This window comes from Cololabis saira, chromosome 2, assembly GCF_033807715.1.
Source record: "Cololabis saira isolate AMF1-May2022 chromosome 2, fColSai1.1, whole genome shotgun sequence".
Taxonomy (NCBI): domain Eukaryota; kingdom Metazoa; phylum Chordata; class Actinopteri; order Beloniformes; family Belonidae; genus Cololabis; species Cololabis saira.
In genome coordinates, this window is record NC_084588.1 from 53603075 (window position 1) to 53675163 (window position 72089).

The following is a 72089-nucleotide window of genomic DNA, read 5'->3' on the forward strand; positions in this document are numbered from 1 at the left end:
TTATCACAAAACAGTATACAAGAACAGTATACAAATAAAATACAGAACATGTGCCAGGGGTGATGTTTGTTATTTAAGAAGATTAAACATATAACACAAGTCTACGGTTTTAATAGCCTTTTCATTTGTTGATTTTAGGATTAATTTCAAGTAAAGTTCAATTTCTTTATATCTGGGAGGGAATCTGTCAAAAATCATAAAGATTGTGCACTTGGTGACAAGTTTTTTATATTTGTCATGGTGTTAGTTATGGACATAAGGTTTTCAAAAACCACTGCAAACAAATGGTGACGCCTCCTAGTGGCCGGTTTGCAGAAAATTCAAAATGTCTCCCACTGAAAAGACCAAAGGTCAAATCTCAGCTTCTCTTAGTCCTAGATTGTTGAATATTGTCACTTTCTCTACTTTTTTGGTGCTAGGAATTCAATTCTGAGATAAATGTCCTATTTCAAGGTCATGTTGAAGGTAAAATTTAATTTTAAGGGTCATTTATTGCCCAAAAAACTCCATATCTCTGGGATTAAATCACAGAGAAAGATTATTTAGGGCTGTAGACCCATGTTTTCTCCCCACGAGGAATGCAATTTTCTGTTTATTGGACAGGTCACTATCGCTGTAGTATCAATATTCTGATTGGGTGAGAACAGTGGCTTCATTCATTCATTCATTCATTCATTCATTCATTCATTCATTCATTCATTCATTCATTCATTCATTCATGGCTTAAGATGAACAGAACCTCAGAACTAAGTCACAGTGAAAGAATAGGATTTTATTAAAATAACACAAAAAACATCAGCTGTGCGTATTTAAACTCACTTAACACCAACAATATCGCCTCGCTTATTGATTCATTTGATTCAATTTGTTTGCGATGGTTTTTGAAACCTTATGTCCATAACTAACACCATGCCAAATATCAAAAACTTTTCACCAAGTGCACGATTTTCATGAATTCCCTCCCAGCTATTTCTGGAAAACAAAAAAACAACATAACCAAACTCTTATGAGTATGAAATTTGGCAAGAAATAAAAACAGATTTATCAAAAAGTAACATTTTCCTTCTTTCTTAGGGAAACAATGGAAACCAAAAACAACATTTTCCCAATGTAAATTAAAATGTATAGCAAAAGAGTCAATAATAAATTTGCTAATATCTGCCCATAGTTTTTTCGAATGAGAGCAAAGCCAGAATAAATTAACTGTTTCTGGATGTAAATTACAGAAGGAACAGTTCGTATTAATGTCCTTTTTAAATTTCTGCATGTAATGGCTAGCAGGATAATATTTATGTATGATTTTGTAGAGACCTCCTTAACCTTATTTGTGATACATGAGCTGAAAATCTGCTCAGTCCTAAAACAGAAGCACGGAAAGTGAGTTCTGTGATGTGTTTACAGGAATGGGACAAATTAAAAGGGTGATATTGTCAAAAAACAACAAACAAAAAATGGGTTTTTGAAATCATTACTAACCCAGAAACTACGATTTAACCCAAACCTGTTTCCTTGTTTGGTGCAGTGTAAGCTTGAAGCTTTTCTCTTTCAACCAACACCTCAGACTGATCCAGATCCAGGTCCAGATCAGTCTGGATTTACCCAGACTACTCCTCCTCTTTATCTTCATCCAGCCTCCCATTATGCTGCATTTACTGCACAAAAGCTTCAGCATCCTCCCATGGCGGGGGCGGTCCGGAGCCTGAACCGCCCAGAGGCTTCTGTTAAACACAGATCTTCAGACTAGGTAGAAAGGAGAACTTTTGTATTTTATTCCTGCAGGGGCGTCAGTTGGGTTTGAAGGTCCGGCAGCCGTCACACCTCGGCTTCAGGGGAAAATGTAAATGTTTGTTTTTTTAAATACATTTATGGAATTACTCTGTGTCTATTTCTATTGATTATTCTATAACTTAATACATATAGAATAACTACAAATGCAAATCAGAACAACATGATCGATTTCACTAGTTATTACACTGCAAAAACTCAAAATCTCAAGAATATTTGTCTTATTTCTAGTTAAAATGTCTCATTTTTAGTCAAAAAAAATCTCATTACATTTAAGACAAGACTCAAAAACAACAATTTTCACCTGTTTCAAGTAGATTTTCACTTGAAATAAGTAGAAAAATCTGCCAGTGGAACAAGATTTGGTAACACTTTACAATAAGGGTCCCTTAATTAACGTTAGTTAATGCATTATTAAGCATTAATTAACAGTTTAATAACAGTTAAATAACCATTATTATGTGTTACTTAACATTAATTAGCATATTAGTTAATGCATTAATAAACAGTTAGTTAATGCATTATTAAGCATTAATTAACAGTTTAATAATAGTTAAATAACCATTATTATGTATTACTTAACATTAATTAGCATATTAGTTAATGCATTAATAAACAGTTAATTAATGCCTACTGCTCAGAGTTAATGAATACATTAGTAAGCATTAATAAACGTTACATGATGTAATTATTTATCCTTATGTATGCATTACTTAGTATAAAGTAATACATTAGTTAATACATAAGTACAACGTTAATAATGTCCCTAGTAATCATTTACTAATGGTGTTTATTTGGAGTGAATATGCATTAAGTAACAGCTACCTAATACATCTACTAATCATTCACTAATGGTGTACATGTTTACTGGATGGGCATTATTAAGCAACTATTTAGAATCTTAAGTAATCATTTCCTAATGGTGCTGTGTGTGTTATCAGGTAGCTTACTTGACCTTATGAACAGTAACCTGACATAAACCTTAATAAATGTATAGGAGTGGCTCATAACCATTACTTAACCATTAGTAAAGGCTTGCTGGACCCTTATTGTAAAGTGTAACACATTTATCCCTTAGGTAACACATGATTAATGCTTAACTGCCTCATAAGCATTACTTACCCATAGTTAACCATTAGTAAATGCTTTTTGGACCCTTATTGTAAAGTGTAACACATTTATCCCAATGCTTAACTGCCTCATAAGCATTACTTAACCATAGTTAACCATTAGTAAATGAAGCAATCACACATGTTAATTAATGTTAAGTAACACATAATAATGGTTATTTAACTGTTATTAAACTGTTAATTAATGCTTAATAATGCATTAACTAACGTTAATTAAGGGACCCTTATTGTAAAGTGTTACCCAAGATTTTTTTGCTTGTAATGAGAAGATAAATCTTGTTCCACTGGCAGATTTTTCTACTTATTTCAAGTGAAAATTTACTTGAAACAGGTGAAAATGGTCAAATAACAAGTTATGTTTTCTGGTAATGACTCTTGTTTTAAGTGTAATGAGATTTTTTGACTAAAAATGAGACATTTTAACTAGAAATAAGACAAATATTCCTGGTAAGATGTAGAGTTTTTGCAGTGAGCGAGACTGCATTTGAAAAAGTTCCAGTTTTCTTGACCACACAGATCAGCTACATAAACTTCTGTGATGAGTATTTGCTGGACGTGTTGATTGATACTCTAGTTAATTTCTGTGACTCGTAACCTTGCCGTACCTTAGTAAGACTGAATTGATGCCACTGTATTCCTGCAGATTTTGACCAAAGGCATGTCCCAGATGTTATATTATGACTTTTTTTTTTGTTGACACAATTCCCTGACTTTTTCTTCTTTTTTTTAAATGTTTGTTACAAGCTGTGGCCGAGATTAAAAAGGGGCAGTTTAGTTGAGCAACAGTCCTCAAACCAGGCGAAGGGAATTGGTTTACTGACCAAAGACTCTTTGGTTTCACTACGACGATCCTCGTTAAACTCTATCTGTACTGGAGACACTTTATGCCATTTGTTTGCTCTTCCAAGTCAATATGCACTGAATATTTGCACTAGTTTAGCAATCTCAGATAGGTAGTTTATATCTCTGCATTATTTAATATTATTTAATGTACATTTTATCCGTCTACCTTTTTTTTGTCTAACTTATTACCAATAGTACCCACTTGTATGGCACTTTATCATTTATAGTCTTTATACAGGACCCGTCTAAAAAAATTTGAATATTGTGATTTTCTGTAATGTAATTACAAAATCAAAAATGTCAAACATTCTGGATTCATTACAAATCAACTGAAATATTGCAAGCCTTTTATTATTTTAATATTGCTGATCATGGCTTACATCTTAAGAAAACTCAAATATCCTATCTCAAAAAATTAGAATATTCTGGGAATCTTAATCTTAAACTGTAAGCCATAATCAGCAATATTAAAATAATAAAAGGCTTGCAATATTTCAGTTGATTTGTAATGAATCCAGAATGTATGACATTTTTGTTTTTTTTATTGCAGAAAATAAAGAACTTTATCACAATATTCTAATTTTCTGAGACAGTCCTGTATCTGTATTTACTAAAATACTCTCTTTTGCACTTCTGGTTGGATGCCAAAGTGCCTTTTCGTTGCTCTGTACTTGTACATGTGTAATGATAATACATATGAATAAGGTTAAGTTTATTTTGAATACTAACACACTAATAACTCTGTATTGTACATTTATCTTGCCATATGTAAATGATTGTGTCGAAGTGTGGGGTAATACCTATGAAAGTAACATCTCTCTGTTTGTGCTACAGAAAAGAGCAGTGAGAGTCATTCATTCATTCATTCACAGGGTCGGCTTCACAGAACCAGCAAACACATTATTTATTTCGCCAGGTTTGTTATATATAGTTGAACTTCAAACTTTAAAAATAATGTTTAAAGCAAAAAATAGATCGTTACCAGAACAGTTACAAAATGTGTTCAGATTGGAGGATAACAGACTTAAACTTGATTCAAACATACTTTTGCCAGGCTAAACATAAAACAAAGGTGTATTTCTGTTACAGGTGTAAAATTATGGCATGGACAAAGCAAGGAACTGAAAAGTTGCACAAGTTTGTATCAGCTTAAGAAAATGTTTAAAAAAGAAAAGAAGGAGAAGGAGAAAGAAATAGATAGAAGAGTGGTATTTGTGTTTGTTTTCTTGTTATAAATATGTGTATAGATAGATTGGTGTTCAGTAAGTCAACGTAACTGTATTAACAGAGAGTTTTCTTCTTCCTGCTCCTTTTCTTTCATGGTGATAATGTGTACTTCATGGAATTTTGTACAACATTATTAAGATTATATACCATGAATGGAATAAATGAAATGAAATAATAAAGTTGAATCAGAATCAGAATCAGAATCGTTGAAACTTCTGCTCTCACATTGTTAGTCCTGGACTTTTCCAGTGGATTTATTCCACGATTATCCTGGTGTTGATCCAACAATGAGGAATTTGGTTCAACTTCAGTTGGGCAAATATGTTTACATGCATTTTAAAACTACTATTTCAGTTGGATTCATCTCACAATTAATTTATTCTCACGTCATATTTAACACACTGACACAAGTTCAGTGCAGATTCCATCACTCCATCGCTCTGTTCCAGCTGCTGTTAAAGCTTTGGGCTGAAAACTCTCAGGTATTTCTCAGTTATTTCTCAGGTACTTCTCAGGTATTTCTCAGGTATTTCTCAGGTACTTCTCATGTACTTCTACTTCTCAGGTATTTCTCAGGTATTTCTCAGGTACTTCTCAGGTACTTCTCAGGTATTTCTCAGGTACTTCTCATGTACTTCTACTTCTCAGGTATTTCTCAGGTATTTCTCAGGTACTTCTCACTTACTTCTCAGGTATTTCTCATGTATTTCTCAGGTATTTCTCATGTATTTCTCAGGTACTTCTCAGGTACTTCTCAGGTATTTCTCAGGTATTTCTCAGGTACTTCTCAGGTACTTCTCAGGTATTTCTCAGGTATTTCTCAGGTACTTCTCAGGTACTTCTCAGGTATTTCTCAGGTATTTCTCAGGTACTTCTCATGTATTTCTCAGGTATTTCTCAGGTACTTCTCAGGTACTTCTCAGGTACTTCTCATGTATTTCTCAGGTACTTCTCAGGTATTTCTCAGGTATTTCTCAGGTACTTCTCATGTATTTCTCATGTATTTCTCAGGTATTTCTCAGGTACTTCTCAGGTACTTCTCATGTATTTCTCAGGTACTTCTCATGTATTTCTCAGGTATTTCTCATGTATTTCTCAGGTATTTCTCAGGTATTTCTCAGGTATTTCTCAGGTACTTCTCAGGTATTTCTCAGGTATTTCTCAGGTATTTCTCAGGTATTTCTCAGGTATTTCTCAGGTATTTCTCATGTATTTCTCAGGTATTTCTCATGTATTTCTCAGGTACTTCTCAGGTACTTCTCAGGTATTTCTCAGGTATTTCTCAGGTACTTCTCAGGTACTTCTCAGGTATTTCTCAGGTATTTCTCAGGTACTTCTCAGGTATTTCTCAGGTATTTCTCAGGTACTTCTCAGGTACTTCTCAGGTATTTCTCAGGTATTTCTCATGTACTTCTCAGGTATTTCTCAGGTACTTCTCACTTACTTCTCAGGTATTTCTCAGGTACTTCTCAGGTATTTCTCATGTATTTCTCATGTATTTCTCATGTATTTCTCAGGTATTTCTCAGGTATTTCTCAGGTATTTCTCACTTACTTCTCAGGTATTTCTCAGGTATTTCTCAGGTATTTCTCAGGTATTTCTCAGGTACTTCTCAGGTATTTCTCAGGTATTTCTCAGGTATTTCTCAGGTATTTCTCAGGTATTTCTCAGGTACTTCTCAGGTATTTCTCAGGTATTTCTCAGGTATTTCTCAGGTATTTCTCAGGTATTTCTCAGGTATTTCTCATGTATTTCTCAGGTATTTCTCATGTATTTCTCAGGTACTTCTCAGGTACTTCTCAGGTATTTCTCAGGTATTTCTCAGGTACTTCTCAGGTACTTCTCAGGTATTTCTCAGGTATTTCTCAGGTACTTCTCAGGTATTTCTCAGGTATTTCTCAGGTACTTCTCAGGTATTTCTCAGGTATTTCTCAGGTACTTCTCAGGTATTTCTCAGGTACTTCTCAGGTACTTCTCAGGTATTTCTCAGGTATTTCTCAGGTATTTCTCAGGTACTTCTCAGGTACTTCTCAGGTACTTCTCAGGTACTTCTCATGTATTTCTCAGGTATTTCTCAGGTACTTCTCAGGTATTTCTCATGTATTTCTCAGGTACTTCTCATGTATTTCTCAGGTATTTCTCATGTATTTCTCAGGTATTTCTCATGTACTTCTCAGGTATTTCTCAGGTACTTCTCATGTATTTCTCAGGTATTTCTCATGTATTTCTCAGGTACTTCTCAGGTACTTCTCAGGTATTTCTCAGGTACAGCAAATACCACCTGATTGGAACCCGGGTGAGAATAAAGATGAAAAGGAAGGATAAGGATAAGGATCCCCTGATCTGTGATGTCACTGTTCCCTGAACGAGGCGTTTTCTGCATCAGATTGTCAAAACAAAGTGACACAAACATTGATTGTTTTTTTTTTGTAAATTATCATTTCAGTATTCTATGGTTTATGCAGAGGTGGTAGTAATGAGTTACATTTACTCCGCTACATTTACTTGAGTAAGTTTTGGGAAATGTTGTACTTTTAGGAGTAGTTTTGAATCACTATACTTTTTACTTTTACTTGAGTAGATTTGTGAAGGAGAAACTGTTCCTCTTACTCCGCTACATTAGGCTACGTTGAGCTGTTACTTTTCTTTTATCCCTTTTATCCACGTACGCGTCAATCTCATGACATCACTGGGTGATTCTTTGGGAAAAATGTTAGTTTTTGCATGTTTTGTCACATTTACACAGACTCAAACACACACAGAGTTTCTATGAGTTCATGTTTGTTCTAGTTCTGCTGGTTAAAAAAGAAAAGTACAAAGGCTGGAAATTTGGTGCTACTTGTGCTTAATTTATTTTTTTATTCTGTTATTATTTTATTTATTTTATTATTTATTAAAGTATTTGAATTTACTTACTAATTTTAATTTTACGCTTTTTTATTTTTTATTCATTTTAATTTATTTTATTATTTTATTGCTTTAATTTGCCTGAACATGATTATTTTGTACTTTTGTCTGTTTGAATGGTTGTGTTAAAAAAATAAATCAGACGTTACTCAACAGTTACTCAGTACTTGAGTAGTTTTTTCACCAAGTACTTTTTTACTTTTACTCAAGTAATTATTTGGATGATACTTTTTACTTCTACTAGAGTCATATTATTCTGAAGTAACAGTACTTTTACTTGAGTACAATTTTTGGCTACTCTACCAGCTCTGGGTATATGTGGTTTATTTGGTCTATGTAGGCATGTTGTCTTCCCCTCCTGTTCCTCAATTAAACAATAATCTGTTAACAACAGCAGCAGTGACGTCAGCCCATGTTTAAGCCTCCGCTTCAGTCCATAGTTGGGTATTTTGTCTCCACCTGGTGTTCAAGCTGCAGGAGGTTAAAAAATGTAAAATAAAATAAAAAACAACCCAAAAAAGAGAAAGGAGCTGCATTATCATAAAAATCACTTTTATTGCAGTTGGAACTTGTAATTCACTGAAACAGATACAGCGAAAACAAAGAAACAGCCACAGAACGAGAGGAGACTGCGTGTCATCTCACCCGTTTCCATAGAAACCAGATCCACAGGAAAACAGCACAAAAGTCACTATCATCACTGAGTTATTACTTGCAGTCACATAGTTTAGATTTATGGCTTCTTTTCCACCCACATATCACCTCGTGATGATACTCGACAGAAAAAAACAATAAAACATCTCATCATTTTTTTCTCGGCCTTATGTTATTGATATATTATGAATAAAGTCACTCGACAAAAACCACTGCAGCGGAAACGCGGTGCCTCGGTTTGCACCCGCTAACGGCAAATAAAATTCCTTTTAATCTGGATTTAGGTCGGAAACGTCAGTTTCTTTTGATTATGACTTCATAATTCACTGAGAAGGACTGAGAAGGAGGATAAGAATAAGAAAAATAACAGATTTTGGCTGTCGAATCATGCCAGGCCTCAAAATTAGGACGGATGTGATGGAACTGTGACGACCGTGGGGATTCCCTCTGGTGTTGGTTTGTTTTCTGACTGTTTTCTGGGGATTCCCTCTGGTGTTGGTTTGTTTTCTGACTGTTTTCTGGAGTTCCTGTAGGTGAAGGGTCGGTGTTTGTCAAGTTATGCGTTTTTTCTGCCCAAACTTGAAAAACTGCTTGATCGATTGTAGAACTGGGAGGAAAGAACCAGTTTTGAATGTGGATGTGATTGGGTTTTCTAGTTTAGTAAGTCCAATGCAATTTAAGTTGACTTAATTTGTTTATGCTAATTTAAGCATATATGAATTATTGAAAGTAGTTAAACATGATGTTACTTTATGTTTTAGTTCATTTTGATCATTTGAGAAATGATTAAGTTAAGAAATTAACTTTGAGAAGTTAATTTATATGTTTGAGTAACAGTTCCTGCAGCCGGGTAAGTGTGTGAAGGGGAATACTCAAAAGATAAAGTAACTGGGAGCTGGAGTGTCCCCAGCCCGGGCTAGCGGCCGGCGTAAATACAGGTGAGCCACATAAACCACCGACCCTTCACCTGCAGACGCTCCAGGAAACAGTCAGTACACAAACCAACACCAGAGGGAATCCCCAGGGTCGCCACAAAACGCTCACATCCTCCTCAGCACACACTCACGACAAAGACGGACTGTTTATAAATGCAGCACGACATCAACAGCGTTTTTACTGCCGTCCCTGGTGCTCGGTCAGAAAACACCGCGCTGGGAACCGCGACGGCCCACACCGACTGTGTTGCTCTGGAACACTACGGCTTTTTTATGTTATTATTATCAGTTTAACAAAGACACCATTTGACAAATCACACTGGCTGAACAACACGATATCCACGATATCCACCAGCACGAAGCAACGACTGAGACGTCGGGGTTGACGAGGACGGGGTCGGGGGGTCAGGGGGACGGGGCGGGGGGGTCGTGATGGTTGACCACACTAGCGACCCAGAGAGCCTTAGCGACCGGCTGCAGGGCCGCGCAGACGGACGGGAGACGCCCGGGCCGTCTGCGCGGCCATCCGTTTTTTGTTTTGAAATGACAAAAATTATCCAGATCCAGGTCCAGGTTTCTTCCTCCTAAAGGGGAGTTTTTCTTGCCACTGTTTGGCTTAAGGTTTTTCTCCCACTAGGGGAGTTTTTACCTGCCATTGTTTATGTAATAATTGCTCTGGGATCATGTTCTGGGTCTTTGGAAAGCGTCTAGAGACATAAAATTGAATTGAATTGAATTTAAAAATGGAAATAGAGAAATAATCCCAAATAATCCGTTCCCCATCGTTTGTTTTGATAATAAAAAACGGAAAACAGAAAACGGATCGTTATCCGTTATCCGATTTCATGTTTGAAAATCGAAATTGGGAATTAAAACAGCGAGTGGAAAACTCTTTTCTCTATTTCCTATTGGTTTCCAACGGGGGGGGCAGTATGTTAGAGTTCAGTACATGTTATTGATTATTGATCTGCAGTGTTGGGACTAACGCGCCACAGTTACGCCGTTAGTTTTGCGGTAACTAATACTCATATACTCTAATACTCTAATAACGCATTACTTTTTAAATTCAGTAACTCAATTACCGCTACCAAACGGTGCGTTACTCCGTTATTTCTGGCTACAGTGAAGCTTTTTTCCCCGCACGCGGAGACCAGAGGAAACGTAGTGTGGATGTGTGTGTGTGTGTGTGTGTATGTGTGTGTGTGTGTGTGTGTGTGTGTGTGTGTGTGTGTGCTTTCAAAAACATGACGGTCATGGCCAGACCGCGGTGAAGTTAGTTTTACGTTGGATATTCGTTGGATATTTGACAGAAATGCTGCCCCCTAACTGAGTTACTTTTTTAATGAAGTAACTTGTAACGGTAACTAGTTACTATTTTTCAGTAACTAACACAACACTGTTGATTGGACGCTGCAGCTGAACGGACTGTCACAACATCACTGCAGTTTCATGACGGAGTGAAGACAGATTACAGATTAAACTCATGTTTCACTCCCAGGTTTCAGATTTGATTTATTTTCTGTTTCAACATTAAAAAAATCTAAAACTGTTCATTTTCAATCTGATCAACAAAAGAACCAGAAACAACTTTCTTAATTTATTACTGCGCATGTGCAATCCCCCCATTGGTCCAATCCTTGTTTTCAGTTTCCTTGGAAACCAATAGGAAATAGAGAAAAGAGTTTTCCACTCGCTGTTTTAATTCCCAATTTCTATTTTCAAACACATCAATGAAATCGGATAATGGATAACGATCTGTTTTCCGTTTTTTATTATCAAAACAAAAGATGGGAAACTGATTATTTTGGATTATTTCTCTATTTTTATTTTGTCATTTGAAAACAAAACACGGATGTACAGAAGCCCGCTACATGTCTCTGACCACTGTGTCATCTCTTCTGCGTTGGTGACGAAGGCTTTGGCGTACGACTCCTACGGCATTCCCTCTCCTCATCCAAGCAGCTTCTTTTAAATAATCTTACTCTCCAAATGCAGCATATTTACAGACGCACTCACGATATAAATGCTATGTTAAATCTGGGAGCACAATCACTACACACACGTACACGTACGCACTTGTAACCTACGTATTGCTGCGAGTCATTTGTGGCTTTTTGATTGAACCAAAACTGAGGAATCTCCTGCAGAAACACGAACGAGGAGACTCATCCCCCGGAAAAGAGTCTTGGAGCTCAAAAGAAGACAACTTTGACATCCAAGGCACACTTAAGTACAGAAAAAAGGCTATAAAACCAAAATGTCTCAATAATGATATGTCTAGGAAAAGATTAAGACGACAGCAGCAACGTTTATACGATATTTCAAAGATCAGCAATATTGTTGCTCTAACACAAAACTGCTTTTGCCATCACGTTTTTCACGGGAGGATGAGATGAGCTATTTTACTTTATTTTAGGAACCTAAATTAGGCATAAAACACTCGTACATGCTGATCTCAGCCATTCCCCTGGGTGGAATCAGGATCTGCAAGTTTACAGAGAAAAGACGAAGTAGCACACGCGACTGTGATCTCTGTGGCAGAATCGTTTTGCGTCATCGCCGGTCACGTCGGTTAGAGCGAACGAGGGAGACATGGGAAAATCAGGGAGTAAAGGATTTCACACACTAGACAAACTTTACTCAGAGGACGAGTTGCTCAAAAGGCAGAAATAATCTCATGTTTCCACATCTCAGTGGGAGGAATGGCAATTTTTTAAGAGTGCATTTGTTTAAATTTTGTGAAAAATGTGTCTGACATTCAGGACTTGTATGATTTAGAAGGACTGCGTCCAGTGGAAGCTATAGGAAATCATAGGCATCGGTGTAACATCGCACCACTAGAAAAACCGTAGTTCTGCATCTGACATCCCAGTAAAGCGTTGAGAAAATGTCTACACCCCGAGCAGCTCTGCCTCTGGCAAATATTTGCACAAGTAAAACTCTGATCCCCCCGGGACTCGGCGCCGGCCGCATCACATGAGGCTGCAGTTTTCCGTCTGCTTCTTCAGGTCCTCCAGCGTGGCCTGGGCCTTGTCCTTCAGCTGGTCCATGTCCACGTTCTGGATGTTGGACAGCTGGCCCAGCACCGACTGCTTGTGCGACTCCTCCTGGTTGTCCTCGGCGATCATCTTGGCCAGCTCCGTGGGCAGGACCACGTCGTCCCCCGCCTGCTGGATCTGGGTCTCGTCTAGTTCGTTCTGGGTGGAGACACGTTTGAACAAGCAGACACACGAAGACACACGAAAGATCAGCGTTTCCAGATAGAAAATAGAGAAATTGCACTGCAAAAACTCAACATCTTAACAAGAATATTTGTCTTATTTCAACCTGATCTCACAAAAATCCGTGAAATGCCCACGACCTCTCATCACTATTTTCTGTGGTATATACACGGAAAATGGTATAATTCCGTGTGAGCACCACGGATATTGTACCATGCAAAGTCGATGGGATCCGTGGTCGTGATATATACACGGATTATGACATTATTATTATTTATATATTATTCTTTGTTATAGTGGCTAAATTATGAGTTTTTGTCGCGCAAGGTGGTTTGTTACTGTCAGTTTGTAAAAGCATGTTTTTAACGCTGTTTTAGCAGTGTTTTATTGAGGTTTTAATGGGAGCACCACGGATATTGTACTATGCAAAGTCAATGGGATCCGTCACCCGATTTGACTGCTGTCATACCATTGAATGAAGGACAAAACGATAACAATCATCCCATAGATATGGGCCAGTAGGGCCCTACTCTACCTACTAGTAGGCGCAGGAGGCTGTTATCGCCCCTTTCTATGGCTAACCCCATGTTATTAATGCTCAGTAGGCACAGAAGTTTTGTTATGAAGCTCATACCTCACCTCCTTTTTTTAAGTATTTAGCTAGAATTTTAAAACCTGAACAATAGAATTCAACGTAAAATGCCGGATCTTATCCATTATAAACAATACTTTTTGGAACATAGTGTAACGACCACAGATAAGATAAGGCCTTGCCCGCCTGGGCAACACATCAGCATTTGGCCGACTGGTTAGTGCAGTTGACTGTGGTCTGGGAGACTGGTTAGTGCAGTTGACTGTGGTCTTGGAGACTGGTTAGTGCAGTTGACTGTGGTCTGGGAGACTGTGGTTCGAGACACGCTCTGGGCATGACTTGTTCGCCACAGTATTTTCCTCATTGTGTTATGGTTTTCTTTTAATATCTTTAACATTTCTAAACACAAAAACACGAAAGTGTCCTCGATAATTCAATAATACAATAGGTTCATGTTAAGGACATCCATTTTAATTAGTTCTCCTTCGATTATGACATGTTATTAATGCTCAGTAGGCACAGGAGGTTTGTTATGTATTGTTATAGGTTTGCCTATGAGGCCTATTTCGTGTCTTTTTTTGCACAGTTCACTAACACTTTGAGCTAGGAGGCTGTAATTCTAGACTCTGTATCAGGAGGGGACTCTCATCCACTGTGCCAAGTTTGACCTTCGGAAGTGCCAAAGGTCACCGTGTGTGGTGCCTTTTTCGGGCCTTTTTTGTGTGTTTTTTGAATAATTCACTAACGCTTTGAGCTGGGAGGCTGATTTTTGACTATGTTGCAATGCAGAAGGCCCTTTGCTAGGATCTTTTGGTCCCGTGGCTGTACGACTTCCACAAAGCTAGTTGGCGTTGCAGAGGGTTCACAGAGTTGAAACTTGGCAAGCCCAATAGAAAGCCCATCACTGGTTTCTGCTCATCTACAAATCTATCCTCGGCATTACTCCTCCCTACCTCTCCTCTCTTCTGCACCTCTCACAACCTGCCCGCACTCTAAGGTCCAGCGCCTTCATCAATCTCTCCATCCCCAAAGTCCGCACCACCTTTGGGCGCAATACCTTCCGGTTCGCTGCAGCCTCTGATTGGAACACCTTACAAAAAACCCTTAAACTTTCTGTTCTCACTTCCATCTCCACCTTCAAAACTACATCTTTTATTAAGTACAACCGACTCCTGCACTTGCCTTTAGTCCTCCTTCATGCATACTGACTGTTTTACTTGATTCATTGTTTTATCTTTTGTATTGTGTTTTAATGTATTTTTGTGTATTTATATAACTTTGTTTTTGTTCATCTTAGCTCCCTCCCCTTACCCCCCTAGGCTGCACTTGTAAATAAGAAATTTGTTCTTAAATTGCTTGCCTGGTTAAATAAAGGTTAAATAAAAAAAAAATAGAGGCCCCATATGGAGGCCACAGGTCAAGTTTTACTTGGTTTGGTCAAATGTTGTGGCAACGGCTCCCGTTCGAATGTTGGAAAAGGTGAAGTTTCAAAGCCCCGCCCATCGAAAAGTACAGGTCCGATCTGCACCAAACTAACGTCTGTCTGTTCAGGGGATGCCCCCAAACAACATATAAATTCTGACTTCTATGACTTCTGCAACAGTGTTTCCTCCAAAACGTCCTGGCTGGTTAGGAGGGTGTAGAAACGTATCGGTCTCAGAGCCTCCTGACTAATGGAATGGGCCTATTTTGTGTCTTTTTTTGCATAGTTAACTAACGCTTTTAGCTAGGAGTCTGAATTTTATATGTTGTTTGGGGGCATCCCCTGAACAGACAGACGGTAGTTTGGTGCAGATCGGACCTGTACTTTTCGATGGGCGGGGCTTTGAAACTTCACCTTTTCCAACATTCTAACGTACGCCACAACATTTGACCAAACCAAGTAAAACTCGACCTGTGGCCTCCATATGGGGCCTAGATTGGGCTTGCCAAGTCTCAACTCTGTGAACCCTCTGCAACGCCAACTAGCTCTGTGGAAGTCATACAGCCACGGGATCAAAAGATCCTAGCAAAGGGCCTTCTGCATTGCAACATAGTCAAAAACCAGCTCAAAGCGTTAGTGAATTATTCAAAAAACACAGAAAAAAGGCCCGAAAAAGGCACCACACACGGTGACCTTTGGCACTTCCGAAGGTCGCACGGGTCTGGACCTCGGCACAGTGGATGAGAGTCACCTCCTGATACAGAGTCTAGAATTTCAGCCTCTTAGCTCAAAGCGTTAGTGAACTATGCAAAAAAAGACACTAAATAGGCTTTGCAGGCCCGAAAAGCAACACACGCGGTGACCTATGACATTTCCGAAGGTCACACAGATCTGAAACTCGGCACAGTGGATGAGAGTCACCTCCTGATACAGAGTCTAGAATTGCAGCCTCCTAGCTCAAAGCGTTAGTGAACTGTTCAAAAATAGACACGAAATAGGCCTCATAACAATACATAACAAACCTCCTGTGCCTACTGAGCATTAATAACATGTCATAATCGAAGGAGAACTAATTAAAACGGATGTCCTTAACATGAACCTATTGTATTATTGAATTATCAAGGACACTTTTGTGTTTTTGTGTTTAAAAATGTTAAAGATATTAAAAGAAAACCATAACACAATGAGGAAAATACTGTGGAGAACAAGTCGTGCCCAGAGCGTGTCTCGAACCACAGTCTCCCAAACCACAGTCAACTGCACTAACCAGTCGGCCAAATGCTGATGTGTTGCCCAGGTGGGCAAGGCCTTATCTTATCTGTGGTCGTTACACTATGTTCCAAAAAGTATTGTTTTTAATGGACAAGATCCGGCATTTTACGTTGAATTCTATTGTTCAGGTTTTAAAATTCTAGCTAAATACATAAAAAAGGGAGGTGAGGTGTGAGCTTCATAACAAAACTTCTGTGCCTACTGAGCATTAATAACATGGGGTTGTAGGGTAGGGCCCTACTGGCCCATATGTATGGGATGATTGTTATCATTTTGTCCTTCATTCAATGGTTTGACAGCAGTCAAATCGGGTGACGGATCCCATTGACTTCGCATAGTACTAATATCCGAGGTGCTCTCATTAAAACCTCAATAAAACACTGCTAAAACGTTAAAAACATGCTTTTACAAACTGACAGTAACAAACAGTACCTTGCGCGACAAAAACTCATAATTTAGCCACTATAATAAAGAATAATATATAAATAATAATAATGTCATAATCCGTGTATATATCACGACAACGGATCCCATTGACTTTGCATGGTACAATATCCGTGGGGCTCACACGGAATTATACCATTTTCCGTGTATATACCACGGAAAATAGTGGTGAGAGGTCTTTTGTGAGATCAGGTTGTCTTATTTCTAGTTAAAATGTCTAATTTTTAGCCAAAAAATCTCATTACACTTAAAACAAGACTCATCACTATAAAAAAACAAACAATTTTCACCTGTTTCAAGTAGATTTTCACTTAAAATAAGTAGAAAAATCTGCCAGTGGAACAAGATTTTTTTGCTTGAAATGAGAAGATAAATCTTGTCCCACTGGCAGATTTTTCTACTTATTTCAAGTGAAAATTTACTTGAAAAAGGTGAAAATTGTCAAATAACAAGTTATTTTTCTGGTGATGACTCTTGTTTTAAGTGTAATGAGATTTTTTGACTAAAAATTCGACATTTTAACAAAAATAAGACAAATATTCCTGGTAAGATTTTGTGTTTTTGCAGTGTGTTTGATTTTTGGAGGCCAGTTTTGAGCCAAAAAGGACTTGGTTTATTACTGATATTATTTTACCTTCGGCAGTCTATACTTATCCCGGAAATGGCTTCTAACTGTGGCCCTTTCAGCTTTCTTCTGGGCAACGTCAGCTTCTCGTTCTTGTCTGCAAGAAAAAGGACAAAACATGGTTTTATAGAAAGAATATTTACAAAGCGGTACTTGGTATTTTGGTCATTTGCTAATCAAAACACATCCAAATGTGAGGGAAACCCATGTCCCAGGAGGACCGACTAAGGCCAAGCAGAGGCAGCGATGCTGAGATGTTTGGAGCTCCAAAAATACAGCTACGTGTCTGTCCAGCAGTCTGAGGGTTTCACTGCCATGTGCATTATTGGGGGAAGCTACTAAACCCTGAGCCCCTACCGCACCTTCAGAGCTGCCGAGCAAACCTGCATTTATAATCCAGCACTGTGGTCGGTGTGAGAAGATGAAAAGAGCAGAAAAACCGTCTCTGCAGATGCAAAAGCAAAAGAAAAAAAAAATGCATTTGTCTTGAAACAAATTTAAAAAAAAGTTTTTGCACCCCAGTTCAAATTGATTTTAACATTAAATGAAATTAATTTGTTGATTCTGACTTCCATCAGGCAGAAAGTTAAAAATTACACATTTTTGTAAGGAGGCTGTCACTACTATATGTTTACTTTAACAAAGAGTTAACAAACAGAAGGCATTTCTCTTCTCTTTCAGGAGATTTTTATATTCTCTTTCCAAACAACATTTGATAATGTGAGATTCATAGACTTTCACCGCTTTTCTGAGGTCTAACTACCAACCTTTAGTGATCTTTGGGGTGGTGGACTGTGAAGGCCATGGCAAAGCCTCCTTTTTGAGTGACTACATGGTTCCATATTTGTAAGAACTGATGTCATTAAAGCCTCGTTAATCCAAAAATGGGCAAAAGGGTGGAGACCTGGAAGATGTTTGGAACAAGCCCACCTGAATTCAGTTACTGCAAGATGGCTGTTTCACCTTGGCTGTTAAAGGGGACTGTAGCACGGCGAGTGCTACGGGGCCCGACCGACAGGACAGAGAGGACACGGGGTTTCACTGCAGAACTCCTTTATTTGATCCTTCACCCACAACACACGTGCTTTCGGCTTCACTCAGCAGAACAGGGAGACCTCTTGCTGCTGTGCAGCCACGCCTTATGAAGGCAGGCAGGGTGGAGAGGTTGATTGGGAACACCTGTGCCCTAATCAACCTGAGTGGCTTCTCCTCCACCCTGCCACAGGGACCTATTCTGAAAAACAGGTTTTCTCTTGCTTTAACATATATAAAGTGGTCTCCCCTCAGCCTGCCAACTCAGAGAAGGAGGAAACAACCAGATTCTGCAGTGTCTGTACAGCCGCCCGGATGATCGTCCAGTGTGATGTGGATCTACGAGACAATAAGATTCTGCTCCCCAAAGTTACGGAATGACAGGAGTGATTTACATTGCTCGTCCTCCGATGCGTGAAACCACTAACAACTAACTCCACCGGCCGGAGCTTCCGCCATTTTTCCGTAGCGGTGTATCGCGTCATTCAGGCAGCCAATCAGCACAGAGCCTCATTATCATAGCCCCGCCCACTCAGAATCCTGCATAGATAATGAGGTTAGAGAATGGGAAGATAAAGACATGGATCAGAGGCTGAATTTCTAATTTATTTAGCAAAAACAATCAATTTTAAGACATTCAAGGCCTGTTTAAAATAGGTATTAGATGCCATAATAGGTCTCCTTTAAGCTCATGCTAACCTATGACACTCTGATCAAATCTGTCCAAACAGCCTCATTTCAAATGTCGGTGCTGAAACACCATCTGAAGGAAGAGCTGCCTGAACCGGAGTAACTCAGTCTGCGGCATGCCGGCCTGAGATGGTCGCAGTCGCACCCCGAGGTCCAACAGGCCTGCCAGCGGATGGACCTGAGCACCAGAGGTCCTAACTGACCTCTGCTGCCTCTCTTTTAATAATGGCTTGGTTTTATATAGCGCCCTTCAAGGCACCCAGAGCGCTTTACAGAGACCATTGACAGAAGCCCCTCCGACCACCACCTACATTCATACACATTCACACGGGGCAAGCTGGGTAAGGTGTCTTGCCCAAGGACACTACGACAGCAACTGGGATGGAGCGGGGTTCGAACCGCCAACCTTCCAATCATTGGATGACCCACTCTACCACCTGAGCTACTGCCGCCCCTTTTCAAAGATTGTTGGCCAGTGGTCCAGCAATGGCCACTTGGTCCAAGGACCATTGAGCTTGGGGGAGACGGTCCAGCCGGCGTCCTCTGGTTAGTCCTGGTTAGTCCTGGTTAGCAGCCCCTCGGCCCGGAGAAACAAGCTGCTTCACCAAGTTTTGTCCCTCGTTGGCCAATCCCAAACTGGTTTTCTTAGTGTATCTAACAGGAAAACGAGACATTTCTGCTGCAAAGTTGGATTTCTAACGCGGGGATCAGTGGAGACAGAATCCCGGCCATGGAACTGCAGTTTTCCTCACCACCAGGTTCAGACGAGCGAGCTGGATGGAGCTACTCACATCCTTCATAAACCTATAATTCACAAACTTACGAGCAGGATGCAAGAGACCAGATTAGAGGGTTTCGTTTTCCTCTCTCGCTAAAAGTAGGTTTCCCTGGTTCACCAGAATCACATCAGTCACAAAATATATGAGTTTATTAATCAGAGGCAGCTACTTAAATGAGTCTATGTCCACTGGTTGTGGTGATAAGGTTCTTGGGGTCAGACGTTTCACAAGTCATACCTATAACCTTTTTTATTTTTTATTTAACCTTTATTTAACCAGGTAGTAGCCCATTGAGATCAAGGATCTTTCACAAGGGTGACCTGGCCAGGAAGGAGCAGCACGTCAAAACAAATAAAATCACAAGGTTAAAAGACTGAATACAAATAACAGAGGAACAAAGTAGCAATAAAATGATAAAACCACATCATATAAAGTGCAGATATTGAGGAGACAGAACTACCATCAGGTACAGAGACACTGAAGCTTTCACGCTCTCGGTCCTTCAAGATCCAACCAAAGTCATCAAAGATATCAGGTCTGTCAGTTTAAAGTCTTTCTGAAAGGAGTTCCAAGCAAAAGGGGCAGCGAATTTAAAAGCTCTTTTTCCAGCTCAGTGCAAACACGCGGAACAATGAAGTGCAAAGCATCATGGGAGCGCAGGCCGTGGTGGCTTTGGCTTCTACTGAGATATGAACATAGGTGAGCAGGAACCAATTCCAGAAGGGTTTTATAAATAATGCTCAAACAATGCAACCAATGCAAACGCCTGCGTACGTATAAAGATGGACAAGTGGATTTGGCCTACAAGGTACAGTGGTGTAAGATGCAGAGGTGTCAAGTAACGAAGTACAAATACTTCGTTACCTTACTTAAGTAGACATTTTGGTTATCTATACTTCACTGGAGTAATTATTTTTCAGACGACTTTTTACTTTTACTCCTTACATTTTCACGCAATTATCTGTACTTTTTACTCCTTACATTTTAAAAACAGCCTCGTTACTCTATTTCATTTGGGCCTTTAATAAAAACTATCCAGTTAAATTGCTCCATCCGGATAGAGTGAATTTGGTTGTGGTTGTTTCAGATGTTCTTGTCCAGTTTTGTTCTTACATCCGTTCCCTCAGATTCCTGCAACTAAACTTGGATGTACATTCCAATAAAGGTTAGGATAAATGATAACATGAACATGAAGTTTGACTTTTTGCACCATTACAATACTTATAGGCAACTAGTCATCATATCTGCTGCTCTCTGAAACACATGTTAATGCTCAATAGTACACATATATGCTTCTTTAATATATTTATATTAACACATGTTAATGCTCAATAGTACACATTTATGCTTCTTTAATATATTTATATTAACACATGTTAATGCTCAATAGTACACATATATGCTTCTTTAATATATTTATATTAACACATGTTAATGCTCAATAGTACACATATATGCTTCTTTAATATATTTATATTAACATGTTAATGCTCAATAGTACACATATATGCTTCTTTAATATATTTATATTAACACATGTTAATGCTCAATAGTACACATATATGCTTCTTTCATATATTTATATTAACACATGTTAATGCTCAATAGTACACATATATGCTTCTTTAATATATTTACATTATACTAAGATACATTCATTTTCAATGGCTTTTGTCCTTAATAGCTTTTTTCCCCCTTACATTACTTTTACTTTTATACTTTAAGTAGTTTTGAAACCAGTACTTTTATACTTTTACTTGAGTAAAAAACTTGAGTTGATACTTCAACTTCTACAGGAGTATTTTTAAACTCTAGTATCTATACTTCTACCTGAGTAATGAATGTTAATACTGAAGACACCTCTGGTAAGATGTTTACAGCCAGGGACAAATCTCAAGGCACAATGATACACAGCGTCAAGTGACCGCAGACACTGGGCAGATCATTCATGTACAACACATCACCATAATCCATCAGATCATTCATGTACAACACATCACCATAATCCAGCAGATCATTCATGTACAACACATCACCATAATCCAGCAGATCATTCATAAACACATCACCATAATCCAGCAGATCATTCATGTACAACACATCACCATAATCCAGCAGATCATTCATGTACAACACATCACCATAATCCAGCAGATCATTCATATACAACACATCACCATAATCCAGCAGATCATTCATGTACAACACATCACCATAATCCAGCAGATCATTCATAAACACATCACCATAATCCAGCAGATCATTCATGTACAACACATCACCATAATCCAGCAGATCATTCATGTACAACACATCACCATAATCCAGCAGATCATTCATATACAACACATCACCATAATCCAGCAGATCATTCATGTACAATACATCACCATAATCCAGCAGATCATTCATAAACACATCACCATAATCCAGCAGATCATTCATGTACAACACATCACCATAATCCAGCAGATCATTCATGTACAACACATCACCATAATCCAGCAGATCATTCATGTATAACACATCACCATAATCCAGCAGATCATTCATGTACAACACATCACCATAATCCAGCAGATCATTCATAAACACATCACCATAATCCAGCAGATCATTCATGTACATCACATCACCATAATCCAGCAAATCATTCATAAACACATCACCATAATCCAGATCATTCATGTACAACACATCACCATAATCCAGCAGATCATTAACACATCACCATAATCCAGCAGATCATTCATAAACACATCACCATAATCCAGCAGATCATTCATGTACACATCACCATAATCCAGCAGATCATTCATCAACACATCACCATAATCCAGCAGATCATTCATCAACACATCACCATAATCCAGATCATTCATGTACAACACATCACCATAATCCAGCAGATCATTCATGTACAACACATCACCATAATCCAGCAGATCATTCATGTACACATCACCATAATCCAGCAGATCATTCATGTACAACACATCACCATAATCCAGCAGATCATTCATCAACACATCACCATAATCCAGCAGATCATTCATCAACACATCACCATAATCCAGCAGATCATTCATCAACACATCACCATAATCCAGCAGATCATTCATCAACACATCACCATAATCCAGATCATTCATGTACAACACATCACCATAATCCAGCAGATCATTCATAAACACATCACCATAATCCAGCAGATCATTCATATACAACACATCACCATAATCCAGCAGATCATTCATGTACAACACATCACCATAATCCAGCAGATCATTCATCAACACATCACCGTAATCCAGCAGATCATTCATGTACAACACATCACCATAATCCAGCAGATCATTCATGTACAACACATCACCATAATCCAGCAGATCATTCATATACAACACATCACCATAATCCAGCAGATCATTCATGTATAACACATCACCATAATCCAGATCATTCATGTACAATACATCACCATAATCCAGATCATTCATGTACAACACATCACCATAATCCAGCAAATCATTCATCAACACATCACCATAATCCAGCAGATCATTCATGTACAACAAATCACCATAATCCAGCAAATCATTCATAAACACATCACCATAATCCAGTAGATCATTCATGTACAATACATCACCATAATCCAGATCATTCATCAACACATCACCATAATCCAGCGGATCATTCATCAACACATCACCATAATCCAGCAACACATCACCATAATCCAGCAGATCATTCATATACACATCACCATAATCCAGCAGATCATTCATACACAACACATCACCATAATCCAGCAGATCATTCATGTACAACACATCACCATAATCCAGCAGATCATTCATGTACAACACATCACCATAATCCAGCAGATCATTCATGTATAACACATCACCATAATCCAGCAGATCATTCATACACAACACATCACCATAATCCAGCAGATCATTCATGTACAACACATCACCATAATCCAGCAGATCATTCATGTACATCACATCACCATAATCCAGCAGATCATTCATGTACAACACATCACCATAATCCAGCAGATCATTCATGTACAACACATCACCATAATCCAGCAGATCATTCATGTACATCACATCACCATAATCCAGCAAATCATTCATCAACACATCACCATAATCCAGATCATTCATGTACAACACATCACCATAATCCAGATCATTCATGTACAACACATCACCATAATCCAGCAGATCATTCATGTATAACACATCACCATAATCCAGATCATTCATGTACAACACATCACCATAATCCAGCAGATCATTCATGTATAACACATCACCATAATCCAGATCATTCATGTACAATACATCACCATAATCCAGCAGATCATTCATGTACATCACATCACCATAATCCAGCAAATCATTCATCAACACATCACCATAATCCAGCAGATCATTCATGTACACATCACCATAATCCAGCAGATCATTCATGTACACATCACCATAATCCAGCAGATCATTCATGTACAACACATCACCATAATCCAGCAGATCATTCATAAACACATCACCATAATCCAGCAGATCATTCATATACAACACATCACCATAATCCATCAGATCATTCATGTACAACACATCACCATAATCCAGCAGATCATTCATCAACACATCACCATAATCCAGCAGATCATTCATGTACAACACATCACCATAATCCAGCAGATCATTCATATACAACACATCACCATAATCCAGCAGATCATTCATGTACAACACATCACCGTAATCCAGCAGATCATTCATATACAACACATCACCATAATCCAGCAGATCATTCATCAACACATCACCATAATCCAGCAGATCATTCATCAACACATCACCGTAATCCATCAGATCATTCATGTACAACACATCACCATAATCCAGCAGATCATTCATATACAACACATCACCATAATCCAGCAGATCATTCATGTACAACACATCACCATAATCCATCAGATCATTCATGTATAACACATCACCATAATCCAGATCATTCATGTACAATACATCACCATAATCCAGATCATTCATGTACAACACATCACCATAATCCAGCAAATCATTCATCAACACATCACCATAATCCAGCAGATCATTCATGTACAACACATCACCATAATCCAGCAAATCATTCATAAACACATCACCATAATCCAGTAGATCATTCATGTACAATACATCACCATAATCCAGATCATTCATCAACACATCACCATAATCCAGCAGATCATTCATCAACACATCACCATAATCCAGCAACACATCACCATAATCCATCAGATCATTCATATACACATCACCATAATCCAGCAGATCATTCATACACAACACATCACCATAATCCAGCAGATCATTCATGTACAACACATCACCATAATCCAGCAGATCATTCATGTACAACACATCACCATAATCCAGCAGATCATTCATGTACATCACATCACCATAATCCAGCAGATCATTCATGTACATCACATCACCATAATCCAGCAGATCATTCATGTACAACACATCACCATAATCCAGCAGATCATTCATGTACAACACATCACCATAATCCAGATCATTCATGTACAACACATCACCATAATCCAGCAAATCATTCATCAACACATCACCATAATCCAGCAGATCATTCATGTACAACACATCACCATAATCCAGCAAATCATTCATAAACACATCACCATAATCCAGTAGATCATTCATGTACAATACATCACCATAATCCAGATCATTCATGTACAACACATCACCATTATCCAGCAAATCATTCATCAACACATCACCATAATCCAGATCATTCATGTACAACACATCACCATAATCCATCAGATCATTCATATACACATCACCATAATCCAGCAGATCATTCATGTACAACACATCACCATAATCCATCAGATCATTCATCAACACATCACCATAATCCAGCAGATCATTCATGTACATCACATCACCATAATCCAGCAAATCATTCATCAACACATCACCATAATCCAGATCATTCATGTACAACACATCACCATAATCCAGATCATTCATGTACAACACATCACCATAATCCAGATCATTCATGTACAATACATCACCATAATCCAGATCATTCATGTACAACACATCACCATAATCCAGCAAATCATTCATCAACACATCACCATAATCCAGCAGATCATTCATGTACAACACATCACCATAATCCAGCAAATCATTCATAAACACATCACCATAATCCAGCAGATCATTCATGTACAATACATCACCATAATCCAGATCATTCATGTACAACACATCACCATTATCCAGCAAATCATTCATCAACACATCACCATAATCCAGATCATTCATGTACAACACATCACCATAATCCATCAGATCATTCATATACACATCACCATAATCCAGCAGATCATTCATGTACAACACATCACCATAATCCATCAGATCATTCATCAACACATCACCATAATCCAGCAGATCATTCATATACACATCACCATAATCCAGCAGATCATTCATACACAACACATCACCATAATCCAGCAGATCATTCATGTACAACACATCACCATAATCCAGCAGATCATTCATGTATAACACATCACCATAATCCAGATCATTCATGTACAACACATCACCATAATCCAGATCATTCATGTAAAACACATCACCATAATCCAGCAGATCATTCATCAACACATCACCATAATCCAGCAGATTATTCATCAACACATCACCATAATCCAGCAGATCATTCATGTATAACACATCACCATAATCCAGCAGATCATTCATATACAACACATCACCGTAATCCAGATCATTCATGTACAACACATCACCGTAATCCAGCAGATCATTCATCAACACATCACCATAATCCAGCAGATCATTCATCAACACATCACCATAATCCAGCAGATCATTCATGTACAACACATCCCCATAATCCAGCAGATCATTCATGTACAACACATCACCATAATCCAGTAGATCATTCATGTACACATCACCATAATCCATCAGATCATTCATGTTCAACACATCACCATAATCCAGCAGATCATTCATGTACACATCACCATGATCCAGCAGATAATTCATGTACAACACATCACCATAATCCAGATCATTCATGTACAACACATCACTATAATCCAGATCATTCATGTACAACACATCACCATAATCCAGCAGATCATTCATACACATCACCGTAATCCAGATCATTCATGTACAACACATCACCATAATCCAGCAGATCATTCATACACATCACCGTAATCCAGCAGATCATTCATCAACACATCACCATAATCCAGCAGATCATTCATGTACAACACATCACCATAATCCAGCAGATCATTCATAAACACATCACCATAATCCAGATCATTCATGTACAACACATCACCATAATCCAGATCATTCATGTACAACACATCCCCATAATCCAGCAGATCATTCATGTACAACACATCACCATAATCCAGTAGATCATTCATGTACACATCACCATAATCCATCAGATCATTCATGTTCAACACATCACCATAATCCAGCAGATCATTCATGTACACATCACCATAATCCATTAGATCATTCATGTACACATCACCATAATCCAGCAGATCATTCATCAACACATCACCATAATCCAGATCATTCATGTACAACACATGACCATAATCCAGATCATTCATGTACAACACATCACCATAATCCAGCAGATCATTAATACACATCACCGTAATCCAGCAGATCATTCATCAACACATCACCATAATCCAGCAGATCATTCATATACAACACATCACCATAATCCAGATCATTCATGTACACATCACCATGATCCAGCAGATAATTCATCAACACATCACTAGGGCTGCAACTAACGACTATTTTAATAGTCGACTAGTCACCGACTATTGAAACGATTAGTCGACTAATCGGATAATTAGTAATTTTTTCTTAAATTTAGTATGTCGCTTTAATTATGTGGCAAATGATAATAAACACGAGAAAGATGGGTACTTCAATGAAAAATACAGGACTGTCTCAGAAAATTAGAATATTGTGATAAAGTCCTTTATTTTCTGTAATGCAAAAATGTCATACATTCTGGATTCATTACAAATCAACTGAAATATTGCAAGCCTTTTATTATTTTAATATTGCTGATCATGGCTTACACCTTAAGAAAACTCAAATATCCTATCTGAAAAAAATTGAATATTCTGGGAATCTTAAGCTGTAAGCCATAATCAGCAATATTAAAATAATAAAAGGCTTGCAATATTTCAGTTGATTTGTAATGAATCCAGAATGTATGACATTTTTGTTGTTTTAATTGCATTACAGAAAATAAAGAACTTTGTCACAATATTCTAATTTTCTGAGACAGTCCTGTAGATATTTTATTCAACTTTGCCCCTGTTCATACCAAAAATTAATAAAATGTCCTATTTAAAACCAAGGACAGGCAGTGATCAGTCAGACATAAATCCATGAATAAATAAACCTCTGTCCATTATTTTTCATTTTTTAAGAACAGGCAAATGTGTTATATAAAAAATAAAATAAAACGTCTCATATTTTTTCTCTATCAAGTGGGTGAAATCGGTTCTGGATGGCAGGACCTGCTCTGGGTTGAACTGGTGTATCATTTGTTGAATCCCGTCACCCAGACCCGACGTGCTTCTCTTCAAACGCTTGTGCATTACCAACGTGCTTTCTCTTCAAATGCTTGTGCATTACCAACGTGCTTTCTCTTCAAACGCTTGTGCATTACCAACGTGCTCCCGTGATAAGCAAGGTCGGCTTTGCAAACCTTGCAAGTCTTCTTTTTATTTACCGTATCGAGGCTAAAAGGCTCCAAAACTTTAGAAGTTTTGTTACATGCAGCTGCTACAGGACGGGACGCCGTCATTTCTGTTTACCCGCTACCGCTCGGCAGAGACGCTATCGTGCATGCGCGACTCTCGGCAGAGATTGTATTGAAGTGAGACGCCTCACTCCGTTGGAAAAACACATCTGGCGACAATTGTCGACAATGGAATTCATTGTCGACAATTTTGATTATCGATTTTTGTCGACAACGTCGACGAATCATTGCAGCTCTAATCACCATAATCCATCAGATCATTCATGTACAACACATCACCATAATCCATCAGATCATTCATGTACAACACATCACCATAATCCAGCAGATCATTCATAAACACATCACCATAATCCAGCAGATCATTCATGTACAACACATCACCATAATCCAGCAGATCATTCATCAACACATCACCATAATCCAGCAGATCATTCATAAACACATCACCATAATCCAGCAGATCATTCATGTACAACACATCACCACAATCCAGCAGATCATGCATGTACAATGACTATACCATTGTTACCCGTAAAATTCAGAATCCAATTTAAAATTGTATTACTTGCGTATAAACCCCAAAACGGCTTAGCTCCGCATTATTTACAAGACCTGATAGGGCCTTATGTTCCTGGCAGAGCTCTCCGTTCTCAGAGTGCCGGTTTACTCGTAGTTCCTAGAGTATCTAAATGTAGATTTGGAGGGCGGGCGTTCTGCTATCAGGCACCATTACTATGGAACCAACTTCCAATCTGGGTTAAGGAGGTTGACACCACCTCCACCTTTAAAACTAAACTTAAAACCTTTCTGTTTAGTAAAGCCTATAGTTAGTGTTTAGTAAACCTCTAGCTGGTGTTGGTAAATCTCTAGGTAGTGTAAACTCTAGTGTGTTAGAGTCGCTCCTGTAGTTTCTTGTGCTGGCCTCCCTTTTCTTATCTTTTTTCTCTTTTGTACATGGTGCAGCATCCTCTGCCGGTGGCGAAGAGCATCTCTGAATGCACAACACCGGATCCTGCAGCGTGGGAGTGAGAGGGGCAGGGTAACGGCCCGGTCAGGCGGGGGAGTGAGAGGGGCAGGGTAACGGCCCGGTCTGGCGGGGGAGAAGGTTTGTCCCTCAAGACTCCTCTCCCTGGCCCTGCCCCTTCTCAACCTTTCCCCGACCCTGCACCCCAAACTGGGACTTGCTGATTGGGCCGGAGCTTCGGGAGCTGCGTGCTGGCCTGCGGTCCCCACCCCTGGTCATCCCGTTGCTGCTTCCACCTGCCTGCTGTGCTGTTGCCGTCCCTGACCCCCAGTCTGGCCCTCGGCAGGAGGGTCCCCCCTTATGATCCTGGTCCTGGTCCAGGTTTCTTCCTCCTAAAGGGGAGTTTTTCTTGCCACTGTTTGGCTTAAGGTTTTTCTCCCACTAGGGGAGTTTTTACCTGCCATTGTTTATGTAATAATTGCTCGGGGGTTTATGTTCATGTTCTGGATCTCTGGAAAGCGTCTAGAATTCTGAATTGAATTGAATGTACAACACATCACCATAATCCAGCAGAGGCAGGAATGTTGATGTTACCAGAAACTTCCTAGCCCTGAGGGAAAAGCAGCTTTGTTTCCAAAGAAGAATCCTAACTTCACCCTGAGCTTGGAGACCAGTTTTGCAATGTGGGAGTTGAAGGATAATTGGCGATGGAGAAGAAAGCCCAAGTACTTATAATTTATAATCTGGTCTCTTGCATCCTGCTCGTAAGTTTGTGAATTATAGGTTTATGAAGGATGTGAGGAGCTCCGTCCAGCTCGCTCGTCTGAGTCAAACCTGGTGGTGAGGAAAACTGCAGTTCCTTTTTTAATTTATGTATTTTTTTTTTTCATCATTACATTACAACTTTTGGCTATTTTTTTGTTTATGCCCAAAAAAGGAATATTTCTTTGGACAGGAGAATAACTGGTGCATGTTTTTGCCTTTAAATATGTTTAAAAGTATGAAAACATTAAAGTGTTAGGTTATAATTGCATAAATTGTCTATATTTCATTACTTTATATACTGTCTTGGGGTTACATTTGCAAAAAATGCTAAAAACCAAATGCTCAAAAATTAAAAACCAAAATAGACCGAAAATGGAACAAATAAAAACAGAATGTGGGAAAAAATAAAACCGATTTCATCGTCTCTGTTTCCTCCCTGGATCTGTTTGGTAATTCTGACCCACGATGTTTCTGTTTCAGTTCTATCAGCATTCTGGGAGCTGATTGGTCCTTACAGCATCATTAGCTGCAATACTTGCTGTTGAATCTCAATATAAAACTAGTATTAATATGTTGCAGAACTACAGTCATATCATTCATGCAACAGCTGAAAAAACAGTTTTAATAACACTAACCCAAATCAATATCGGAATCAAATCGAATCAAATCTTGATAATCGATTCTGAATCTTAAGAATCGGAATCAAATCGATTCTTGACATTTGAATGGATCCCCAGCCCTACATGTGATCCACCATAGGTATAGATGTATTTCTGCTTTACTCAGTGCCTTGGAGGAAGCGCGTGGTGGGAGATGCAGTCTATGATTCAAAGTCACTTTCATAAACACTATGTGGGGCCTCCAGCAGAGGGCAGGCAGTCGGTATCTGTCAGTGTCGCCACTTCAGTCCTGCAAACAACGTCAACAGCATCAACACAAATGACCCGAAAATAGCTGCAGTCGGTGACAGTCTCATACAAACAGCAGAATGACACGGTTATTAGCAAAAGATGTCAGGGACGGCAGTGTATGCCATTAATACGATGATGGAAAAGGTTCTGTTTGCAACATGATTTTAACTGAATTAAATCTGCAAAGAAAGGAAGTTAAGATTTTACTCTTTGGATCAAATCAGCAGAATCGTATACAGGACTGTCTCAGAAAATTAGAATATTGTGATAAAGTCCTTTATTTTCTGTAATGCAAAAATGTCATACATGCTGGATTCATTACAAATCAACTGAAATATTGCAAGCCTTTTATTATTTAAGAAATGTATTATTAAATATATTATTATTATTTAAGAAAACTCAAAAATCTCAAAAAAATAGAATATTCTGGGAATCTTAATCTTAAACTGTAAGCCATGATCAGCAATATTAAAATAATAAAAGGCTTGCAATATTTCAGTTGATTTGTAATGAATCCAGAATGTATGACATTTTTGTTTTTCTAATTGCATTACAGAAAATAAAGAACTTTAACACAATATTCTAGTTTTCTGAGACAGTCCTGTAAATGCAGAGTGACTGTTTAGAACCAGCTCTGTCCAAAAAGAAGTGGTTGCATCTACTGTGTCAGAGGAAGGTCGTGTAAGGGGGAGATGCAGCTTTCATGACCTGGAGTTCAGTTTGGATTAACATGAGCGAGCCAAACACCAAAGGGCCGTGCAGCCCTCACTCGCAGCCAATCAGCAGCTTTCTGTTTCCCCTTGTGAAGGGCATCAGATGACCAGGGTTGTCATTGTGGCCCCAGTGCTGAGGGGGATGAAATGCTTCCATGTAACGTGACAGCGTGAGCACCAACCCCCCTCCCCTCCAGCCTTGTCCTGGTGTAATCCCAGCAGAGCGGACTCCGGTTATCCAGCACCTTCTGACCAGTAACTGCTTCACGCTGAAGCTCAGTATGACGGAGGAGTGTGGAGCATCTTTACCAAGGCCCCTGCAGAGCTCCCTGGATGAGCCGAGTCCAGAATCAGGACACGATACCGCCCACTAGGGATGGGCGATACTTTACCGTTCATGATAAACCGTCAAAAAAATTCCCCACGGTAAGAATTTTTGTGTGTAGGTTTTTGTGTAAAACTGATTTATGGATGGATGGATGGATGGATGGAAGGAAGGAAGGAAGGAAGGAAGGAAGGAAGGAAGGAAGGAAGGAAGGAAGGAAGGAAGGAAGGAAGGAAGGAAGGAAGGAAATGAGCCTGAAAGAAAGAAAGAAAGAAAGAAATGAGCAAGAAAGAAAGAAAGAAAGAAAGAAAGAAAGAAAGAAATGAGCAAGAAAGAAAGAAAGAAAGAAAGAAAGAAAGAAATGAGCCAGAAAGAAAGAAAGAAATTAGCCAGAAAGAAAGAAAGAAAGAAAGAAAGAAAGAAAGAAAGAAAGAAAAAGAAAGAAAGAAATGAGCAAGAAAGAAAGAAAGAAAGAAAGAAAGAAAGAAAGAAAAAAAGAAAGAAAGAAATGAGCAAGAAAGAAAGAAAGAAAGAAAGAAAGAAAGAAAGAAAGAAAGAAAGAAAGAAAGAAAGAAAGAAAGAAAGAAAGAAAGAAATGAGCCTGAAAGAAAGAAAGAAAGAAAGAAAGAAAGAAAGAAAGAAAGAAAGAAAGAAAGAAAGAAAGAAAGAAAGAAAGAAATGAGCAAGAAAGAAAGAAAGAAAGAAAGAAAGAAAGAAAGAAATGAGCAAGAAAGAAAGAAAGAAAGAAAGAAAGAAAGAAATGAGCCAGAAAGAAAGAAAGAAATTAGCCAGAAAGAAAGAAAGAAAGAAAGAAAGAAAGAAAGAAAGAAAGAAAAAGAAAGAAAGAAAGAAATGAGCAAGAAAGAAAGAAAGAAAGAAAGAAAGAAAGAAAGAAAAAAAGAAAGAAAGAAATGAGCAAGAAAGAAAGAAAGAAAGAAAGAAAGAAAGAAAGAAAGAAAGAAAGAAAGAAAGAAAGAAAGAAAGAAATGAGCAAGAAAGAAAGAAAGAAAGAAAGAAAGAAAGAAAGAAAGAAAGAAATGAGCCTGAAAGAAAGAAAGAAAGAAAGAAAGAAAGAAAGAAAGAAAGAAAGAAAGAAAGAAAGAAAGAAAGAAGAATAAATTCCCGTTGATGAGGTTTTTGTGTAACAAACATGGCGGATCTGAGAGTGAGATAGATTTATAGTTACAAAGGTGGAGTTGAATTGGTATTTTTTTATCGCCATTTTTATCGTTATCGGGATAAATGCCAGAAATTATCGTGATACATTTTTTAGTCCTTACCGCCCATCCCTAACGCCCACTCATCCTTAAAATGTCTGCAGAAGCTACTAGACCATTTGGATACTTGTTCATCAGAGGTGTCATGATGACGGGAGAGAGCCGGCCTCACAAAAACTGGACCTCCCCACAAGTGCAGACCTCACAAAGTAGCTACTGGTTTCTCTTCTTTTTTTTTAAATCTCATATTATGCATCTATGGTAAGCAATTCTTTAGCCAGGAGTGACTGTCTGATCCAGGGATGTGCAGTCCTGCTCTGAGGGAAGGATCACACTAATCACTAGTGAGATACTGACCGTTGGGGGGGACAATGTAAGTCAGAACGACCTTGTTGTGCACACGAGAATAAAAAGACTCCATGAATGTACAAACTCTGGAAATAAATATTCAAATAATGTGCTTTTATGTGGGATACAGATGAAACATTATGATTCAAAACAATAAGATATAATTCAGGGCAATTACATCTATGAGTAACAAATTGGATATTTGATGAAAATTGCATCTAAATCAGCATCAGATGTGGATGTTTGCTCACAGATATCCATCCATCCGTTACCTAAACCCCCTTTACTCCTATTCAGGGTCACGGGGATCTGTTGGAGTCTCTCCCAGCGCCCCTGGGGTTAAAGGCAGTGGCGCACTGGACAGGTCGCTCACTTATTATACTGTCATAAGCAAAGCAGCAGGAACACGAATCGTCATTTTAAAAAGAATTAATGAAACAATGCGCTCAGGAAGCCAGAATGTAAAATGGCTTCAGATATTGGGCTGTCAGAGAGCAGAGCTCCCTGGGCGAGAGGAGCAGATGTGTGGCTCCTATTATTGCAATGGTGCGTAAAAAAGCGCACGGCGCACTGGGAGCGCTCCGCCGGTCACACACAACACCGCGCCGCTAAAGCATGCCGGGGCTCAGCCGCTTTTCATCACACACACCCTCGCCTTTTCAATTCGATGTAGCACGGTAACAAACTTTAATCATCGTCTTACTTTTCCTCCTCTAACTGTTGCTGATATTGTTCAAATTCCTCTTGGGTCATGCCTTGCGCGGCGGCTTCTGATTTCTCCCCCTCGGGTTTCTCCTCCGACAGTCCACCTGTGATGTTCTTCAGCTGTCCTCCCACCATGTGTTTGATCATGAAAGCCATGCTGGAGATCCGGAGGAGTCCTGGGTCAGGTCCTTGGTCTGGTCTGGTCCGGTCTGGTCCGGTCTGGTCTGGAGATGGATGATGCGCTCGGCGCGCTCTTGGACGCAGCAGTGATGGAGATGGCAGAAAAGCGCAGCGTTCAAACCAGACCTGTCGGGATTTCACGCGTAGAGGGAGTTCCTCTCCAAGGCTGGGACCCTGGTGGTCGGAGATGGTTCCGGGGGTGTGTCGGGACCTGGTGGATCAGCAGCTCCGGCCCTGGACAGCTCCGCGCGGGGAAGGACTGAGCCGCCGCTGAACTCTACCAATCCCGTCCCTGCGTCCGCAGCCTCCACTCCTCCCTCCGCCCAATCCCAGCAGCTCCGCCGGGCTGGGAGTCGCTCCCCCGGGGCTGGAGACCCCGTGATTCGCCGGTGATGATGATGAGTCTCCTGGAACCAGCAGGACTAACGCACACGTGACGCGCCGCGGTTTCTGTCCCGGAGGGTTTTATTTGCTGCTTCTGTCTTTCTCAGGGGAGTAAGGAAGAGTATTAGTAAGGAAGAGTATTAGGGCCAGGCAGGATAACAATAAAAATAATATTTTAGAGGAGGAAGATTTTTCTTTTCATTATGCACTTCGAGAAAAAAGTCGAAATATAGAGAAAAAAGTTGAAATGTCGAGAATAATGGTGAAGTACTATTTCGACTTTATCCACGAAATTTCGACTTTATTCACGACATTTCAACTTTATTCTTGAAATTGTATTTCAACATTAATCTCGAAATTTCGACTTTATTCTCGAAATTTCGACTTTATTCACGAAATTTCGACTTTATTCGTGAAATTGTATTTCAATATTAATCTCGAAATTTCGAATTTATTCACGAAATTTCGACTTTATTCTCGAAATTTCGACTCTATTCTTGAAATTGTATTTCAACATTAATCTCGAAATTTCGACTTTATTCACGAAATTTCGACTTTTTTCTCAACATTTCGACTTTTTTCTCGACATTTCGACTTTTTTCTTGAAATTGTACTTCAACATTAATCTCGACATTTCGACTTTTTTCTCCTGCCTGACCCTAATACTCTTCCGTAGTATTAGGGCCAGGCAGGAGAAAAATAAAAATATTTTAGAAGAGGAAGATTTTTTTTTTCATCATGCACTTCGAGAAAAAAGTCGAAATGTCGAGAAAAAAGTCGAAATGTCGAGAATAAAGTTGAAATGTCGAGAAAAACGTCAAAATTCGACTGAAAACATGACAGGAAAGTGTGCAGTGTCAGTGTGTGACATTTCCCCCAGTTTGTGTTTCTGTTCTGCCCCGCCTGTCTTCCATCTGCCCTGATTGTTCACACCTGTGTCTCGTTACCCCCTTGTGTATATCTGGTCTGGTCTATCCCTGCTCCTTGTGGTTCCGTCCTGTTTCTCTCCTCCATGTGTCCTGCCAAGTTTTTGCTCAAGTTCTTGGATCCCTGTTTTGTGTGACTTTTGATCCTGCCAAGCAGCGCTTTTGGTTTCTGTTTTTTGTTAAATAAACCCTTTTTTGTTGAACTCCTGCCTCTCGCTCTCCTGCGTCTGGGTCCTCACCACACCAGCAGATATTCCACCCCCTGCTCTTACAGACAATCACATCACACTCTTGATTTGATTTATTTTGTACATAAAAGACAACAATTAAAAGAGAAGATAAGAAAACAAAAACAAGAACAAAGAATTTCATACTTTAACACTTAATATCTTAATTTACTTGTGCAAAAAGGAGTAGGAAGAAGTGTAAACTTATTTAATTCTACCCCCATTCACTAATCATTTATAAGTATTTATAATAACTAACTATACTATAATTATACTCACACACTTACAGATACATACACATAGTTGAGTATTTTATATATATTTGTACACACATGCCCATATAAATATTTATATAAATATACTTATTTACACCATACTATCTCTATATTAACTCCATCTGCGCTCTCTCTCTCTCTCTCTCTCTCTCTCTCTCTCTCTCTCTCTCTCTCTCTCTCTCTCTCTCTCTCTATATATATATATATATATACATACACACATATACATATTCACACACATACACCCATACCTACATACATTTACATATACATACATATACACATGCATACATACACATACAGGACTGTCTCAGAAAATTAGAATATTGTGATAAAGTCCTTTATTTTCTGTAATGCAATTAAAAAACAAAAAAATGTCATACATTCTGGATTCATTACAAATCAACTGAAATATTGCAAGCCTTTTATTATTTTAATATTGCTGATTATGGTTTACAGTTTAAGATTAAGATTCCCAGAATATTCCAATTTTTTGAGATAGGATATTTGAGTTTTCTTAAACTGTAAACCATGATCAGCAATATTAAAATAATAAAAGGCTTGCAATATTTCAGTTGATTTGTAATGAATCCAGAATGTATGACATTTTTGCATTTCAGAAAATAAAGAACTTTATCATAATATTCTAATTTTCTGAGACAGTCCTGTACATAGCTGCTCATTTCTGTACATAAATATAAACAGATCACTAAGACACTATCAGTGTCTTATTAGGCCCTTGACAAGATTTCCTCTGCTCCTTCTCGTGTCTTGGTCGGGTGAGTAGTTCAACACAGATTACAAGAAATCGTGATTTGCTTCTGCCGACACCATCCAGTGGGAAACATCACTCCTAAAAACATGACCTACATTTGTGTGTTTGTGTGAGAGAGAGCTGTATTTCTAAACAAGCATCTCTGCAAGACTCAAGACAACCGGTGTGCAAAAAACAACTTTGATCCCAAACCAACAACTTGAGCGTCGTGATCCTCGGAGCCGCCTGACACGAGCCTGGCCCACTTTCCCCCCCCCGTGGATCCGGGGTGACAGAGCGCGTCTCCCCGGCTGTTTCTGTCGCAGCTTACAGAGACCCCGCTACCTGCTCACTTTAAAACCGCTCCAACTTCAAAGCGGCCACCGGTGAATACATTGAAACAAAACACGGCGAATAAGATCAAAAACGTAATCTCTGTGAAATTGAATAAAAGGAATAATTTGCCTAACTTTATCTTCTCTGCTTTTGATATTCACGACCATGAGATCTGTTCAAAGCCCAGTGTCCGATCACGTTTGGATGGATTATCTGTAAACCCTGACTACAGGTGTTTTAGCAGGTACACGGCAGGAGGACTCGGGTTTAATCATTCAGACGTTTCACTGAAGCGAACTAAAGACGGTGACGTGTTGTGGTGTCTGAGCTTCAAAAACACATCCTGATGTTTCTATTGCCAGATTTAAGGCAGATATGAGCTGCTCTGTGATGTCATCGCTGTCGAGAGCCGAGGAATGGACTAGTTCAGTAAACAGAAGCATTAATATCTGCATACTTCGCTCTCAAGTTACACAGCATGATTATAGCAGAATAGAATGTACAGGACTGTCTCAAAAAATTAGAATATTGTGATAAAGTCCTTTATTTTCTGTAATGCAAAAATGTCATACATTCTGGATTCATTACAAATCAACTTGTCCCGTGTGGGGGTAAGGTGTGGACCCAAACGCAGGAGAGAGAGGGAAGCCGGAGGCAGGAGTTCTCCAAAACAAAAGGGTTTATTCCACAACTGGTAAAAACAAAAGCACTGCTTGGCAGGATCTAAACTCAACAAAAACAGGAATCCAAAAAACCAGGGGAAACATGGAGGGAACAAACAGTACGGACCGACGGGGAACAAAGGAAGGACAAGACCAGATATACACAGGGGATAACGAGACACGACGAGACACAGGTGCAGACAATCAGGGCAGACGGGACACAGGAGGGACAGAACTGAAACTGAAACTGGGGGGAAGTGTCAAACCCTGACACAACTGAAATATTGCAAGCCTTTTATTATTTTAATATTGCTGATCATGGTTTACAGCTTAAGAAAACTCAAATATCCTATCTCAAAAAATTAGAATATTCTGGGAATCTTAATCTTAAACTGTAAGCCATAATCAGCAATATTAAAATAATAAAAGGCTTGCAATATTTCAGTTGATTTGTAATGAATCCAGAATGTATGACATTTTGGTTTTTTTTAATTGCATTACAGAAAATAAAGAACTTTATCACAATATTCAAATTTTCTGAGACAGTCCTGTAATTGTACCACTTTTATTGATTGTTAATCTCTTCTGGAGGTGTTTTTAACACATTGGTTAGCGTTGGTAAAGGTCGTTAAGGTCCAGGGGATGTTTGTGGATATTCAGATTCAGATTCAGCTTTATTTGTCCTTTGCCAGGAAAAGATATGATTCAGACTGAGGGTCATTAAAACTTCTGTTACCACTGAAATGACACTTGATCATATCATAACGTAGGTGTTACCTGTGTGTTCTTGCCACACCGATGGACCAGTAGATCCTTCCTTACCTGCTGACAGGCTCATCAGAGAGCCAGTATCCTCATTACAAACACATTTTAGCTCCAACTTTGATCTTAGTGGGAACCCCACCCAGTTTTACTGCATAAAAGCTACCAGGAAACTGTTCAGCCTTCAGACATGTTGCAGCATCCTCTGCCGGTGGTGAAGAGCATCTCTGAATGCACAACACCGGATCCTGCAGCGTGGGAGTGAGAGGGTCAGGGTAACGGCCCGGGCAGGCGGGGGAGAGATTTGTCCGTCAAGACTCCTCTCTCTGGCCCTGCCCCTTCTCAACCTTTCCCCGACCCTGCACCCCAACCTGGGACTTGCTGATTGGGCCGGAGCTTCGAGCTGCGGTCCCCACCCCCGTTGCTGCTTCCACCTGCCTGCTGTGCTGCTGCCGTCCCTGACCACCAGTCTGGCCCTCGGCAGGAGGGCCCCCCCTTATGAGCCTGGTCCTGGTCCAGGTTTCTTCCTCCTAAAGGGGAGTTTTTCTTGCCACTGTTTGGCTTAAGGTTTTTCTCCCACTAGGGGAGTTTTTACCTGCGATTGTTTATGTAATAATTGCTCGGGGGTTTATGTTCATGTTCTGGTTCTGGAAAGCGTCTAGAGACAACTTTTGTTGTATTAGATGCTATATAAATAAAATTGAATTGAATTGAATAGATGATTCAGCCGGCACTGCCGTGGGAGATTCCCCTGAAAACTCACCTGATGTCTCCAGCAAGTCCTGGATTGTTGACTCCCTGACAACAGACCACAGTTGCAGGATTGCAGGATGCAGGATTTGGTTTGGGGACGGCATATGCCGCCATTTCCTTTCACCCTGTCCACCTCTGTTGTGAGGACGGCCAGCCGTGAACCGCTGGACCACTTCTGAGGCGCAGAAACAATCACCTCATGAGCATGAACAAGACAAGATAGATGATTGTGGATCTTTGGAGGAACCAGGAAGACATTTACCACCATTTCCATCCAGGGAGAAGAAGTAGAGGAGTTTAAATAACTTCACCAGGACGAGCACTCTGGGCAGGAGACCCAGCACTGATGGCGTTTACACGAAGAGACCGAAGAAAACCGTATTTTTCAGGACGCTTTGGTTCTTCAGCGTATGCAGCAAGATGGTGCATATCTTCTACTACTCTGTTCTGAAGCTTAAAAAAATACATATTTAGGGCCCGAGCACTGACAGTGCGAAGGCCGTAATGTATCTGTAGGAATTGTTTAGGAGTTGTTTTTATCCTCGTTTTTCTTCTGACGAAATTAGGTTCTTTTTCCCCCTAAACGTGCCCCAAAAGTCACCAAATTTTGCACCAATCCAGGCCTGGCGAAAATTTTTATATTTAATGGTTTGCATTAATGGGCGTGGCCTAACGGCTCAACAGCGCCCCCTAGAAAACTTTGTGCCTCAAGCCCCACAATACGGTTTGACGTACATGCACGAAAATCGGTACACACCTGTATCATGTCACAACTTAAAGAAATCAGGGGGGGTGGTGGATTTTATCATATGGGGACAGATAATTTGTGCTGATTACAAATAATATAATATATTACAAATAATAGCAGTGACCAAAACACCTGCAGAAATACTGCAGGAATGACATAGCAGCAGTTAAATGCAGCCTTCTGTAAGCTTTAAATATCCACTGGGCTTACATCAAATACATCAAAACACAACAATAAAAAACACTTTTCTGAACTTATCAATATGACTCTGTCCTTCACAGGATAAGTAACATGGATCACTGCAAAAACTCACAATCTTAACAAGAATATTTGTCTTATTTCTAGTTAAAATGTCTCATTTTAGTAAAAAAATCTCATTACACTTAAAACAAGACTCATCACTGGAAAAAACAACAATTTTCACCTGTTTCAAGTAGATTTTCACTTGAAATAAGTAGAAAAATCTGCCAGTGGAACAAGATTTGTTTGCTTGTAATAAGAAGATAAATCTTGTCCCACTGGCAGATTTTTCTACTTATTTCAAGTGAAAATCTACTTGAAACAGGTGAAAATTGTCAAATAAGTTATTTTTCTGGTGTTATTTTTCTGGTGATGACTCTAAATGTTGAAATAGCAGTAAAACCACATTCATTGATGAAATGACATAAGGGATGGAAAGGAGGGATGGCAGTTTTACAGGGGGGATGATTTGGACCGTTTTTATTTCAGGGGGGGTGATTTGGACCGTTTTTATTTCAGGGGGGATGATTTGGACTGTTTTTATTTCAGGGGGGATGATTTGGACCGTTTTTATTTCAGGGGGGATGATTTGGACCGTTTTTATTTCAGGGGGGATGATTTGGACCGTTTTTATTTCAGGGGGGGGATGATTTGGACCGTTTTTATTTCAGGGGGGATGATTTGGACTGTTTTTATTTCAGGGGGGGGATGATTTGGACTGTTTTTATTTCAGGGGGGGGGGTGATTTGGACCGTTTTTATTTCAGGGGGGGATGATTTGGACCGTTTTTATTTCAGGGGGGGATGATTTGGACCGTTTTTATTTCAGGGGATGATTTGGACCGTTTTTATTTCAGGGGGGGATGCCGTCCCCCCTCATTCCCCCTCAACTCCAGTACTGCTTATAATGCTGAGTGACTTTAACAGGATTTAATTCAAACATGTGATTAACTAAATAAAATAGCTGTTGAATCATTGCGATGACTGATGGCTGAGCCTGATTCTGCAGTGGACTGGTAAACGTGGAGGGCGTACCCGGCCTTTACCCGTGACGGCTGGTACAGTCGACCTGAGTAAAACTAAAGCACATATAATCATGGATGTTGCATAACCACAACCAACATCTCAATTAGCATCATCTGTCTGTACAGACAGGGGAACGCTCCTCTTCCTCTTCCTCTTCCACCTAAACAGGACTTTGTGGTTTATTTAGCGACGCAGAATCAAAGCTGCTATAATCTAGATTTAAAGGAGAATAAGAGATGGACGTGAAAAGGACGGATGCTGCTCGTGTGACGGGCCGAGGGATTCAGACACGACGGCTGAACGAACCAGCAGGGAGCTACACATCAATACAAACGGGACTTATTTTCCTGGGCAAGCAGGGACGTTTCATTCAGTCGGGAAGAGAAATATTCAAATAAAGCAATGAATCACAGCTTAGCTTAATGTCAACAAAGACCTCGTCACTGAGGTGGAAACAGAAAAATACAACGTGAAACTCTGCTTTCTATCATGTCATTTACTGAGAGTATTTTTCCTGAACGGCGATGACTCAGACAACAAGATAAGTGAATACTAAACAGTTTCACACAAATGCTGCAACAGCCTGTCAGCTCCTGCCAAACACTTCTTTGCCAAAAAAAAACAAAAAAAAAAAAACCTGTGAGATAGCACTGTATAAATAAATTGTCACAGTGAAATAACTTCAGGTCAGGTGACATTTTACTTCACAGAGGCTGAAGTATTATTACAAAAAAGACAGAGAGAGAGAGAGAATAAAACCACCGAAAAGAAAAACCTTCTCCTTAAATTCAGAGAGAGAGAGAGAAACAACGTTCCTCACACTGGCTGATTTAAAAATAGCCTGGTGTTCCTGCTCGCTGCCTCCTGCCCCTGCTCACTTCACGTTACCGTCTACTTGACCAAAGCCTGTTGTATATTAACCGTCCTCCGTAGATACGCAGATATGAAGGACTGGGAACTAGTGATGTTCCATATCACCCATTTCCTTTACGATCCGATATCGAGTAAAATTCAGGCTGGTATCGGCGATACCGATTCAATACCGATACCGTATTTTCAGCACTATAAGGCGCACTGTATTATAAGGCTACGCACTAAATATCTGGTAAAATACCGACTATAGTGGCTGGGGTTGAGTTACGTATCTACCTGATGGAGCTGCTACAGGAAATGCTACAAAATCCTACAGCAAATGCAAAAAAAAAAAACAAGAAGAAAAGTACCGTACGTCAAACTTTATTAACAAAATAAAAACCAGCTTTGCTCCGTCTCGTCAAAGTCGCCATGATGCGAGTCAGCGTCGCTGCTGTTGTCTTGAACGTCTGTGACGATTCAGAATCAGAATCAGAATCAAGTTTGCGCCTGTTTTCCAAAAGGTAACACTGGGATAGGGGCGGGGGGAAATACATCTTCACACTGAGTATATACACAGTATTAAAGGAGCTTGAGGCAGGATTGAGGCAGGATTTATGAAAAAATTCGTAAACGTTTTAAGTTTTCTAGTAATAATGTCAGATGAAGCGTTCCAAACCAAAAAGAATGATTCCTCTAGTGTATCTCTCCTTTGCCTTGAACAGGCTGTTGCTGCAAAATGTGCTGCAATGCTGGGCCCGAATTTCCCGCGCTGTCCTGCGGATGTGACGTCAAATGACGCTGCATGCACGTTCTCCCCGTTCTCCCGTGCCGGCTTCACTGTTGGCTGCAGTACCCCCGACGGCCGTCGTGGTGAAGGGTGGCGCTAGAGAGTCTCCTTTCTTAAAAGGAGCCTCATGCTCCTTTAAGGTGCAAAAAAAACACCTCAGCAGCACACAGCTCAACAGACATCAAAAACATACACAGACAAAACAACATCATAGCTTATGGGTATGTATGGTATGGGCAAGTCGGGAGGGGGGGTCCCGGCACAGTTCATCCAAGTGAGGGCCGCAAACCCGACGTCCGTGTCAGGGGGGCTGATAAGAGGGGAGACAGGGAAGGCGTTGAAGATGTCTGGTTATCAGTGAGTCTGTGTGTGCGGTAAGTCCGTGAACCTTCGCCCAGAGCTGCTCAGCCAATGTCCTTGATGTTATCAGGCTGCTCGTACAGTTCTGAAAACAGGGTCCGCAGGTGTTCGTGGGAGAGGGAGGGTTAGTGGGGGCAGAGTCATCTTGTTTACATTCCACCAGGAAGATTGTGAGCAGGAGCGGTCGGGCCAAGACCGCTCTGTCAAGGGCAAATTATAGAATCAGCAATTATTTTGAAAACCGGCAGCCTCAGTAATTTTCCGTCTGCCTTTCAGTCTCTGGTTCATCAATTCCTGACATTTTTAGTGCCATTACTTCGGCGACACCAACTACATTACCCACAATCCCCCTGACTACATTACCCACAATCCCCCTGACTACAGTAACAGAAATTATCATAATGGTCATATTTATAAGGTGCACTGCCGGTTTTTGAGAAAATTAAAGGCTTTTAGGTTTAGCCTTATAGTGTGGAAAATACGGTACATTGTGCAAATCCACTTAACTTAGCTTAGCTATTTATTTATTTTTTATTTATTTTATTTTAAAGTCAGAAGTATACTAAGGTAGCGGCCTCATTCACAAATACAGCCGAGCTGTTACAACAGAAGAACCAGAGTGATTGAAAAAGGTGTTTCCATCACTAAAAAAAGATCCTACATAAAATAATAAAACCATTGAAATAAATAATTGAATAATAAACAAAAATAAGTACTACTATCTGCCTGTTCACATTTCTACTTTGTCATTTAGACAAAATCTGAATAGTTTAGTTACTTTCCACCGTATTCCTGTTAATGATATACAGGACTGTCTCAGAAAATTTGAATATTGTGATAAAGTTCTTTATTTTCTGTAATGCGATTAAAAAAACAAAAATGTCATAAATTCTGGATTCATTACAAATCAACTGAAATATTGCAAGCCTTTTATTATTTTAATATTGCTGATTATGGTTTACAGTTTAAGATTAAGATTCCCAGAATATTCTAATATTTTGAGATAGGATATTTGAGTTTTCTTAAACTGTAAACCATGATCAGCAATATTAAAATAATAAAAGGCTTGTAATATTTCAGTTGATTTGTAATGAATCCAGAATGGATGACATTTTAGTTTTTGTAATTGCATTACAGAAAATCACAATATTCAGATTTTCTGAGACAGTCCTGTACACATAACCACAAATAATTAAAGTATCAAAAGTATCGATATTTTCATCTGAGAATGGATTTTAGAGCGTACAGATCTGCTATCGGAAGTATGGATATGTCAGTGTTGATCTGCTCATCACTAGTGTAAACGCTCGTGTCAGGTTTGGATTCTGCAAACATGATCTTCCCCTCCCGTGTCTAACAAAGTATAATATCTGTCCCTGATTCTGTGAGCAGGTCGGCGTGCCTGATGTTTTGCTGTTCAACACAAGCATGAAAACATTTGATGCAGCAGCAACCAAAGGTTATGCAGGCGTGAGGCGGAGGTTGTTGTTCGCCGGAAGCAGCAGCAGCGTGAGTCAACGTCACGCAGACATCACGCTGGCTCCGGCCCAGTCTCACTTCCAGCCCAGTTACACTGGATCTCCCGGGATTAGGACGAGCTGTGTGGGATCGGGAGCGTGATGGGTTTAGCATCGCTGCAGCAGCATCGCTGCAGCTCGCTGAGCTCCAGCAGCCCAGTGCTGCACCTTTGTCTCTGCAGACGCAGATTAGATCCATCAGACGAATCTGCACATTTAAGGGAGTTCTTACATCCACTCAGAGGAGCAGAGGACGTCGTTGGCGAGTGACTGGGACGCTTTAGGGAAATCAGTCTGTGTGTGTGTGTGTGTGTGTGTGTGTGTGTGTGTGTGTGTGTGTGTGTGTGTGTGTGTGTGTGTGTGTGTGTGTGTGTGTGTGTGTGTGATATGCCCTCCCACATGAGTTGACAAAATATCACAGTGATCTCAATCACACTGCACGTTGACAAAACTGCATCTGAATCTGAATCAAACAGAGTTGGTAAATCCGCCTTTTCCTTTTATGCACCGCAAGCTTGGAATAAGCTACAACACACTGACTGTGTTTCCAGCATCAATAACCCTTTTAAAACCCGAATATTGGCAATAACCCAAATTTGCACGGCCATGTAAACACCAATAACCCCTTTGAATAACCTGAATTTGGTCATATTCTGGTTTTTAAAACCTGAATATGAGCCCTGGGTTACTCCTTTTAAAACCTGAATATTGGGTCATGTAAACACCAAACAGAATATCCCCATCAAACGGAACAGGAATCTGTTTTCTGCACATGCTCTGTTCACAAGGAATCCTGGTCTTTTGAGTCCAGGAAGTTCTTCTAAACACGGAGAAACCAAGACCAGGAGGAGACTAATCACTTCATAAATGTAATGAAGGATATGAACATTTCTGCATTTGTAGACGGTAGAAAGTACCGGGATAGAAGATTTACAAGAAGGAGAGAGAAAAGATGAAGCAGCATTTGTTTTGAATTTGGATACAGGAAGAAGAAGCAGAAATTACAGTAATTACGTCATCACGTTCTCCGTGCGTCACTGGTTTGATCCAGATATCCTGAATGATTAATTACCATGGAAACGGAATATTCTGAATGTTTCAGTAACCGGAATATTAGCAATAACCAGAATTTTAACTGCATGTAAACGTAGTCAATGTCAACTTGAAATATTTACCTTGTCTTTTTTTTTTTTTTTTTTTTACCTTGTCTGCACACATATTAATGATTGATACCATGACGGTAGAAACCGAAAGTGTATATGTGTGCATTATTACTATATTTAATATATATACATATATATACGCACACATATGCGTACACATACATAAATATACACATACAAACCCAGTGATTTTTTTTTTTTTTTTTTTTTTTGTGGATGGGGGGGGGGGTGACGACATCCACTGCCAATCCAGGAAGCAGGAACACACGGAGACACACGTCAAGCACTGGAAATCTGCAACAAAAAACCACAAACAAAGCACGAAACCGGCACGGAGCCAACCAAAACAACAACAGCAATCGACCTAAATCTTGAGATCTGATCGCAGTCTGAGCTAAGCTATCGCTACCGCTACCTAAACCCAAAAACTAGAGAGCCAGCATGCAGGTGAACAAGCCAGTGTGTATGTCTATGTGTGTGTGTGTGTATTTATATGATCATGCATGTGTGTGTGTGTGTGTGTGTGTGTGTGTGTAAATGCATGTGACTAAGTGACTATATGTGCGTGTGTGTGTGTGTGTGTGTGTGTGTGTGTGTGTGTGTGTGTGTGTGTGTGTGTGTAATAAACCAAACAAAGCTCCACCTGAAGTGTATCTATAGTAGAAATATTTACCTTCTCTTAACATGTTCAAACATATGTTAAAATCATTTTCCACAGAAAAATGTCATTGTTTTTAATCAAGTGCCATTCTTTGTCATGAATTCTTTTTTAGCTTTCTGATCCTTGTATGTTTTATGTTTGATTGTTTTTGATATGTTTAAATTTTTTTGTAAAGTTACTTGTCCTTGTATGTATTTTCTTTTATATGAAACTGAATTTATTTTCTGCTGCATCTTGACCAGGACTCCCTGGCAGAAGAGATATTGTATCTCAATGGGACTTTAAAGGATAAATAAAAATCAGGCAAAAACCTCCTTCCTCAGTCCTTTTTGAGTGTAATTCCCACCTGCATGGGGGTGTGGGGGGGGCGACCTGAGCTGACACAGACAGGTGGGGTCACAGCGGCCCGGCCAGCATACGCTAGCCGGCAGTTTGATGCCCTGCAGGCTGTCCGGGAGGTGCTGACCCGCGCCGCACGGCGGCACGGCAACTGTCCCCCCGGCTAACATCAAGCCTTTCCACATGAAATGCATATAATGTCTCTGGTTTTAGCGCTTGAGAGGAGCGTTTAAGCTTTATATTTAAAGCTGCATTGAACTTAATTTGTGTCACTTCAGCAGGAGGGAGGACATTCAGATTTTATTTGCCCAGGTTTACAAGAGAGTGAGACACGCATCTTCCCCCCCGGGGGTTCCAGCCTGCAGCCCGGGGCCGGGGAAGCAGATGGACTTTCATTTGTGGCGCTTACAAATAAAACATTTCATTAAAAAAAACCTGAAATGTAACATCTCTTTCCAGAAAGCGTACCTCAGCTTCACGGGATAATCCACAGAAGCCGCCGCCAACACTTTCACAGGGAATGTTACTTCACTAGAAAGTAGTTCAGATGGAAACTTGACAACAAAATCTGTGGATTATCCCGAGGAACTGGGACACCGTTTTTTGGAGAGAGAAGTTGCCTCGAAACACTTTTTGGAGAGAGATGTTACTGTGAAATATCATTTTTCTTCCAAATTTTTCAGGCACTAAAAAAAAAAAAAAAGAAAGGGGGTGGAGTTAAGTCTACTGTTCCTCTCCAGTAAAATATTAGAGAACCTGAGAAGACCCTGCCGTGCAATCTGCATATACATCCCTGCTAGAAATAAGCCTAATCATAATCAAGTTTGTCTTATTAGGAGCAAAAATATCTCAGCCAGTGGAGTCAGAAAGATTTTCTTGACTAAAACTCTTAAAACTATTATAATAGCCTGAAAACAGTCATATTTTCTCTTGAAACAAGGCTTTTTAACTTTCTATGAAGTGAGTTTTTGCAGTGTAGAGACGCCACATGAGACGATACGACCGTCACTCACTGCAAGTTTAAGTAAACCCTGATGCAAAAGCATTCTTCGAATCAGCTGCAGATAATTTAACATTTTCCCAATGTGTTAATGACTTTAAGGACTAATCTAGACATTATACATGGGATATTAGTTTTGCTCAGGATGTGCCACTTTGAGTGGACGTAAATAAAATTAAGAGGTCACTGGTATCTAAACATGAAAAGAAATTTCCCTTTCCAGCAGAGGTTAATCGGGGGGGTTGGACCCCCCCCGATTAACCCTTGAGCCCCCCTGAAGGACTCAAAAACCAAATTTAGGGGGGGTCTCAATGTTGTCAAAAAAATAAATAAATTAGGCTATATAATATCATATGATGATTTGATTGTCACTAATGGTCAATTAAATATGTTTAAGAGATCGCCATATCAAGTATTCACAATTAAAAACTTTTATTGGTTTAACACAAGTCCTGCCCCTTTATGTATGCAAATTAGCCATGTGCGCCAGCAAAGCGCAATGACTAGGCCGGCTAGTTGAGATGCCACAATAACATGGCTAAGCGGAAGCTAACTCAGAGTGTGTCACTTGCACACTTTGGGTTCAGATCAAAAAAGGTGTCAGTGGCAGAGATGAGGAGAGAGACGATGTCACAACAGGGTCCCGTTCCTCTCCCCCCTCTGGTGAAGGAAGTGAAGTCGAGGCCAAGGGCTCCGGGGCAGATGCTACTGCGCCCCCACTGCTGCAGTGACTTGCTTTAACTTAAGGTAAGAGGCCAGCCTGCTTAATATGGCCTGAACCCACCTGAGAGATAATGTTTTTTTTTAATTATTGTTATTATTATTTTGCGTTATGGCCTGTTATGAGCGTGATTTGTAAATGTGTAGGCTGCGTGAACCCACCTGTTGAGAGCCATCATGTTTTTTTTTTTAATTTTGCGTGATCACCTGTTATGAGTGGAATTTGTGAATGTGTTCACACAGCTGTGTTAAAACATAATTTCCTGGATGGTTACATAATGTTAAATAATCATTCATCATTGTGCAGGCTGAGGATCTGTTTAAGTGCACTGATTGCACGTCTCTGATAGTGGCATTTGTTCTTATTACTGTAGTTTGTATGCACAATTCATTTTCATTGTATTTTTTTTTATTTATCTGAAAAATTCATTAGCCTATTTTATTTGTTTATTCGTTTCTGCAATGCACTGGTCGTGCGCCAGTGTCTTATACCTGGCATTTATTTATTAAGCGCACTGTGCACCAGTGTGGTGCCAATTAATGTCTTTTATTTATTTTAATTATCAGATTTAATTTGTAAATAACATTCTGCATCGTAATGCACAATTTTGCCTCCTGTTTGTAAAACAACGTGCATGTAAAATGGTTAAAAGTGTGCGTGTGTATTTGTCATAGGCTATAGTAGGCTGATTGTATTGGTTTATTGTATAGGGCCACACTATTTAAAAAACAAACAAAAAAAAAAAACGTGAGTTAGGAACCCCCCCGAATATGGATGGGTATTTCGCACACTGCTTTCCAGTCTTCCCAGTTTAAAGATGCCACTTTCAACTTGTTGGTCCCTTCCACTAAAGAAATAAAAACCCACCAATGATCAGTGACATAACTTGAAACCCACAAAAGTGATAATAGATCACAATTTTCGGAAAATTAATGAAAATCAAGCTTTTCCTCTGAATTTTGGCTCAAATGAATACTTAAAAAATAGATAATTAAACTTCATTTTTTGTTGCAGAACCTTTTTAGGCAATCAGTGAAATCAATGGATTTCTGTGACTCTTAAAGAGACGTGTGCACCTGCACACAGGTAGGTTGACCTGCCCCTAATGAGGAAACTCCTCCCGCAGATTTGAAGGGTTTCTTCTCCAAAGATGTTCAATAGCATTTAGATCTGGGTTCACAAAAGGTCCAGTCCAGCGTTCTTTCTTGGCTGTTTTTAGTTGTGTGTTCTGGGTCATTAGGACCTATTTCCTGCTGAGACCAGGTTTTCTGAAACAGGGCAACACGTTTCACTACAGAAAGACATTCTCAAGACATTCTGTACCAGAACCTACAGTAACCGAGCATCCCGTGTTTCACCGTAGCAATAGTCTTCTTTTCTTTTAAGGGTCCATTTTATCATAGAGCTGATGTGCTTTGCCAAAAAGCTCCAGTTTAATCTCATCTGTCCGAAGGACGTTCCCCCGGAAACATTGTGGCTTGTCACTTTGCATTTAGACTCATTTCAGTCTGACTTTTGTACGATTTTCTTTCAACACTGACAGACGTCCACGTTAGCTCAAACAGTGATGGATGATACGATCCGACACTGATGGACCTTGACCTTGGAGTTCACCTTGAATTTCTCCGGCCCTCGTTCTGGGATGTTTGGCCATCATTCATATCACCCGTCTACGTCATTTGACAACACTTTTCCTCTTGCAGCCACAACCAGGGGGGTTGGTTGCGGGCCTGTCGACCCTTAACTTTTTATACATCTTAACATCTTATAACCTTCACCTTTGACATATTTGTTGATCATTTTCTTTCCAATCTTGTCAGACAACTTTTTCCGCTTCAGTTTGGTTTGGCCATGATACCAAACAGCAGCCTTGTGACTTTTAACCATTTACATTTTCTGCCTGACTGACTGCACAGACTAATATGTTCAGGCGAGTTTTTATTTATTAAATTTGATTCATTTGAACCACAATTCAAAAGCGATGTTTAATTTTCATTAAAGGGGACCTATTATGGCATTTAATGTATATTTTAAACAGGCCTTGAATGTGTTAAAAACAATCTAAAGCTTGTTTTTTCTACATAAATGAGAAATTCAGCCTCTGGGCCGTGTCTCTAGTTTTACCGCTTCGAACCTCATTATCTATGAGGGATTCTAAGGGGCGGGGCTATGATAATGAGGCTCTGCGCTGATTGGCCGCCTGAATGACGTGTAGGAGGGGAGGAGAATAAACCTCGCTCCGCCAGAGCAGCCGCTTTATTTTTTTTTTTTTATTTTTTTTTTATTTTTGCTTTATTTTTTTGTATTGGACTGTCCTAACTGGCCACGAGTTTAATGGTTTCAGTGTGGACAGAGAGAGTTTAACGGTTTCAGTGTGGACAGAGAGAGAGAGAGTTTAATGGTTTCAGTGTGGACAGAGAGAGTTTAACAGTTTCAGTGTGGACAGAGAGAGTTTAACAGTTTCAGTGTGGACAGAGAGAGTTTAACGGTTTCAGTGTGGACAGAGAGAGTTTAACGGTTTCAGTGTGGACAGAGAGAGTTTAACGGTTTCAGTGTGGACAGAGAGAGTTTAACAGTTTCAGTGTGGACAGAGAGAGTTTAACGGTTTCAGTGTGGACAGAGAGAGTTTAACAGTTTCAGTGTGGACAGAGAGAGTTTAACGGTTTCAGTGTGGACAGAGAGAGTTTAACAGTTTCAGTGTGGACAGAGAGAGTTTAATGGTTTCAGTGTGGACAGAGAGAGTTTAACAGTTTCAGTGTGGACAGAGAGAGTTTAATGGTTTCAGTGTGGACAGAGAGAGTTTAATGGTTTCAGTGTGGACAGAGAGAGTTTAACAGTTTCAGTGTGGACAGAGAGAGTTTAACGGTTTCAGTGTGGACAGAGAGAGTTTAACAGTTTCAGTGTGGACAGAGAGAGTTTAACAGTTTCAGCGTGGACAGAGAGAGTTTAACAGTTTCAGTGTGGACAGAGAGAGTTTAACGGTTTCAGTGTGGACAGAGAGAGTTTAATGGTTTCAGTGTGGACAGAGAGAGTTTAACAGTTTCAGTGTGGACAGAGAGAGTTTAACGGTTTCAGTGTGGACAGAGAGAGTTTAACGGTTTCAGTGTGGACAGAGAGAGTTTAATGGTTTCAGTGTGGACAGAGAGAGTTTAACAGTTTCAGTGTGGACAGAGAGCGTCCGATGTCACGCAGCTCGACGTGATAGTCGGACGCTCTCATTCAGTTACACGCTGTAAACAGATCTTAAAGCCTGATTTACGGTTCTGCGTTAAATCGACGCGTACCCTACGCCGTAGGCTCTGCGTTGGTGTAACGCGGAACCATAAATCAGCCTTTAGTCACCTCGTCTTCACACTAATTCACACAGGAAGATTTAATTTAATTCTAAACAGTTACACCACAGTTATTTACTCCGATTCCTCATCATTTCACTTCTTATGTTACAAGACAAATGAATCATGTTAACTGTAAAGAAATCACAATACTGAATTTTCACAAATGGCAACTTTATTGTTAAAATATATAAATAACATTTATGCACTATTGCTGGTTCAAGGAAGGACCACGCGTCTTCTGAAGGTGTCGTTGAACAGCTCCAGGTGCTTGGAAGGTCTGAAACCATAAACAGAAGAAAAATGTATTACGGTACTAATAGAGCTCCGTAATACAGAGTAACACCGGAGCTGAGCTAAATACTTAGCCCATGCAAAGATCATACTTGTAAACAAATATAAATTAACATCACTTACCGCTGACTCGTGTGCAGTTGCCGAGTCCGTGCTGTTGCTACTGATCCTTTTATGAGGGTAAATGTCGATGCAAAAACTGTCCCTCGTTGCTCAAACAGCCACCGCTTCTAAACAATGGCTGACGCTCCGGCCGGTGGAGTTGGTTGTCGACGTGGTTTCAGCAGCGGAGGAGACCGAGGCGTGGTTTGCATTTTGGTGACGTAACGAAAATGCACAAATCTGAAATGCTCGTAAAAATCACATGACACTGGACGGCTCATCCGGGCGGCTGTACAGACACTGCAGAATCTGGTTGTTTCCTCCTTCTCTGAGTTAGCAGGCTGAGGGGAGACCTCTTTATATATGTTAAAGTAAGAAAAAAAAACATTATATATGTTAAAGCAAGAAAAAAACACTTTATATATGTTAAAGCAAGAAAAAACCTGGTTTTCATAATAGGTCCCCTTTAAACAATTTTCAGTGAATTATCATTTATTATCACTTGTTTCACTGATCATTGGTGGGTTTTTATTCCTTTAGTGGAGGGGGACCAATAAATGCAAAAGTGGCCTCTAAATGAATCCTTCAACTGAGAAGATGGAAAGGAGGCGGCCAGACCGGGATTATAATGATTAAGCTACATGTTGGCGTGGTTTAAAGTGTGAAGAGAAGCCGCCAACAGACACGTTCTGTCACAGCATTCTCAGTGGAAACAAATGCACGGATTGAAAGTGAGAAAGATGAAAATGTTCGGAGAGCTGAAACTGAAATAGGCTGTGAAACGGAGCGTGAAAAAAAAGCTCTAAATGATGTGCAGCTGCCTCCACGATGACATCCAAATGTGTGAAGCTTTGTTCTGGGAACCGTCAGAAAGCACTTCTTCATAAAGTCGTGTTACATTCAACACTGAATCACATGAAAATGAAAATGTCTTCTTCTATGATGCTGACAAAAATACAAACTAGATGTATTTCTGGTGGCAGCAGCAACCCCCGGCCAGGCCTCGCTGCGGGTCCTACAAGACCCGCCGTTCATTTAAATCGCTCTTCTCTTTAAGTTTTCAACAGAAATGAATGAAACCTTTGTGCCAGTTTGTGCATTCCTCAGTAAAGGGACTTCCTCCCACCTTCTCTGGTCGGTCCACGTCTACCTCCGGATCCTACACTGTAAAAACTCTAAATCTTAACAACAATATTTGTCTTATTTCTAGTTAAAATGTCTCATTTTTAGTCAAAAAATCTCATTACACTTAAAACATGACTCATCACTGGAAAAAACAGCAATTTTCAATGTGTATTAAATTAAATTTAATTTGTATTAAATTTAGCAATGTGTATTTTGAAGCCTCACTTTGTCGACTCCTCTGACATTTGAGCAGGTTCTTGATTCTTCCTCTGTGACAGTTCAGATTATCCCGAGTTTCCATCATAGGGGTTTCAGTCGTATCCTGACTTTCTGCCTTCTACACTGCAAAAACTCAAAATCCTACCAGGAATATTTGTCTTATTTCTAGTTAAAATGTCTCATTTTTAGTCAAAAAATCTCATTACACTTAAAACAAAAGTCATCACCAGAAAAATAACTTGTTATTTGACAATTTTCACCTGTTTCAAGTACATTTTCACTTGAAATAAGTAAAAAAATCTGCCAGTGGGACAAGATTTATCTTCTCATTACAAGCAAAACAATCTTGTTCCACTGGCAGATTTTTCCACTTATTTTAAGTGAAAATCTACTTGAAACAGGTGAAAATTGCTGTTTTTTTTTCCAGTGATGAGTCTTGTTTTAAGTGTAAAACAAATTAGACATTTTAACTAGAAATAAGACAAATATTCTTGTTAAGATTTTGAGTTTTTGCAGTGTAAAATAACTAGTGAAATCGATCATGTGTTCTGATTTGCATTTGTAGTTATTCTATATGTATTAAGTAATAGAATAATCAATACAAATAGACACAGAGTAATTCCATAAATGTATTTAAAAAACAAACATTTACATTTTCCCTTGAAGCCGAGGTGTGGCGGCTGCCGTACCTTCATACCCAACTGACGCCCCTGACCTCAAGTAGGAAGTAATCAACAGAGAAATAAGGCCGAAAGTGTCACATGTTTGGGTGTATTTCCCACAGCCGGCTCCACAGACGGGGTTCACGTACAAAACACCTCCTTTTTCACTATAAATACGACTGGATTGATGACCACCGTGTGCATGTCTCTCCTACCTTAGTGGTTTGAGAAGAGTGGACCTCCAGACGGAAAATATTGTGCATGATATATTAAAGCTTGTCTTAAAATTCTGTTCACTGATTTTCTTACGGTGCACCAGACAAATGAACACGCGGATCTTTTCACTTTTATTTCTTATTTGTCTTATTTACTTTTTGCCCGTTGTCGCCGCTAAGTCAGGTTTAAGCCCTGACAAGAGTAGTTTGGTGTTTGATATAGTCTGGGCTGTGCAGGGGTTTAAACTAACATTAACGTCATGCATGGAGCCCTGAGATCTCGTCTCCTGCTCCATCGTGGGTGGAGCAGCTGATCGTCAGCAAACAGTGGCGTCAATTCATTCAAAGCTAAGGTATGGCAACAAGGTTACGAGTCACAGAACTTAACTACAGTATCAACCAACATGCCCAGCAAATACTCATCACATCAGTCTGCTATGTAACCTATCTGTGTGGTCAAGAAGATTTGAACTTTTTCAAATGCGGTCTCACTCACATCCTGCTAACATAACTACGAACACTACACTTAACAACGTGTTAATTACGCAATACGCATCCATTTTCTGCACCATGGACAGCGGAGTTAGAGTTATAGAGCAGAAATCTCCCAGTGTAACTTAAAACAGTTAAAGTCCAAATGCAAAAAGGAGAGGGAGGGAGCAGAAGAGAGAAAGAGAGTAAAAAAGTCAAATATTTCCCAGATTTATAAGAGGGTAGGGCGATTTGATATCTTACCTTAAGATGAACTTGCATAATTAATCCATCAGTGGCTACAGCCTCGTTAATATCCTGACTGGGGCAACATTGGACCATCACTTGATAGCGACCACTGTCTTCAGGGACGCTGGGACATCACATTTCAAGATATGAGGGGGGTACAAGTGTTGGGAAAGATAATGTGAGAATAATCAAAGTTTTGAATTAAGTTGTCATTATGAAAGTAACAGAATCAGGTCAGCTCCGAGAAGCTGACTGCTGGTTGTCACATTCTTATCACATGTTAACAGATGAGGGCAGTCCTTCCTGTGTTCCGTTAAGGGTTTGGGCTATCCTGGGACAACTGTCCCATTGTATTTTTAAGGTTTAAGGAGTTTTTGTCAGGGGGGTCGACTGACAGCCGTCTCATTGTCTTTAAAAGTTAGCTAAGAGTTAGTTGACCATCTGATGACAACAAAACCCCCTTGACCATTTGAGGTTTCTTAAAAGGATGTCTGTTGCTCTGCACACCACAAGATAAGTTGCTTATTAACTGAAAAGTCATAGGTGTGACCTTTTTAACTATCATCTGATAGATGTCTGTTCTCCATCTGTTCATTGTCCATTATCTATACATTGACAGTCTGTTTACCAAATATGGTCTTTTTCCTGTCACCATTGCTGAATAAAAGCGCCAGCCTGCAGAGAGCAAGTTGAGAGAAGGCCTGACGAGTTCTAAGAGGAGGGCCGTGTTGCCCTGAAGCTCCTCAGACTTCTCCCCAAAAGCTTCTGCAGAGGCGCCTTGAAAATCATTCCACAGTCTCTGTGTCTTTCCTAAGTTATTAATTTATGTTATGATGATTTAGGAACCTAACAGATAATACCTAGGGAAATCCATCATGTTGTTCTGATTTGCATTTGTAGTTATTGTATATGTATTAAATAATAGAATAGTCAATACAAATAGACACAGAGTAATTCCACACATTTATTTAAAAACAAACATTTACATTTTCCCTTGAAGCCGAGGTGTGGCGGCTGCCGTACCCAATTGACGCTCCTGTCAGCAAATCCCTGCAGCACGTCTCCAAAGATCGGCTGATCTTGTTTTCACTTTGCACACAGACAGTTACACAGACGTACTAACCTGCTCACTCACCTACACACTCACCCCACAGTTCTGGGGACAGATAATCGCAGTAGCCTAGTCCTGATTTAGTTTTAGAGACCTGGAACGGTTGCTGTTTGTGTCTCTGCCTGTTCATGTTTCTGTTTGTTTGTTTTCTCTCTTGCAGATTCCAAAGGCTTGTGTGCCCTTTGTGTGATTTCCTGTGTTTCTTTCATTTAATACTTGTAATTACTAATCCCTATTTTAAACAGGCCTTGAATGTCTTAAAAACAAGCTTTTGATTGTTTTTGCTAAATAAATTAGAAATTCAGCCTCTGAGTCATGTCTTTATCTTCCCATTCTCTAACCCCATTATCTATGCAGGATTCTGAGTGGGCGGGGCTATGATAATGAGGCTCTGTGCTGATTGGCTGCCTGAATGACGCCATACACCGCTACGGAATAATGGTGGAAGCTCCGGCCGGCGGAGTTAGTTGTGGGCGTGGTTTCACGCATCTTGCAGATTCCAAAGGTTTGTGTGCCCTTTGTGTGATTTCCTGTGTTTCTTTCATTCAATACTTGCAGCAGCTGCTAAAAATAAAAAGATCGGCTGATGTCATACTCCCATGCACAAACATTGAATTTGTCTTGTCACATATACGTTCAGTGTTTGGACAGAACAAGTATTGTTAATGTGCTTTAACTGTTTTATTTTCTTGTAAACCGACACCAACCTGCCACCCCTAGCTCCACGTACGCTAGTCTTAACACCCACATGCTCCACTTCGTTATATTCAAAAGGATGGATTTATATTAATAGAAATATCTCTGCTGGGGGTTTCTTTCTTTATTTTTGGAAAAAAGAAAAAGAAAATCAGGGAAATGTCGTGCCGTACTTGTAACCACTTGTAAAACGACTGTACGGGGGGAGACACGGATATCATTGGTGGGTCGGACGTGAAAAGGGGAGATATCTGCACGTTACGTAAGAAAAACAAGGATTAATGAGAGATGTTTTAGAAGACGGATGATCACATGTGTGAGTCGGCATCGCGAGCATATGGCCGGCTGCTCGGGCCGCTCAGGGGCTGTAACGTCTCCTTTCACTTCCCGTTAAAGTCATACTTCCTCCCCGTCTCTCCTTTAAAGCTCTGCACACTTGCTCTCTGCCTCCTCTCTTTTCACCCTCTCCCATTCCTACCTTCCCTCCTTAAAATCCCTCCCATCCTCCCTCCCTCGCCCGTCTCCCCCGCCTCTTTTAGACCTCTCGCCCGAGAGAAACATCGGAGCACAATGGTTTAGTGCTGGCTGGGCTTAAGTGGGATGAGGAAACTGTGAAATGTTCATTCATGAACGGATTCAGACAACAAGCACTAGAGGAGGAAACAATCTGAGCTGGGGAGTAAAGAGAGGTGACCCTGGAAGTGACTGAAGATGGATTAAAGGTCACTTTGAGGAGTGGCTGATACTGATGAAACTTTGCCATTTAGACAACAAACTATTTCCTAATATTCCTCACTTAATGACATACGGACCATAATCCCGAGCTTGTTTACGGGGAGTTTGTAGGAGCGAGTCCCTCAGCATCCAAGCCTTCATTAACACTCCTGCCCTGGGTTTTATTCACAGCTTTTGAAGGATTTTCTTCCATATTTCCCTGCTGTTTCATAATGTACGCAAGGGTTAAAAACATTGACACAAAGTCCGAATCCACATCACTGAAAAGAGGAGGATGTAAACTTGGTGACTTTGCAAACTATGCTGTGTTAATGTTGCAAAAATACAAGTGAGCGCGCCGGTAAATCCTGCTGGAATCCTTCAACATGCTATAAATATTCTTGCAGCGTTTCAATGTTGGAAAATGTCTTCAGATCTAAATATGTTGCAGCCCAAACGCACGCCGGAGCCTGTGGCGCTCCCCGACGGCGGCGGCGTACCTGTCGCTCGACAAAAACTGCTCCAAGCTTTTTCAACTAACTCAACAAAAGCCCAGCGGAGTCGACGCGACCTCCAAACCATCCAGGTCCCGACCTTGAGACACATTCCACCGGAGTCCCAGATCCCCGTCTGTAATCTGAGTCACATTAAAGGGGAACTATTATGGATCTAATACCTATTTTAAACAGTTCTTGAATGTCTTAAAAACAAGCTTTTGATTGTTTTTGCTAAATAAATTAGAAATTCAGCCTCTGATCCATGTCTTTATCTTCCCATTCTCTAACCTCATTATCTATGCAGGATTCTGAGTGGGCGGGGCTATGATAATGAGGCTCTGTGCTGATTGGCTGCCTGAATGACGCGATACACCGCTATGAAAAAATGGCGGAAGCTCCGGCCGGCGGAGTAATTTTGGACGTGGTTTCATGCATCGCTCCTGTCGTGACGTCACGACAGGAGCAGAATCTTATCGGCTCGTAGATCCACATCACACTGGACGATCATCCGGGCGGCTGTACAGACACGGCAGAATCTGGTTGTTTCCTCCTTCTCTGAGTTGCTGAGGGGAGACCACTTTATATATGTTAAAGTAAGAAAAAACCTGTTTTTCATAATAGGTCCCCTTTAAGGTAGCACACGGCAGCCACTCGAGACTTGCACTCGTGAACCATCTTCGGCTTTTTCGCGTCACCCATTTCCCTGACAACAAGGAGCTGGAGGCTACAGGAAAAAACCTGAGAACAATCTTCACCAGGACAACGTACAAGATTAAAAATGATCTGGCTCCAAGCAGAAGGAGGATCTGAAGTGTTTGGCAAATTTCACATACAAAACTTCACCCCATTTTAAAGGTTTATTACTTGAGTTTAAAGAGTACATTAAATCCCTTAAACTAATTGATACCAAACAAAGTATAACATCCACCGATATATACGAGAAGTTTTTTTTAAAGATGAATACTGTTTTTTCATTAACTTTTTTTCTTTTTCAAATTGTATTTATTCACTCGTTTATGTATCATTCTCTCTACTTCTGTTAATTTCACTGGAATTTTATATTTATTTATTTCTTACATATATATTGGAGCACTTGTCTGATGTTCTTTGTATATAACTTCTTCTCAATAAAAAAAAAACAAACCTCCTACATCGTATCGTCCTGTACGGAAGAGAATCAGGGCCATGCAGGAGAAAAAATACTTGAGAGGGGAAGATTTTTTTTTATCGTGCACTTCGAGAAAAAAGTCGAAATGTCGAGAATAAAGTTGAAATACAATTTCGTGAATAAAGTCGAAATTTCGTGAATAAAGTCGAAATTTCGAGAATAAAGTTGAAATGTCTCCTCTGGTCCATCAAATTCAGGGAGAGCGACTGACAGCTCTGCAGCAGCAGCCAACTAACTAACTAACTAACTAACTAACTAACTAACTAACTAACTAACTAACTAACTAACTAACTAACTAACTAACTAACTAACTAACTAACTAACTAACTAACTAACTAACTAACTAACTAACTAACTAACTAACTAACTAACTAACTAACTAACTAACTAACTCACATCCTTGGAGTGTCAATAGGCTAGTCACATGCGACATTTTGACTTTCTTTCATAATGAAAAAAACTCTTCCTCCTCTTTTTATTTTTCTCCTGCCTGGCCCTAATACTCTTCCGTAGTCCCGTGACCCCGAGCTCCGCCTGAAACTCCCCGCTCTGTCTGCTTCCAGCCAGTTTCACATCTCCAGCTTTATTTATCTCCGTCTCACATGACACGATGAAAATCAGACGCTTGCAGGCGACTGTGAGCAACGTGTGGCGACGCGTGGCTGCGAGCGGCGGCAGGTAGAGTCCAGGAGATCTGCATCTGCTGCTATGACATGGTCATAAAAATTACAGTGAAAAACTGTAAAATAGCAACAGTAAAAGACCGTAAAATCCAAAATAGTATATCACTGTAGTAGATACATTATATTACCCTAAATCAAGAAACAGTACATAACTATACTTTTTACTGTAATAATATGTAGAAATCACACAATTTTACTGTAAAAATATAATTTTTTGGTAAAAAATTTGAAAATACCGTAATATCACAAGCATGTAATTTACCTACAATTAACGGTATTATTCTGCCTAAATTACAGATTTAGCTGATGTTTACATTTAAATTTACAGTATAAAACTGTTCAACATTATGCAAAAACATACTGTAATTTCTACATAAACAGGTTTACAATATGTCTGTTTTTCATAGTAATTTACCGTAAACACAACAGTTCTCAACTATGAAATTTATGGTTGCCTGAAAAGCGTACCGTGATGTCATATACATTGTTAACGTATTTTTTTACGGTGAAATTCTGGCAACCACAGCTGCCAGTATTTAACTTAAATTACACAAGGGTTAACTGTAAACAAATTTACATTATAACTGTTGTCTTTAAAGCAAATAACTGTAAACTGGTTTACAATATAATTTATTTTCATAGTAATTTACTGTAAATAAAACAGTTCTCAACTATTTATTGTTTACATTGTTAATGTGTTTTTACGGTGAAATTCTGGCAACCACAGCTGCCAGTATTTTACTACGGAGCCCCTCTGGTGACATTTGTAAAAAATAAAATAATGCTTGGCCACGCATTAATAACTCGTGCATTATTTTACTCGTGGATGGCATTATAACCTACTGTCTGGACTTCGTGGATGCAACTTCCTTGGTGGGATGATTATTCATCATTAATAACGGTAATTATAGTCTATTTATATTAAAGAGCAAGAGTATTGTCATGGCGAGTGTAGTAATAACATGTGACATTTGAAAAAAATAAAAAAATGCGTGGCCACGCATTAATAACTCGTGGCCACGCATTAATAACTCGTGGCCACGCATTAATAACTCGTGGCCACGCATTAATAACTCGTGGCCACGCATTAATAACTCGTGGCCACGCATTAATAACTCGTGGCCACGCATTAATAACTCGTGGCCACGCATTAATAACTCGTGGCCACGCATTAATAACTCGTGGCCACGCATTAATAACTCGTGGCCACGCATTAATTATCTTGTGGCCACGCATTAATTATCTTGTGGCCACGCATTAATAACTCGTGGCCACGCATTAATAACTCGTGGCAACGCATTAATTGTCCCGTGGCCACGCATTATTTAATTTTTTTCAAATGTCACCAGAGGGGCTCCGTATTTTACCGTAAATTTCACAGTTTTTTTTTACAGTGAGCTCATGCTTGGATGTCTCCGCCACCCACTTTACCACCACTACGCCACCAACATGGATCCTCTTTGTCCTGGTTACGTAACCTACATGACCCCCCCACGTCTGCTCCCTCCTGCTCCTCGGTCACATGCAGCTGAGTCACGGCCGAGCCGAGCTCCTTCCCGCCTCTCGACGTGAGCCAGAGTGTTTATCCCACTCCCAGCGACTCCCAGCATGCTCTCTGGCCCTGCAGGGCCGGAGCAGAGCGGCTCTAATGGGACGCAGGGAAACAGGCGGGGAACAAAGAGTCCGCCTCGGGACGCAAGGCAATCTTCAGGGTTGGTTTTTCTCCTAGTTCATGTGGAGATAATCGGCCCTCCCCCCCCCCTTGCCCCCCCATCCCCCCGTCTGCCACACTGACCCAGCTTCCTGCCACTACGTCCTGCCTGGCGTCAGGGCCGGTTCTAGAACATGATGACTACGGTGCATCTCAGATCAGAGGGGGTGCACATGCCTGGCACCTTATTCAACACTAAATTATGCATTTTCCCATAATTTCAAGCGGAATGATACTAGCAAAACAATAATATTTAAATTGTCTTTCAAGTGCATTTTTGGAGCAATATCGCTGCAAAACAAAGAAAATGCTACATTTAGTCTGGGCTACCTCACCCATCAGACAATCTAGCAACAGGAAATAAAACATAGAAAAATAAATATAACCATAAATATAAACTTGCTTGCGTGATTGTGCTTGAATCACTTCCGAATATCCATCGTTACTTTGTGTTAACGGAGCAGCAGAGAGCAGCGTCTTGCTGGTGCAGGAAACTGCTGAAGCATCAGTGACGGACACTGGCTGATTTATGGTTCCGCGTTGCACCAACGCAGAGCTTACGGCGTAGGATACGCGGGGACGCGAACATACGGGCGCGTCGCCGCATACCCTACGCCGTCGATTTAACGCGGAACCATAAATCAGGCTTGACACGCGCGCATTTGTCAGTTTTTTCTTCGTCTTTTCAACTGAGCATGCAAACATAAACTGAGGGTGCAATGCTTATGCACCCTGGTAGACCCGGTCCTGCCTGGCGTGCAGCCTCGTCCAGGGGAGGCATGTGAGCGCTGAAGCCATCGTCGTCCCCCTGGACTCCCCCAGGTCCAGGGACAGCTGAACCCCCCCCACCACCGCTAAACTAGGTCTGCTCGGGTTAAACGTGAACGTGTGAGTGCACATGTGTGTTCACACGGCAGCCGCTCGTGATGTCACGCGCTATAAATAGATCCCTGACATTTGTCTCCGTTTATGCAAATGAACATTTTTCTGTCTCTGCTGCTGAATTTTGACCCTGACTCTCCCTCCTGTCAGCAAAATGTCATCCTCCTGACATATGCTGCAACTAACGGCTTCCTGTTTGCTTTACCCCCCCCCTTGACCAAACACCCATCTGACATCTCACACAGCAGCTGCCCGGGACTCGCTGCCTCCGGTGACCTCTACGCAGCGCAGCGTCGCTACCTCGGGGTCGCCGTCGTCCTCCGGGGCCTCCGGCCCGAGAACACAAGTCGTCCTCTTCCTGTCGTTTCCTCGGGTTCGGGAGTGAGCGTTCAGGTAAACAGCAGACCCCATCAGCTCAGGGTCGGCAGCGGGTCCTTAAAAAGTCTTAAATTCCTTTTTCCTAAAATAAGGCCTTTAAATGTATTTTAAATTTGTTTTAAATCTCAAGGCAAGGCAAGTTTATTTGTATAGCACAATTCAACACAAGGTCATTCAAAGTGCTTTACATCAACATTATGTTATATATATATATATATATATATATATATATATATATATATAATTTTGTCCTGTCGTCTTCAGAGTCTCTTCTTTTCACCCCTCCGAAACTCTACAATCATGGAATTGATTAACTGGTCTCTCAGCACAATTGACCAAATTTTTGTGACGAGAAGTCAGGGGGACAAGGAGCCCTCCTGCCCCGATGGGACATTTTTTGCTGGATACACAATGGATTCCTGGAAACATTGGAAACCGTTGTGTTTGGCGATTCTGTCTGTCGAGGACGTTGAAGATGCTTCATAATTGGATTTATGATAGCAGGATTTCTTCTTATTGGAGGAGGGGGATTCCTGGTCTACCGACAAACGTGTAAGTCGTCGACAGCTGTTTTGGCTCTTTCCGAGCTGCCGGACGTGGCTGAGGGGATAAGCGGTGCGACTAACAATCAGACTTTAACGCTGGGAGAGCAAAACCGCAAGCTGGATGCGATTCTTGAACAGAATCGCAGGCTGGCAGCGGTCTTTGAGCTCATTGGCAAGATGGAGAAAACCTTGGAGAAGTTGGAAGCTCGGCTTGGCGGGAATTGATCACAAATTTGTCTGTTTGGAGTTTCCATTGAGGAACCAGAGACTTAACGGCAGACGGAAAATTACTGGAGTCTGCCTGTTTCCTTTCTTTCAATACAATTGTTGATTCTATAATCTGACCTTGACAGGGCAGTTTGGCCCGCTGCTCCAGTCACAATCTCCCTGGTGGAATGTAAACAAGTGGCAAGACACAATTAAAACATAAATAACAAATAAAATGAAATAAAATGATAAGAAAAGAGGTAAAATAATAGAAAGCACAAGTTGTTAAAGAGTAAGGGCAGTAGAATACAGCAGGTACATCTCATTCTTAAAATGGCAAAACGTACAAAGACCGGGTCAAATACAGGATTACAAATTTCAATCCAATGGAATTTTTTAATCTTTATTTTAGAGGGAATTTTTCTGGTCATCATTAAAGAGTTTTCTTACACTTTGAAAAGGAAAAGTTTATTTAATTATAAGTTTTGAGGAGAATCTCCTGCTGAGGTTCTGAATCTGTGTTGCCAGATTCAGCAGGTTTCAGCCCAATTGGGCTGAAAAATATAGGACTGGGCTGGTTGAGAAAATCTGGGCTGCTTTTCCTGGTTCTTACTAAATATTTAGGAGAAATTATTAACAAAAAAGTTTCCATTATGGCAGAGAAAAGTAGAAACGTACACAATAAACTCACTGATATTTTATTTGCTGTAATCTACTCAATTTAATTGTAGTCTTTCGTTGGAGCCTGAACTTCTTTCGGCTATTTAATGGTGTTGTGAAGCTTCATTTGCTTCATTTGCTTATAACTTGAAATTTATTACGCATTCGATAATTGACGGTTTTAACATAGAGGATGTATGATTTGAGCTAGTTTTTCATTATTTCGGTGGGTTTTACGTCGCGTTTGGGCTGGAACCTGCCAGTCAGATCTGGCAACCTCGACCTCGCGCTGGATTTCTTAGTCGCGTAATCTCGAGACAAATATGGGTAAATGTAAATTTAGCAACAAATGGCTCGGAAATTCCAGTTTCTCATTGGGTTCAAATTGTGTGACTGTCTTTTTGGTCTTAAATTTTGTTTGAAAATGGTATTTAAAAGTTTTAAATTCAACCTGGTGAAACCTGTAGACGCCGTGCAACTGTTGCTGCTTCCCAAACAACTGTCAGATGTTCCTGATATCTCACAGCAGGCCTCACTTCTCTGACTGGTACCGCGATCAACGCACACCTCCATTAAATGTATTAAAAGATCTTTTGGTGTCTGAAGCAGAGTTGCATGATGGGATTTTGAGTATTTAGTTTACCTGCAGGAGATATCAGGAGAATAAACACGGTGTGAGATACGTTTACACCCAAAGTAGGTTTGGTTTCTGGAACGGCGAAGCTCCCAGAATGCAACGCGACTGCTCCTTGAGTTAACGGTAAGTTCTGATTTTACGTGTCTGCCGTGGTTTATGTAATAATTCCTCGGGGGGGTCATGTCGGGGTCTCTGGAACGATCCTAGAGACAACTTGTGTTGTAATAGATGCTATTGTCAGGGTTTGACATTTCCCCCAGTTTGTGTTTTCAGTTCTGTCCCTCCTGTTTCCATCTGCCCTGATTGTCTGCACCTGTGTCTCGTTATCCCCTGTGTATATCTGGTCTTGTCTTTCCCTGCTCCATGTCGGTCTGTACTGTTTGCTCCCTCCATGTCTCCTTGTAGTTTTTGTCGTTCATGATCCTGGTTTTTGTTAATCCTGCTCTGCAGCGCTTTTAGTTCTTGTTTTTTGATTAATAAACCCAGTTTTTGCAACTCCTGGCTCCTGCTCTCCTGCATTTGGGTCCTCAACAAAACCACACCCGTGACAGCTATATAAATACAACTGAATTTAATTATTGATCTTTATATGTCATTACAGAAGTTTTTGCAGTCAAATCTCTTCTGTTTGGATATATTTTTAGTGTTTTGGAACGTGCGAATGTGCCAAAGGTGCGCTGTGGGCTACTCACTGAGTACCAACAGAACTAGGGAGCTAACGGTCGCGACTCATCGTCTCCTTGGTGTATCTGAACTTTCTTGTACGGTACATAAAAGCATTAAAATATGAGTTTCTCCAGAAACTGAGCTCACCTGAATGGTTCACAGACTCTGCGGGCCCCCGAGGGCCCCCGAGGGCCCCCGAGGGCCCCTGCATGCTCACTGAAATACTGTACAAATCCTGAAGAAGATTCTCACAGGTTGGGTCTAAATCTACTTTGAGTTGTAATATTTCAGCTACTCGATGCTCAACGCCCCCCTTTAGTAGACACTGATGGAAAAGAGGCCACATGTCACTGAACTGGACACGCCGGATATATTTATTCACATACTTGAATTTCTGGACTGATTAAGTCATTCAGAGACCTCGGTGAAGGTCTTAGGAGTCTCAGTTCTTCTTCTTGACACATGAGGCATGTCTTATTTTTAAAGGAGGTCCCCAAAATGTTGCAGACGTTCGACATTTTCGCCACGTTTATTATCAGGCTCTCGCTCTCTTTCCCGCTCGCCGCACCTTTTTCAGCACTAAGCTGTTGTCTCGTCTGTAAGGTGCTGCTCGCCTGGGTCGTGTGGCGACGCCTCGACAGCGCGTCGTCCGATTATCCCTCTGCTGTATTTGTATCATTTGTATCTGTATTTGTACGTCACACAATTTGTATTTGTGTAAGTGCTCTGATTGAAAAATTAATGAGAAATGTGTTTATCGTTCATCAGGAGGAGTCGTCTTCCTCTGCAGATTATCGTTCTCCACATATCGACCTGGGATGTCCTTCCTGACACAGCCATCCCGGGAAAATGATGTCACGTTTTCTGAGCCTTAAAGCTCAACAAACGCATCTTTAAACGTGCAAAGTGGTGTTTAGCCCTGATTGGCTGTGTATTTACACGTATTTCATTCTGATAGATGAAATAAAACATTCAAACTATATATTTTAAACATGCAAATGCAAATAAATGCAAAAAAAGAAGATTCTAACTTGTGCTTTCACCGTCGTGCACGTGGCCTGGAAACGTTTAACCTCTGCAGGGAGGCTAAACGAGAGGCATGAGTAAACACTGGCACGGCTTTACGAGCGAAGCCCCTCCGTCGAGGGGGGGGGCAAACGCGACCACTGCACGCGTGCACATGACTAGATACGTTAGTGGGGGGAAGTAGGTCACGGCTGCGTCTGACGCCAAGGTCACAGGAGCCTCTCAAGATTGATAGCAAACGCAGTCTTTATATCATTCTTTATACCACTACAGTCACTCTATTTTACATTTTTAGATATTTTTATATTTTATATATTTTTTGTACATACGATACATGCTTTATTTATCTGTATTTATTATGTACTTCTTTTTTTTAAATTTATTTATTAACATACAGTGCAAAACAGCGACAAAAGACGACATCAGTTACAATGATATGTATCTAGGTGTGTGTGTGTGTGTGTGTGTGTGTGTGTGTGTGTGTGTGTGTGTGTGTGTGTGTGTGTGTGTGTGTGTGTGTGTGTGTAAATAAGATGATGAAAGTAGATACATAAATTAAGAATATTAATTCGAGAATAAATAAGTAAACAAATAAATAATTATATAGAGTGGTGTAGCATGATATAATATAAATATAGCATAGTAATATAGTAATATCCTAATATAACATAATCATTTTTATAATATTATAACATATAACAAAATGATATCACCATACTATAATATATAACAATATAATAATATTATAGTTTAACATCCCATGACATTTCATAACTTTTATAGTATTTATTACATACATAATTTATTCTGTACTTTCAACGTCATGCTGCTTAGTTGTTTTTGCAATTGCCCCTAGGGGATAAATAAAGTTTTTTTGAATCTGAATCTGAATTCATGCTCCCCACCGGTGCCAAGTGCTGCTGGAGAGAATGGTTGTTTCCTCGGGATGAGAAGCTTTGTTATTGAACTCTGCATGAATGAGACTATATTAAACAGAGACTAAATTAAATCACTGCAAAAATTCAAAATCTTAACAAAAATATTTGTCTCATTTTCTAGTTAAAATGTCTCATTTTAGTAAAAAAATCTCATTACACTTAAAACAAGACTCATCACTGGAAAAAACAACAATTTTCACCTGTTTCAAGTAGATTTTCACTTAAAATAAGTAGAAAAAAATTTACTTGAAACAGGTGAAAATTGTCAAATAAGTTATTTTTCTGGTGTTATTTTTCTGGTGATGATTCTTAATGTCGAAATAGCAGTAAAACCACATTCATTGATGAAATGACATAAGGGATGGAAAGGAGGGATGGAAGTTTTACAGGGGGGATGATTTGGACCGTTTTTATTTCAGGGGGGATGATTTGGACCGTTTTTATTTCAGGGGGGATGATTTGGACCGTTTTTATTTCAGGGGGGATGATTTGGACCGTTTTTATTTCAAGGGGGGATGATTTGGACCGTTTTTATTTCAGGGGGGATGATTTGGACCGTTTTTATTTCAGGGGGGGATGATTTGGACCGTTTTTATTGCAGGGGGGATGATTTGGACCGTTTTTATTTCAGGGGGGGATGATTTGGACCGTTTTTATTTCAGGGGGGATGATTTGGACCGTTTTTATTTCAGGGGGGATGATTTGGACCGTTTTTATTTCAAGGGGGGATGATTTGGACCGTTTTTATTTCAGGGGGGATGATTTGGACCGTTTTTATTTCAGGGGGGGATGATTTGGACCGTTTTTATTTCAGGGGGGGATGATTTGGACCGTTTTTATTTCAGGGGGGGATGATTTGGACCGTTTTTATTTCAGGGGGGATGCCGTCCCCCCTCATCCCCCCTCAACTCCAGTACTGCTCCGTCCACATACAACGTGGTTACGTAAGTTCCTGCGTTTTGGTGAATGTCTGCTCGACACCCAGGGAGCACGAGCTCTGACGAAACCCAGTGGAAACGGCTCATATGCTCCGCTGCATCACGCCGTGGCCCCGGAGGCAAAACTCATCATCTTCATCCCCGCTGGAGCGCGAAGCCTCGCCCCCCCGCTGCGTCCTCCCCGCCGCGTCCTCCCCGCCAGACCTCCGCTCACCAAATTCAATTAACTCCGACTCAATCAGAGCGTCTCCGCACGTGTCGGGGCTTGAAGGTGGAGGTGAGGCCGAGGCGGGCCGAGCGTCGTCCGGGGAGCCGGGGCCAAACGGTGGAGCCGTCAGTCCTCCGCCGGCTGGACGGACGGGAGACGTGGGATTTATGTGACAGGCTGCCTGAAGACGTTAGCGTTGCTGGGCGTCACGGGACTCGTGGCGTCGGCGCCGTGTGACTCAGGCGGCCGCGGCCGTCACGGTGTGTCCCTGCAGGACCGGTCTCAGACAAACACGCCGCGTTACGGGAAACACACGAGTTATATAAACGCGGGAAAAAAACTAGGTGTTCAGGTTGAGTCGGCTGCAGCCGAGTCCGACACCGCGGTTCTCCTGGAACCCGGGCCGAGGTGACGCCTCGGGCGGAGGAGCGAGTGTTTACCACACTTTCTATCTTTACTATACTGGGACTGGACTCAGCACTGTCGTAGATGTGGACCAGAGAAAACCGCAGATTCAATTCAATTCAATTCAATTTTATTTATATAGCTTCTAATACAACAAAAGTTGTCTCTAGACGCTTTCCAGAGACCCAGAACATGAACATAAACCCCCGAGCAATTATTACATAAACAATGGTAGGTAAAAACTCCCCTAGTGGGAGAAAAACCTTAAACCAAACAGTGGCAAGAAAAAACTCCCCTTTAGGAGGAAGAAACCTGGACCAGGACCAGGCTCATAAGGCAGGCTCCTGCCGAGGGCCAGACTGGGGGTCGGGGACGGCAACAGCACAGCAGGCAGGTGGAAGCAGCAACGGGATGACCGGGGGTGGGGACCGCAGGCCAGCACGCAGCTCCCGAAGCTCCGGCCCAATCAGTATGCCCCAGGTTGGGGTGCAGGGTCGGGGAAAGGTTGAGAAGGGGCAGGGCCAGGGAGAGGAGTCTTGACGGACAAATCTCTCCCCCGCCTGCCCGGGCCGTTACCCTGCCCCTCTCACTCCCACGCTGCAGGTTCCGGTGTTTTGCATTCAGAGATGCTCTTCACCACCAGCAGAGGATGCTGCACCATGTACAAAAGAGAAAAAAGAGAAAAAAGGGAGGAGAAGGGGGGGCCAGCACAAGAAACTACAGGAGCAACTAACACACTAGAGTTTACACTACCTAGAGATTTACCAACACCAGCTAGAGGTTTACTAAACACTAACTATAGGCTTTACTGAACAGAAAGGTTTTAAGTTTAGTTTTAAAGGTGGAGGTGGTGTCAGCCTCCTTAACCCAGATTGGAAGTTGGTTCCATAGTAATGGTGCCTGATAGCAGAACGCCCGCCCTCCAAATCTACAATTAGATACTCTAGGAACTACGAGTAAACCTGCACTCTGAGAACGGAGAGCTCTGACAGGAACATAAGGCACTATCAGGTCTTGCAAATAATGCGGAGCTAAGCCGTTTTGGGCTTTATACGCAAGTAATACAATTTTAAGTTGGATTCTGAATTTTACGGGTAACCAATGGAGCGACGCTAACACTGGAGAGACGTTCAGAGAGATGTTCTGACCCGGGTACCTGTGTTCGCCCAGGTGGTCGTCATGGAGACAGGTGATGCTGCGCTGAAGTTTTGGATTTTAAAATAAGGGACGTTTTCCGCCACCCGTTGTCCCACCAGCCCAGCCAAAATGTAGAGAAAAAAGTTGAATTTTTGAGAAAAAAGTCCAAATGATGAGAAAAAAGTTGAAATGTCGAGAAAAAAGTTGAAATTTCGAGATCAATGTTGAAATACATAATACAATTTCGAGAAAAAAACGAAATGTTGAGAAAAAAGTCAAAATTTCATGAATAAAGTTGAAATGTTGAGAAAAAAGGCGAAATTTCGACTTTATTCTTGAAATTGTATTTCAACATTGATTTCGACATTTCGACTCATTTCTCAACATTTTGACTTTTTTCTCGAAGTGCAAAATAAAAAAAAATCTTCCCCTCTCAAACATTTTTCTCCTGCATGGCCCTGATACTCTTCCGTAGAGGATTCAATGTTTCTTGGAGCGAATCATTTACATTCATTGCCTGAATGTTTGCTCTGTAGCGAGAAGTTGTCCCAGTTATAATTATATAGATACATGCAGCACTTTTCATTTTTTGCGGCTCCAGACATATTTGTTTTTTGTGTTTTTGGTCCAATATGGCTCTTTTAACATTTTGGGTTGCCGACCCCTGCAGTGGCGTCAATTCAGTCAAAGCTAAGGTACGGCAAGGTTACGAGTCTCAGAACTTAACTACAGTATCAATCAACACGTCCAGTAAATACTCATCACAGAAGTTTATGTAGCTGATCTGTGTGGTCAAGAAAATTTAAACTTTTTCAAATGCAGTCTCACTCACATCCTGCTGTAACTACGAACACTACACTTAAGGCTGATTTATGGTTCCACGTTACACCAACGCAGAGCCTACGGCGTAGGGTACGTGTCGCCGCGTACCCTACGGCGTCGAGTTAACGCAGAACCGTAATTCAGGCTTTACGTGCTGATTCCACAATACACATCTGTTTCAGCACCGACAGCAAGCGACAGATTTAGAGTTAGAGAGTAGAAAAAGCGTATTGACAAACGCCATTTAACTCATTCTGTTCACTTTATTCACT

At 40.4% G+C, this 72089-nt stretch overlaps 1 protein-coding gene across 1 annotated transcript; it reads right to left on the minus strand.

The window, feature by feature from the left end:
- Positions 1-8444: 8444 nt before the first annotated feature.
- Positions 8445-34943, minus strand: cplx3b (complexin 3b). Its single transcript, XM_061706923.1, has 3 exons — positions 34443-34943; positions 17068-17155; positions 8445-12678 (listed from the first exon to the last, which is right to left on the minus strand). The coding sequence occupies exons 1-3, from the start codon at positions 34598-34600 to the stop codon at positions 12454-12456; spliced, it is 471 nt and encodes a 156-aa protein (XP_061562907.1). The 5' UTR covers positions 34601-34943; the 3' UTR covers positions 8445-12453.
- Between the last annotated feature and the right edge of the window lie 37146 nt (positions 34944-72089).

Coding starts and splice junctions, on each gene's coding strand:
- cplx3b (XM_061706923.1), bottom strand. CDS start 34,600: ATGGCTTTCATGATCAAACACATGGTGGGAGGACAGCTGAAGAACATC. Junction 17,156..34,442: donor CAACAGTTAGAGGAGGAAAA/GTAAGACGATGA, acceptor TTTTTCTTGCAG/ACAAGAACGAGAAGCTGACG. Junction 12,679..17,067: donor ATAAGTATAGACTGCCGAAG/GTAAAATAATAT, acceptor GTCTCCACCCAG/AACGAACTAGACGAGACCCA.